Source organism: Drosophila tropicalis, unplaced genomic scaffold (assembly GCF_018151085.1).
Source record: "Drosophila tropicalis isolate 14030-0801.00 unplaced genomic scaffold, ASM1815108v1 contig_593, whole genome shotgun sequence".
NCBI classification, from domain to species: Eukaryota; Metazoa; Arthropoda; class Insecta; order Diptera; family Drosophilidae; genus Drosophila; species Drosophila tropicalis.
In genome coordinates this window covers 3,923,866-3,980,748 of record NW_027173070.1, presented here as the reverse complement: position 1 = coordinate 3,980,748, position 56,883 = coordinate 3,923,866, and the positions used below count along the sequence as shown (strand labels likewise).

Genomic DNA, 56,883 nt, shown 5'->3' with positions numbered 1-56,883 from the left:
GTTACCCATATTTAATTTCAGTTTTTAAATAATATGAACAATCTCATGATATGCATTTAATCTGTCATTAATATTAATTAATCTTCCACTGTTTAGCCAAACAAAAGGTTAACCTTCAATTTCAAATATTTGGACAATGAACAAGTTTAAATAAGCCGTTTTCCCTCCCCCCTTTTGCCGCCCGAAAGCTGCATTGTCATAGAGGGATTTGCATAATATTATGTACATATGTATGTATTTTCATTGAGATAAAACCAAAAACGCATTTACATGTATGTATGTATTGGATGTATATATAATGCACGATAAATACACTAACTAAAATTCGTTAATGTCCATTCCAGGTTTCTTCTATTTCTGTCTAGTTACGGCAAAAGCAAATACTTTTTCCACGAATCCTCATCAAATGAGTCAGAAAATAATTGAAATGATTGATTACAATTTAAGTACAATAGTTCATAGATTAAACTATTGTAAAAAAGTCACATGGAGTGTACACATTTCTAACCAATGTGTTTTTTTTTTTTTTTAATACGAGTATATATAATAATTAGTAATTAAAAGATAATTGTATTAGATATTTCCCTTTGCTTTATATTATATTATATAATAATTAGTTTCTACAGTCTGTTTTAGGCCCCGAAACTATTGCATAGCCTAGGAATGTTTTAGGTTTATCTTAGACCCTTTCTCGCATGTATTTTTTGGCTTTTGCATCATCAGGGATTATCACTGAATAGGTTTAATTAACTTAACTCGAACTATTTTGAACAAAAAGTAATTATGTATTTCAAATATGCATTTGTCGTCCACTCATTGGTAGCCGACTTCAGAGCAAAGCGTTCGTAAACCTAATTTTAACCACTTTTTCAGTCATCCTTCCTTAGATTCTTTACCATTTAGAAGGGTATTCCAATTTCGAGTCGCTCGAAATTATTTTATTACCCGGGTTTTTTTTTTATTACTGAATTTTTGTAAAAAGTACATATGCATTTGTAGTGCGGCAAGTGTTTAATACTTGAAAAATTCAAAACTAGTCATTTAAAGAGATAATGATATTGTTGTCTATCTTATCAAATTATATTAAAAGAGAATTCGAACTCAGTTCTATGTACTTTGTTAGTTTAGCAAACAAAAAAAGATATACATATTTATGTATATATGTATGTACGTATGTACATACATATATATATGTACGTTTTTTCCATTGAACCAATTTTTTATTATTTCCTTTAGTAGAATTAGTTTTTATTACTAAAAGTTGATTAAAACTTAATAATTTATAAATCAAATTAAAGAGTAACCAGAGACAAAAATGACAGGAATTTCTATAACTTATCTCTAGACAATGTTCTGATTGTGGCACAATAAAAGTTAACCAGGTCACAATATCATGTACATACATATACATATATAGAGAATTTTTCACTAAGCCCCTAATAGAGTATCAAGATAGTTTAAAACGATATCAAGCTGATAAAAAACAAGGCGCATACAACAAAACTCAAAAGCGAGAAAAAAAGACGACAACTAAACTCATTACTCATGCGCCATGGGTGACGTTTGTTATCGTTTTTTTTTTTCTTCTCGTCTGTCTCTTTTCTGTTTATTTTGTCGTCATTGTTGTCGAAGTTGCCTCTTAGTGCAGCAGAAACAACAACAACAACATCACTACAGGTTTGTAGTAGCCATGAGTCAGCAGAAAAAATAAGAAGAAAAAAAATAAATATATTAAACAACTAACCAACAGCAACAACAACAAATTCCCAGCTCCTCAGTCAAAGACGAGCAGCCAAGTGGCTATGACTAAGTGGAAATTCGATTACATTACAACGAGCTTGTTTGCGGTTTTCCTTCATGGTTGATACAGGAAAATTGCTACTTAAGTTTAAACGAAATGCAAATTATATTGCTAATCGATTAATTTAAGCTCAAATCAAGCTATGAATGAATGGAAAAAATAATCAACTTGAGAATCTTTAAGCACAAAATGGAAAATTTGTATTTATTCATAAATATTCCTTAGCCATCTATGCCTTGCGGCTAATATCTCTCTTCAATTATATTTACTTTTAACTTGTCTCTAACCACTTGGTGTTAAAATTGTTAGTAACTTTGATAAAACCGGAAGACAGGGTGAAGTTCATTTTCGACGAAACTTCTATACCCTACTTTAAGTGACGAAAATCTAAATCAATTCAAGACTAATTTAGTTCATTTTATGATTTCTTTAAGTTGACGCACAAAATACTCTTTTCTGGGGAAGTCAAGCTTGATCTTTAAATTGATATACCCCTTTTTCAAGAAGTTAACAATATTTCTCTGCAGCTTTCATTTGCGTGTCCAACAAATTATTGCCAATTTTGACATTTCTTTTCTTTTTCTATTTTCTTTTTTAATTTTTTTCTTATTTTTATTTTGGGTTAACTTAATTATATCTACATAAATACAACCTAGATGTGTTTTTCGTGTAACTCTTTAACATACCCTTACCCTTTTTCGAGTAACTTTAATGTCTTGTAAACTAAAAAAAGCAATAAAAACAGGGGGAAAATAAAGTTAATTATTCAGAATTAATAAAAATTGGTAAAACTATTTGTTCTTTCGTTTTTTTTTTTTTTAGAGTTTCTTGTAAGATTTTCTAGGAATACTTTATGATTTAAGCCACTTTTTTGTTGGTCATTTAAAAATTTGTTACTGGCGTCAAATTTGCTTGAATTTGAATTGGGTTGGCTAATTAAACTGCAAGAGTATTTCCAATTCGTATCATTATAATCATATACATCATCTTTACTTACTTTGGGTTTTTGGGCTAGGCCTACAAACAGGTTGTGATTCATTTGGTTTTTGTGGTTTTTTAGGTCAACTTCAATTGCTTATTTGTTTTTAGACTTTAAAAGGCAAAAGCAGAAGAAGAAGATCAATTGATGAATTGTTTAAGCAGTTTTGTAATGTGGTTTCTATACAGTGTGTATGTCATAAAAAGAAATGTTTGTGTGTGTGTGTGTGTGTGGCATCATTTGTAAGTAAATAAATGGTGATTTAATGGGATATATAAATCTTTTGGTCTCGTCACAGTTAATTCAAAACTATAATCAAGTCATAATTTACCGTATCTTTAACAGGGTAACTCAGGTTCGACTTTAAAATGGCTCTCCATATCAATTTGTCTATAATGCAAATAAAAATCTGCATAATAAGCCCTCAGAAACGTGAGAGTCTCCCCCCGTCTTTTTGGTCCATTGGTTATCAGTATTTCCTGTTATTAGAAAACATTGCATTGTCCAATGTTGTCTTCGACATAAAATGATTACGAAAAATACAAAAAAAAAAAAAACAACATTGACCTCAAAATCATATTTTGATTGTCAGCAGTTATACATTAACCTGCAGAATCGTATTTTGGTCTCTTTTATTTGGTGAACTAGAATTTCAACCCAGTTAAATGACAAATATGCTGACTAAGCACTGAAACTTATAAAACTAACCAGTAAAAAATAAAGAAAACAAATTAAACAAATGTCAAAAAAATCAATAAAATTTAAATTAAATTAAATAACCCATTAATAGAATGGTGTAAAAATAATGGACCTAAAGTTTTTGGACAATGACAAATGTGAACATCTTAAATTATTTATTTCTTTAACTTATGTACATAAGTAGAAAATAATGAAAATTATTTCAATTTAGGTAAAAAATCATAGTTTATTGAAACAACCAGAAAATTTCAAAATATATATTAAGTTTTCTTTATAAAGATTTCCGATTCTAAGATATGTGTATAAAGCTTTATTACCCAGCTGGGTAAATTGTCCATTTGTTGTATACAGTCGAAATGTCCTGTGGGTTCAAAATACACAAGTTCACCAACAACAAATTCATTTTGAGGTTTTTGCCGGCTTTAAAAATTATTATTTATATTCTTAGATGACTTCGGCATCGCTCCATTTAACATTTTTCCAATTTACTCCTTCTTTTGCTAATTTCGTTGTGTTCCTTTCATTCTAGTTTTTGCCAAATGCCATAAATCAACCAAGTTGGTCGACTAATAGCAGAAACTAGACTAGATTTACTAGCTCTTTTTTATGTTGCCAATAAATTAAATATTTTTAGTTTGATCGTGTACACATGGCTTTCAATTGTCCTATTCTAAGATAGTTTTATGGCATGGGCCTATTAAAGTACATAATAGAAGACTATAATAGCTAAAAGGACAGATTAGAATATATCACTTTGATTAACTATAGAATTTTTTACCCTGTAATAAGAAAATCTTTTCAAAATATAGAGAATTAGAGATCATATACGACTCTTTTTCTATAAATCTGAACTCACTCTTTCTCTCTCTCTCTCTCGTACACTCTCTCTTTTCCCTGCCTGTCTCTTTTGCCGTTATAGATCCACTCAAAGGCAGGCAAGATAAACACACTCGTAATAGATACCCAAGGCGTTGGAGTAGGAGGCTATGAAGCAGGTGTTTGAGAGACAGAGAGAGAAAGAGCGGCACAGAGAGAGAGTTAGCTTTCTCAGTTACCAAAAAGATTGCGGTACTTGAATTGGCTTATTGTGTTGGTATTGCTTGGCTAGCCACTCAAAAAGCGTCTCTCAGTGTGTCTCAATTTAAACAATCTTTCAAGCTGAGCTTGCTTTTTTCCCCCATCTACTTTGCCTTGAGTTCAGTCTTTCTCTTTCTGAGACGAGCTCTCGCTCGCCCTCTCTTTCTCGCTGACTGTCTCTCTTTCCGCGTTGCTCTGTGAGCTTGTTTTTTGATTAGTCTTATGTTCCGATTTTCATTACGTGGTTTCGTTTGCCAGCCATGCGGACGTAGGTCTCAGTCATAGTTTCAGTCTTTTTGACTCAGTTGACTTTTTTGGCTTTAGCTTTGATCGCATTCAAAAATTTCCTCAGTCCGAGTTGAGCTTACGTCGGCATTGGCTGCCAAATAGTGTCTACCTCTTCCAAAACGGAAAAATAAACAACAAAAAAATACAATCAGTCTTTGCCAAATAAAAAAAAAAAACAAAAAATCAGTGGTGTGACGTATTTTCTGTGAGCCGAAATCAAACCATTTTGGTCAGTTTACATTAACAATTAACAGTCTTGTGTTTAAAGCATTATAAATGTTTAGTTATAGATATCAAAAGTGTGCACTGCAAAAATAATAGTGAAACTTCAAGCAAAAATGGAAAGAAAACCTTGGAAAAGTCGAACAAGAATCGATTGCTTAACATTTCGAATCGATGCGAAATCGACAAAACGGAAATGATCTGATGAGGAAACTTTTTAGTTGCATCAAACAAAAAAATTTAACAAAATTGTGCTAATAGAAACAAAAATTGTTTACAACAATATGGATTTTGTTATTGAAATTGAAAAGTCATTTAAGCAGTTGTTGTTGTTGTTTGCGCATTTTCACTCGTTTTTCCTCATTTTCCTCTCCAACTCTCTGCAATGTGTGTGTGTGTGTGTGTGTGCGAGTGCGTACGTTTGTGTGTGGCTCTGTGTATTCAAGTTAATGTGACTCTGAGTAAGTTTTTCCTAGCATGTGCTGGAAAATTCAGAGAGTCATTTTCAATTGTATTTACCTAATTAGTTCTTTTGACAGCATGGCCAAACCAAAAAACATTTTTTGGAGATCTCTGCGCTCATATTTCGTTTGTCATCAATTTATGCCGCAAACCGGTTTGCAAAAATCAAAAAAAAAAAAAGAGAAGAGTAGTCAACAAAAAACAAAAAACGACAAATAATTGTCTTTGAAGACTTAGGAAAAAACAAATAAATTTATATCAAGTTGTCTATTTAAACTTTAAGTGCAAATTGCCAAAAAGTAAAGACAAAATTCCATTTCACACCAAGTGTAGCAAAATCTCTATACTATATACTATAATTCTTTATGTCTATACACAAAGAAGGTCTCTTCTAATTATTTTGAGCAAAAAAAAAAAAAAAAAAAAAGTTTGTTGTCTAAGTCTTTTGATTCTCATACAAAAGATGGCATTGAATATTGAGTTGTTTTTTTTCCCCTTTTGTTATTGTTTGTTGTTTGGTTTTGATGTCTGATTGAACTCTCCTCCCCAATCAAATTCAATGTTAAGGTCCACAACGTGTAGTTAAAGTGCGAATGGAATTCAATTCATGGTCTTAATACGCACTACACTTCTATCTCTATACATACATACATACATATACATATTTATATTTGTATTGTTTTGGCGTTGTTCATGCCCAGCATAAATAAACAACAACAATTTGTTACACATTTTCGTTTTTTCTGTTTTTTGGTGTTGTTGCCAAGGCGGAAATAATATTTGTAAGCGTAACAAAAATCCATTCGAGAGAAATCAATGTGATAAATGAGAGATCAACATCTCATAGAGAGATGAAGAGAGAAAGAGATCTACAATCATAAAAATTATAAATAGAAAGAAAAAAATAGAAAGTGACCAAAAAAAGGTTTACTCAAATTTGCGTTTACCCTGTAAGCATATGACCAGAGAAAAGGGTATATTAATATTTTTAAAATTTAGTTATTGGCATTAGACCGTAACAGCTTTGAAATTCTTACAGAGATATTTGTTCTTGGGCCCAAAAAAATGACCGAAAGCAAGATAACCTTGCTTATCTTGGTCATTATTTTGGTTGATTTCTTCCAAATTATTGTTATAGCCAGTTTCTAACTCACTTTGGTTTCTAAATTTTTAGAAACTATTCAATGACATCCAATCTGAAAAGAGAATACTCCAGCTATATGAGCTCTACTATCTATCCAGGCACTTAGTTTACTTCTAAGGCCAATCGAGATACAAATCTGCCAACTTTTCATCATTTAAGTAGATATTCATCATATTTAAAATGTTCTTTCACTTATTCAACATTTTTATTCTTATGGCTTTTAGACTTAGGTGAATATCTAAAAAAACAAAAGCTTGAAAACTTTCAATTAAAAAGTATTTCAAATGAGTAAATGATCTCTGACTGTTTAAAATATGAGTTAGGTACATCAATTTGTTTCTTGACTTTTATTGGAATTTTTATTGTAGTTTCAATTCGAACAAAAAGCTACAAAAAAACAACTCAAAAACAGAAACTAAGAGTCATAAGTAAACAAGTTTCGGAAACAAATATACAAATGTATCTGGTCTTATGGGTTATTTATTCTTGATTCTTTCAAAATTTTGTGTTATATTACGTTGTTTTATATTTGTACTTATAATCAGATTGCTGGTCAAATATAAAAACATTACGAATGACGAACACTTTATCTCACAGATGATGGGGGATATTATCGAAAATAATTTATTATAGACCAACTATACGAGATTACCTACAACGGAAATTTCTAAAATTAGTAGCTATTAAAACACAAGGTATAATAATTAGCAAGTGCCAACTAATTATACACACTATTTGACATTAGTTTTATTACACATTATTTTTTACACTATAATGAAGCGGCTATATACAATAAGGTTAAAAATTATGTATCCGACTTGTATTCTACTTAATTTAGGGCATTTAAAAGCCGTTGAATTGTTTCTCCCTCTCTCTCTCTCTCTCTCTCTCTCTCTTCCTCCTTTTAAGCCTTTAAAAGTCAAGAAGATTTCCGTTTCCTCGCATTGTTATTGGCCACAAGTGAATCTATAAGCTCACCTGCTCTTCAGTTTTGGTTTTTGTGTTTAGGTTTTTGCGAAATAGGTCAAACTGCCATTTCTGTATGTCTGTGTGTGAGTGTGTGAGAGAGTGTGCCTTGTGTGTGTGGAGTTTCAAAGAAATTTCAAAATATTTAATATGCATAAACGGTTTTGCTTCAACCTATGTGTGTAAGAGAGAGATAAAATATTAGGGAGAAAGAGATGACAAAGACAAAAAATAAGAAAAAATAAAAAGAGTCTCTATTGCCGTCGTCTCGGTCGCAGTCTCTCAGTCTTGTTGTATGTCTGTCATCTTTTTGGTTAAACAAAATTAGCAAACGCAAAAACCATAGACGTAGCAAAATTATGCAAATCTCTCAATATATATACACGCATACATATATATTGGGTTCCCCTTATACCACTACATACATTCATACATATGCATTCCATTTTGTAGGCATTTGTCAAGAGGCAACAAATTAAAATGCAATTCCCCATGCTCCATTGCATTGTCATATGAAACAAAAAAAGAAATTGGAAGTAATATAAGGTTTGACATAACTGAAAAGTTTAGCGGGTGAGCAACTATTTATTAATTCAGCCTACTAAGATATTTAGTTCCTGGTTTCGATTAGCAAAAGAAAAAACGGTTCACTGACCCGACCCTTCAACTAAACAAATCGCTTGTTTTTTGGGAAAATTAATTAAGAATATATTTCAAAAATCGAAAAAAAAAAAACTTTTAAATAGTTTCAAAATGGCGTCACAAGTTTTATCTTCTTTTATTTTCATTAGTATTTTTTATTTTTGGGGGTCAAAAAATGTAGTAAATATGCAAAAACCTAAACTATGCTGAGGCCCAGGCCAAGACCTAGTCCACATTAGTTGAAATGCCAGTGAAACCTGTTTTTTTTTTTTTCAATTTTATTATTATTTGAAAGAGAGGCAAAAAATCAATTCAACAAAATTTACATAATTCTGGCATAGATGAGGCATAAGGCCAGAAGAAAGCAAGAGCAGACAAGACAGGATAACAATTAGTTGGCAAAATTTTTCGCCTTGAAAAACGTCTAGTCATTAAGACACAAAAAAAGTGAGTTAAGTCACATCACACATGAAAAGCCACTAAGCGAAGGTTAGTTAATCAATGGGCTAAGAGTACGGCCCATAAACCGCAAATTAGTTGGCTAATTAAATTTAAACAATTAGCGCCAAAATGATAAAAAAGAAACGAAATATATATAAATATGGGGCAGCAAACTAAAATTGTTACTAAAAGTAGTTAGTTAAGACACCTAGAGAGAGAGAGATCATTTCAATATGACCATGACCGTGCATTTTTTTCATTTTTCTTCGATCAAGTTTCGAAGAGTCAAAACTCCATCTGAATTGCGTTGAGGCCCTACACGGAGCTGGATTAGAGTTGTCTATGTTAACCACTCGCTTATGCGGCCTTGACACAAATAGCGTCAAAGCGTCAAACAGAAAATGATCACAAATTCATCTCTCGAAATGAAGTATTACGCATTTTTTGTTGTGGTATTTCTCGGACAAAAGCAAGGCTTCCTCCCCGCCTCACATGAGGGGTTCATACATCTACGCATCATTTGTGATTAATAAGTCAGATTAGATCACTTGATCAAACAAAAAATAAAAACTATTTGTTTTGGCTCGCAATGGCTTATTTCGTTAGTCTTATTATCTCTGAATCGGGAAGTTTTACAATATTTATCCAATAAAATACAACAAAAAAAAAAGGTGGATGACTCCCCTTTCTAATCTGTAAAAAGATTTAAAAATCGATTTACAGTAAATTTAGCAAATTTCCTTTTAACGCCATCATTCCCGATGTTCCAATATAAACTTAAAGGCTAATTGGAATATGCCTTGGAAAAGTGAGAGCTAGTAAAGTCGTTCCAGGTTGCACTGATCGAGGGACGAACAGAATCACGGTATTGGGTATTATTGTTGGACTTGACCGACATGCGACTAATCACAGTATCTGAAAAGCAACAAACTGGAGCAGGTGTGCGAGGCACTTTGGCCCTTACAGACATCTGGAATCGTGGTGGCGAAATGCTGCGTGAAGGTTGGTCCTGCTTCATTTTGTATACTGGAATTCTCAGGCTACGATTGCGACGCATTGGTTGACGCCATCTAGCCTGTGACATAAACAGGTTGTCCTGTTGTTCCTGCTGGACTGGCTGAGCTTCATGCCGAGCTGCTATCGGTTGGTAAGCTAGTGTGGTCGCCGGTATGGTCCTACGACGAGCTGGTGGACATATCTCCACCTCTTCATCGTCATCCTCGTCGCTGTCTGAATCTTCTTGCTCTCTTCTTTTGTCCTCGTCTTGCTGCATCAAGCTAAGTAAATACTCGCTCTTCACTTGTTCGGGTGTCTTGACACGAGCTTTAGCATGTGCCTTGAGATTATTCAATTGTTCATCAGAATCTTCACTATCTTCATTAGATGCCTGGTGATGATGAAGACCACGGCGAGTGACGTCATAGGGTTGCAATGACCTGGACTGCTGGAATTTACGGTCCTGAGAGGCCTGATGAGCTTTCTTAACGAGGCTACGTTCGTCGGGACAGCTTGTCCACGTATGCCAATGCTTAGCATCCTCCTCCTTGGTCTGTTTGTTAAGCCAGGCTTTCGATGGCTTGTTGAAGTCGTTATCATTTTGCACTTGGTCCTTGGTGTGCTCAGATTCGCCATCTTCCAAATTGTAGCCGTTACGCCTGAGCTCATTTTGGAGAGCCGCTCGACGATTACGACTAAATTCCTTATCCGTTTGCTTATTTTTGACCACACGACTGGACTTCAGCTTGGCCATTTCAGCCCCAAAGACATTGTCGATGTTGTAGTTAATGCCTTGGACATGTACTTCTCGATTGGTTTCGGCACGATTTTGCCACATACGCCTATTTTCCTCAATAATGCGCTCCTGACGCAATTGATGCTCGACCGGATCCTGGGTCATGCGACGACGTGACTCACCATCATGCTGACCCATTTGGGCATATTGATGCTGCTGCGACTCACCATCATCGTATTGTACGGATTCTTTGGGTTGACGTTTGAAATGATAATCATCGTAACGCGGATCGAAGCCTTCGTTCTCTACATTACCTTCATATCTCGGCGCTGTTCCTCTATTCAAATAGATTTCATCATATCGGGTTGTAGCTGGACCAGATTTGGGCATGTCATAGGTGGCAGCCATACCAGGCTGGCTCTCTCTTTGCTTAACTTCCGTCCAATCATTGCGATCGTTATAAAAACGACGTTGATCCAAGGCCAGCGAGGATTCGTTGACGGTCAGCTTCGATGTAGACTTCAAATTGAAATTCGATGGCGTAAATGTCGTCGATGATCTCGGCTTTCCCATGGTCGACCAGGCCCTCCCGTGAGAGCCAATCAATTGGCTGCTGCGTTGCCGCAAAACTTGAGCACATTTATTCATGGTTTTGGCCAAATTCATTGATGTATTCATTTTTCAGCTGCTAACACTATAAGGATTGCCCAAATATAAGGAGTTTTTTTTTTCGAATCAAAAACGGTTAAGAATTTTTACAACTTTAATTTCGAAAGATTCTGTTAATTTTATTTCCTCTCTATGACATTGAAATTTTGGTTAGTGTTTTTGGTTATTACTATTTATAATAATCGAAAATTTTGGTGACCGGAAAAATTTGCGTTGTGAACTGTATGCCTTGTCGGCTGGGAATGAGAACTCATTTGGTTTTCGTCAAACTTTAATACTTTTAATACACGAGAGGAAAAGCAATGCTAACTGTACTTTATTCCGAACCAAAATGAAAATTGTTCTCGGTTCATAGCCACCTCAAATAAAAATCAAATTGTTTTCAAGTCATGGATAACTTGATTTAAAAAAAAAAAAGGGTTTAGCTATTTTCATCGACTTTTCTTTATTTGGCTTGCAAAAATAGTCAAATAATTATTTATCTTCCAATGAGAATACCCAAAGGTTAGCCACTTTTGAGACAATTTTCAAAATGAGTCACAAAAAATGATGCAAGTCCAAAAGAAACTAAACTAGAACCAGAACTTACAGCCAAGGGACATTCGGTTGGTTCTGCTAAGAAATAAAGTTTCTGTGGCATACTTTTAGGTCGCAACTAGGACTTGCTAATGCAATTCTTTTTTCTGTGATGACATCAACTAGATCAAACGCTATCTTCATCGACTTTTGATCAATTATTTGTATATCTTATGGAGAAGTAGTTTTTAATTGGATTATTTGGCAAAAATGTAGAAAATATAGAACTTAAACTAAAGAAATTCTTGTACATTCTCTTACATTCCAATTCTGTGAGTAATCAATGGGCTTAACCGAAATTTTCCCAGGCTAAATACATTTGGGCACGACACAGAGCTAACTTGGTTGGTTGCATTTCCGCTGCCATCAATTTAGAAATGCATTGTCAGCCATTAAGATAATGAACTTTATGGTGTGTTTATCACTTTAATCTAATTAAATTAACTAATGAACTGTTAAATAAATCAAATAAGTCAACTCACACTTCCGCCCTACTTATACTTTCTATTTTATTGTTTCTTTTTTTCCCCCTCAGCTTGCCCTTGCAACTTGCAGCTGAACGACTGAAAACTCCCACCAGCAAATTGGCGCCGCCTACTAATCTGGAGCCCTATACGATGGCTGTCATAACGGAGCATGGCAGCAATAACAATAATATCAATAATCTCAATCACAGCAAAGTTGCCAGCACTGCCAGCACCGCAACCAATACCAATCATCGACAATTGAGCACGGCATTGAATGTGCCCGAGTTTTTTGCTCACAAAAATGTATTTGTAACTGGTGGTACAGGATTTTTGGGAACGGTATTGATTGAGGCCCTATTGGATACACATCCTGATATTGGCACCATTTACGTGTTGGTTCGAGGCAAACGCAAGTTTGATCCCAATGAGCGTATAAATCGTCTACTTCAGAAACCCGTAAGTGTGACAGAAATTTGGGAGGGCAAAAAAAGGGTCAGGTTTCGTTTGGGGTTAGCCCCCTTTTCGACTCTAGAGACTAGAGTGTTTGCAAGTGTCGACCCTTGGCTATTATTTATAATAATTACGAGCATTTTTATTGCACGTTAAGTGCCAGATCTTCCGCTATGTTGCTGCTTTGCTTTGTTAATTATATTCTTTAATAGTAATAACATTAAGTGTTTTTTTCTTCTCTCTTTTTTGTTTGTGGTTGTTTCTTTTTAGTGCTTTTAAAATTGCTTAGTTATTTTACAAATAGTTAAGTAGATAATAATCATAATTATTATGGAGTGTTATTTCTGTGGGTGTGTGTGTGTTTGTGTGTCTGTGTGGGCGGAATGCTGTGAAGATGGGAAAAACCATTTAAAAACTATCAATTTGTTTAACAAATTTTTATTCAGCACTCCAAGTTTATGGCTTTCAAAGCATGAAGTCAACGTTTCAAGTCGAATAAAATTGCAATCCATAAAAATACAAGTAAAATATAATAAGACTTAACGGAAAATTATGATTTATGGAATTTTTGAAACTTTTTAACTATTAAGAAGAGTCTCAAGTGCATAAAAGTACAAATTTCCGATCCCGTAAGGGGTCATAAAGTAAACTAATAAGTGATTTTAAGGGCAATGCAAATTTCTCTTTCAAACGAAGGTCTTTTAGAGGTCCCGGAAAAACATCCACTAAGAGTTTAAATGAAAAAGTAGTTTAAATGGATTAGATAAAAATACTTAAATGAAAACTTTTAAACAAAGGAATCGAGAAGGAGAGATCCTAACGGACTTTTTTAGTTGATATAGTTAAGTTATTTTATTTGCTTTTCTCTTTTCACAGATCTTTCAAAAATACAATGAGAAAACTCTGGCCAAAGTTGTGCCCGTGGTGGGGGAACTTAGCGAACCAAATTTCAATTTCACTCCGGAATTACTCGAAGAGCTTATCGATAATGTCAATGTGATTTATCATAGTGCAGCAACCATTAAGTTCAGTTCGCCACTGCGAACGGCCATACGTACAAATCTAACGGGAACTATGCGGACCATTGAATTGGCCAAGCAGTTGAAACATCTCTCGGCCTATATCTATTGTTCGACGGCCTTTTGTAATAGTAACAATCGTGGACTGATTGCCGAAGAGGTATACAAGTCACAATTCGATCCATACGACATGATGAAAATGGCCGAAGATGATGATGCATGGATCGATTTTACAGAGCAAAAATGCAAAGGCTATACAAGAGATCATCCAAATACATATACGTTTACGAAAAATCTATCAGAGAATCTATTGATGGCGGAAATGTCGGGATTGCCAGCTGCCATAGTGAGGCCATCAATTGGTGAGTGAGGATCCCTCTCTTTAGAGTGAAATAAAGTTGGTCTAATATAAATTCATCTTTCAGTCTATGGCACTCTGGAGCATCCGATGAAAGGCTGGGTGGGAAATGCCAATTCTGGCCACTTGGGTTTCTTGGCCGGTTTTGTCAAGGGTATCTTTCGCACCATGTGCGGACGAGCAAATGCCGTAATTGATATTATACCATGCGATTATGTTATCAATTCATCTCTGGTCATGGGCTGGTATGTGGGCACACGGCACTTGGATAAGCCCGAGATTATACACTGCACATCGGGTGAGGTCAATCCGCTGACTTTATCGGAGTTTTGTACGATCATCAACGATAGTGTTGAGCGACATCCGCCCAATAGTTTTGTATGGAAGCCAGCGACAAAATTACGTAATGGTTGGCGTTATAATCTCTTCTTCTATCTATTCCATTTGCTGCCCGCTATGATTTTCATCATTCCGGAAAAGCTATTTGGTATAGGAATGCCTCAGCATACGTAAGTTGGAGTTTTCCTTGCAATTTATGGAGTTAGAATGTTAATAATTCCTTTCCTTTTTATAGAGCTTACGAATACATGCGTGTGTTCCAGAAGGGTACCAAGGCCTTCGATTACTTCCTGGACAAGGATTTCCGTTATTCGCTGAAGAATGCTTTGCGTATATCATCTATAATGCATGAGAGTGATCGTAAGCGTTATAACTTCGATGCCAGTCTGTGTGATTGGTCGGAATTCATAGATCGCTGTCTCATTGGCATCAGGCGTTTCTATTTCAAGGAGTCGGCGGTAACCACACAATGGCATCGCAATCTCTGGAAGGCGTAAGTTTGAAATCTGAAAATTTTCCTTCTGAATACTTTTTACCCCTTTCCATTTGCAGCTTTAATATCCTTCACTATGCTGGCTTTGCTGCCATCTTTGCCGTTCTCTACTTCTCTCTCACATCATTTTTGGGCCTACAAATTGGCCTGACGTTGGCCGTTCTTATCTGGGGTTTCTTGGTTTGGTTGTAGGATAACTGCCTATAACATTAATGTGCAATATGAATACAAATATTATTTTTGTTTTATATCAGAATTAGAATTTTCGTTCTATGGTCACGAAATTTTTGTAGTTTGCTCCGTCGTCTTTGTTGCCCATTCTTTGTCTTAGTATTTTTTTTTTTTCTCTTTTTAATAGGGTATTATGTATTTTTATCGTTTAAGAATTTTTGTAATCAAAAAGTACAAGTCAGACACACATATATTACACAGATTATGAATTCAAAGCAACAATGCAAATTAGCCCGAAACTTAGTCACATTAATAACTGAATAATAATCAAGATTGTAGATTTTGTAACTAGGTCCTCCACCTCATTTGTAGACATAGTCAAATAGTCAAACGTTTTGTCCACTTGTGAAAAATATATATATAAATATACATATATGTGTACATATATGTATCTAAATAATAAAATATGTAACTGTAACTATTATTCAAATAAATATGACAATTTAAATATTAAGATACAAATCGATAAAGTTTTCTATTCCCAAAAATCAATCATTGCACTCTTAAAACGTTGCTGCCTAAAAGTATACTACAATATGTAACATTTGATAAACCCTTTTTTTGGGTTGTTCTGATTTCCGCACTTTCGTTACGTTTTGAATGTATAAAACAAAAAGATATTATTTTAATTAAATGTAAGCAGGTGATACTTTACACAAAGGATAGGATTCCATTCAACAGGTGGAGGACAGACCGAACCTGTTACTCCACTATCTTTCTGAGTGCCTCATTTTCATTCAGCCTAGACTCCAAAGGCATACCAATTCGCTTCTTTGGAGGATTGTGAAACGCCTCTGCTCTCTTATTCATCTGTTGAGTGTGTTAAACAATTTAAACAATAATAATATTTATATATTTGATAATAATAAAAGAAACTATCGAACAAGTTTACAAATTCATATTAGAACTGAAGAGTTTTCTAAAATCTGATTCTTTTCGCACTAATTTTGAAAGTGAAAATGACAATGTCTGATTGTTACATACAACCAAATGAGGTACTTTATACATTTGAATTCAGATGACCAGTTTGTTAGCAAACTTAACAAAATAGACCCAACTATTTGGAGAAAGTACAAAAATTTGTGTTCTCTTCTTGTATCTTGACCCAAACCAAAAATGGTTTCAATAACTCCGACTTGGTTATTCAGTTTAAACTGGATCACAGAAATAAACAAAACAAACTGTTGTTTTAGTCCCATTTTTAAAATACTTGCCCACCTCAAGAATATTCGATAGTTCGATATTATTTGTGTAGAGTTGTCAACTAGTACGATAACTGATACGATGATAATTTTCTCAATTGTTAGTAGTCGACTTTCAGATACTCTTTCAATCTAATGTTCATGTGAATGTGAATAGTTTACACATCTGTTTAACTAAACATTTGGAGTAAAAGTTACACTAAACTGCTATTTTATTACATGCTTACATGCTTCTAAGAAACATATGTATGTATCCTCATTTTGCACAGGTAAATGCAAGCAGGTAGACATACATATAAGGGAAAAGTTATCGGGATCTATCGGACATTGTGCTCACATTTTTTAGGTATATTTTTGAAAAAAAAAAAAAAAACAAAATTTAATGGTATATTGACCACCTAATTCAAACGCTAGTTCGTGCAGTTATACTAACTATCCAGTGAATAACCCTTTAAATTGCATGGATAAAACTGGTTTTATTTGTGGTATCTCAATCGTTCCACGATCTCCACACGACGCAGCAGCAGCGGCCATTGAACAGCCACATTCAGTTTCGATTCGGCCGGCAAACGTTCAAGTTGGTGTGCGCGCGTGTAAGTTAGTTCAAGCCATTTATTTCGACCTACCTATACTCATATCAACGTAACAGTTCAAACACACACAGATACAGATACAGATACAGATACATCCATACACACACCACATACACAGATACACCAATACATAGAGCTTATATATTTGTATTTTGTTTACGTTGGACGACAGAAAGAAAGAAGAAACAGCGGAAATCACAAAAGACAAAAAGAGAGCTGAAAATAAAAGAGAAATTTTTAGAGTCTTGAATTTAGTTTTGGTTCTAAAACTTACTATATCCATTACTTTATTTCATTCATTCATTCATCAGGTGGAATCTACCGAAACTGCATTAATATAGACGCACAATTATTTGCATTGTTAGTTAACACCTGCTTGAAAAATGGCCAGGTAAGTGTTAAACAGTTTTTGGACATTGATCCGTTTTGGGTGATTTGGGTTAGGCCCTCTTCTCATCTCATCTCATTTCATCTCATCGTGTTTTTGAGAAAGGCCTGCTTGACAAGTTTTGGGCTAATGTGAAGATGGAGAGGAATGATGATGATGATCTATAAAGCATTTTACCAACTTGTGAGGTTAGAAATTCAAGAGCAAAGTTCAGTTTTTCAAATTCGGTTACAAATTCCTATAATCTATGCCAAGTCACAAAATAAATACAGACTTTCATGCATTTAGCATCTCTAATCATACACCAAAGGCGTGTAATGAGAGGAATTTTAATTATTAGCCATACATACATATATGCAATGTAATAGATACCAAAGTGTCAAGTTATACATTTATTTGAGATATTGTGCAAACATCTCTTCAAATTTGACCTCAACAATGCCCTCCTCTAGGTGGGAGAAACGTTACGCCTTGTTGCATTCTGAGATTTTTCATAAATGACGTCAATGAACGGACCCCATGGCTTCCATAGCAAACTGGTTGAAAAATATTATGCAGGAAATCATGTGGAAAATTACTGAGCGGCCACACACACACACACCTCTCTGATATTTTGAAGGAAACGAAGGAGTCGACTTATTTTTGGCGCTGAAATTGCAAGTGCCAGTCAAATTAAAAGATCCCCTGACAAGGCAATTATGTCAGTAGTCAAATCTTTATGGTTATAGTCATTAATTATACCGGTATTATGAAGCATTCAGTTTATGGGCGAACTGCAACAAGGTTGCCAACAGGTGGTAAGGTCAGTTATTAAAACAACTTCCCGGGTGCATCTATTTCATTCTTATAAATGAAATTAACGATTGAGCTAATGCCTAAAGAATTCATTAATTTACCTTATTTCTCTACTATTCTCGCACACTTTAGTAGAATATTTATGTATTAACGTATGTTAGAATGGAAAATGAAGTACTTTAGGGCAAGTCAGTCTTTCAAGTAGACTCAATAAGTACTTCAAATGTTTGTTTCATAAATAGCTCTCAAAAATTTTTCTAGACTTTAAGCAATCGTAGTATAAACGAGACATTAACATATCATTTTATCCTTCTTAAGATAAAAGTCATATCTTTCTGAAGTATTTTTGGTAGAATGATGTAGACTGACTTTAACTATTTCAAAAGGTTTTTTCTTGACAACATTTCAAGCATCAAGAGTAACTTTCTTCACATTGGTAATTAAGCAACTTTTTTTGACCCATTGTCATGGTGAAATTTTCTTAAATTAACTAAAATATTGCTCACAATCTTTGGGACTATATTGCACTGATTTCTTGCTTTATGTATTAAAGTTTATCAAGAACAAGCATATGACTACCGTCCAGCCCATAAATCGTCCAATTAATTAACAAAGATAAGCCTCAAAGCTCTTGACTAAGCAACAACAAACAATCTAATCGCAGCAACTAATACAAAACGTTTTCAAGATAAAAATATAATTTTGTAAAACAGTGAAAACGATTGACAAAGAGAAAACGAAATAAAAGATAAAAACTTAAACGCTCATTAGGTCAGTGAGAGATGAAAACTTGACTCACGAATTTGCCAATTTAAAAAGTTGAAAAAAAAAAATTAATGATAAAGTTTTCATATATTAAAAACTAAGGCGAAGTTTAGATACTCTTGAGCAAGCAGATACAGGTTTAAAATAGAGAATTTATCCATATCCACAAGCGGTTTCCTCTTCCCTAATAACATACCAGCCCTAGCAACTATGGCCTTCAACTTAAATTCTTAGTGTATTAGTTGCAGTTAATGAAGTGTGATTTTACACACCTAGTTTAAATTTTAATGGCTTTTAAAGCATTTCAAAAGTCTATATGAGGACTATTCTTGGGTTATTTTTTGATCAAACAGGGACAATGATCTAATGAAACAAAAGGACGAAGGGGACCCATATTTATAGACCCATTAGATATAATGAATGAAGATTTGATTTTTGGGTCAAACACCAAACAAATGAAGACAGATTTGATATCCAAATCATTTTATATCATTTAAATTGTCATATTTCTTTCAAAATCCAACTAACAATGCAAGGGAAGGGAACTCACTAGAGTTCATATCTATATATATATGACTTTTAGTGTATGTCAAAGGTCAAATGCCATTCATATACAAAATAGAGTTTACTACTGAAATGTTCTGAATTTTTCTATTCTACTCTTCTATTATGAACCTTGCCATAGAAAATGTTTGGGAACTATCTAAGTATTATATGGAAATAAGATGTAGATATACCCCGTTAAACTATAACCTATTAGTTAAAGAGTATTAAAGTAATAAAAATCAAAAACCGAAAAGTTTGGCATATGCAAATATTTGCAAATTATCAATGCCCAATAAGTTATTGCTTATATTTGCAAAGTTGCTAAGTTGCAGCTGAGCCACAAAAATATAGTTGCCTTTCCCCCCAGCCGAAAAAAAAAACTAAATAAAAAATATCTTTGAGCTATAGCGCCAAAGTGAAAGCTCAATTTAGTTTGACAGTCAACTGGAACTGACACTAAGAGAGAGACAAGACAAGCGACAGCCCCCACAGCCACAGGTGATGATGGAGCAATTCTCCACTTGATGCACCTGCAAAAGCTTGCTTGAGTTGCAAAAGCTCAAGGGTTTTGTACATAAATGTTGCAACATATCTATGCAAATATCCAACATTAAAATGTCATTTGATGGCAAGAAAAACAAAATTACCTTTATATGTACAAATTTGTATGCTAAAATTACGCACAAAATCATGTTCAATGTTCATTATAAAATCATTTGCGCATCACCCTCTGATGGCTAGAGATCGAAACAGGTGAACATGAGGAAAGAAATGGGGGAAAAAAACAACTGAGTCTAGAGATCATTAAAAGAGAAATGAGAGATCGCTAATTGAAATTGTCATGGCGTGATGAAATATTTTTTTTTTTTTGTTTGGTAACTTTATTATATAAGCTCAAACCTAATATCTATTGGGCATAATGTAAAAATGGCTTTGATAAATTTAGAAAATATACCAAGAACATGACTTTCATACTGGAGATATTAGCTGACTTAGAGTTATGTCAGCTAGTCATTCTAAATTCAAATTATTTCTGTCGGTTTGTACTTTAACTTGCATATTTTACATTAAAAATATTTATAGCTATATATTTTATGACGTATGGTGACCCCGACGTGCTCAGTTAGGGTTCAATAAATTGGCAAATTGTGTGACGAAAGTATTTTTATAGTTTAAAGCCAGAACTCCTATAATGTTTCTTTACAAGAGAAACAAATTTTAAAAACAATTTCTCCACAAATTGTGCAAAAAAGGTTGTGCTGAGCTAGATGGTGACCCCGACGTAATCACCTACTTATTCAGAGTGTTCATTTTTCCATTTTCAAGTGCCAACCACATTCCTATTTGCCCATTATGACTTTCATTTAGTTGATTTCGATATAAAAAATTTCCATTACCTTTAGACAGATTGGCCCAAAGCAATGGCAAAGTTATCTCAAATATTTTGCTTACCTAATTGCATTCAAATCCATTAGACAAGTCAAGTAGACACCCGCACAGACGACGTCATTAGTTAGATCAATATTAAACCGAACTTGGATCTCGCTAAGTTAAACCTTTACAATAGTAGAAAAAACTGGTTTTTTTATACACTTTTATTAACAAAAAGAAAAAAAAGTCAGAGTCAAAAGAGTATGCTAATCGCTCAGCATCTCCCTTTCTATCGCTCTTTGAATTGTCTAGACTCTAGAGGTTGGGGTAAAGAGAAAGTTATATTTTCTTACAGAAAATCCAGCAACTAATTTACAACTCTTTTCCATGCTTTCCTCCCACACAACACACACAGCTCTCCCATTACAGACTTCTATGAGGGACGCAATGTGTTTATTACTGGAGCCACTGGCTTTGTGGGCGTTACCATAGTGGAAAAACTATTGCGTGATATTCCCAAAGTGGGCACCCTGTATCTGTTGATGCGTGCAAAGAAGGGCAAAAATGTCAGTGAACGTCTGGAGGAGTTAAAGAAGAATTCAGTTTTCAATCGCTTCAAGGAACTAAAACTGGATGATCGTCTGGCTAAGATAGTGCCCATTGAGGGAGATGTTGGCTTGGAGAACTTAGGACTCTCACCCAAGGATCGTCAGACATTGATTGATAACGTCAATGTGGTATTCCATTCGGCAGCCACATTAGATTTCTTTCAATCACTCAAAGAGACAACTAACATCAATTTGAGGGGCACCCGAAGAGTTGTGGAACTTTGCCAGCAGATAAAGCAACTTGATGCCTTAGTTCATGTCTCGAGTGCTTATGTTAATGCTTACATAACGGAAGTGGAGGAGAAGCTATATCCCTCACCCGATGACCCAGAGAAGATCATACAATTGGCTGAAACCCTTAATGATGATGCCCTCAAGGAATTGGAGCCAAAGTGAGTAAATGACATTCAAACTTAAAGTGAAAATTTCATAATAAGGTGATTTTATTATAGATTGCTGAAGGATCATCCCAATACCTATACATTCACCAAACATTTGGCCGAGCATGAAGTGGCCAATGTGGCAAGTCGTTTTCCCTGCGGCATTGTGCGACCCAGTATGAGTAAGTAACCCCAAAAAACAATTATATTTAAAAGAAAACAAATCTTTCATAAGTTTTTCTTACTTTCAGTTACGGCTGCCTGGAAAGAACCGATTCCCGGCTGGACCATATCAAAGAATGGACCGCAAGGCTTCTTCATGGGTGCCTCCAAGGGCGTTTTGCGTCGCTTGCCTTTAGATCCGAACATCATTATGGACTACATACCCATTGATGTGGTCGTTAATGGCATTATAACCACTGGTTACTATGTCAACGCATTGAAATTAAAGAACGCTGGACGTCCGGCAGAGCTGCAAATCTTCCACTTGACCTCAAGTACCTATAAGCCATTCCGTTTTGAATTGATGGCCGATAAGATCAATGGTTATCTGCATGATTATCCTTTAAATAGTGCAGTTTGGTATCCCAACTTGCGATTGGTTAAGAGTCTAACCCTATTTAGATTGAGTGCCATTCTCTTTCACTTTATACCCGCCTTATTTTTGGATTTGATTACCAAGTTAGCTGGAGGAAGACCAATGTAAGTGGAAATTATAAAGAAAACTTTTCAAATTCTTTAAATTTAACCAACTCACTTTCAACTTTAGCTTGCTGAAACTTCACAAAAATGTGTGGAACTCTTTGAATACCTTGGAACGTTTCATTTTCACTGAATGGCATTTCGACAGCAAACATCTATTGGCCTTGGCCAAAAGTTTGGATCCTGTGGATAAAAAGAAATTTGTTATTGATATCGGAGAGCTTACCTGGGATGAATATTTTGGTAATACCATTTTGGGTGTACGTGAATATCTCTCCAAGGAGCCACCCAAGACTCTGGAAAAAGCCAGACGAAAGGATAAGATGTAAGTGAAGGTAAAATTCACTTGTCTTAAAAGATTTTAATCGATTGTTTCATACTTTTGTAGTTTACTTGGATTGCATGTGGCTCTGCAGCTTCTGTTCTGGTACGGCATCTTCAAGCTGATCATTTGTGTATCTGGTATTTCTAGTGCCAAGGCGGCGCTTATTTTGCCCATCTTTTATTATTTGTTCGGACTGATTTGAATACTTCAGGCTTAAAAGTGTTCAGGTTCGGTTGGTCAAGTAAATGTACATTATTTTCTTAGCTCAACATTTCAACTCAACATGTTATTTATACATACGCTAAATGCAAATTTCAATAAGGTATTTGGTATTTTTCAAAATAAAACTGAAACAAAATTTATACTTGTTACTATTTGCAAAAACTACTTTAAAAAAGGGCATGATTTCCCTTGATCAATATCCATTTAAATTTAAGCTTCACAATTTAAAATGTATATTATGCGACCAGTGTGCAATTTAAAATATCGTATAAACATTAATGAAGCTCCTCAAAGTATGCACAGTCTATTATCAAAATTATTAATATACTTTTAGGTGCTCTGGTTCAGACTATATTTAAATACTTTTAAACAATCTGGCAACACTGTGTATTTGATATTTTACGGCGAAGAGAGCGCCCCGAGCGAATTGAATTAAAGACATTCGCCGCACTGTTTTGCTCAATGTTCGACTCTTTTACTCGATGTTCGACTCATTTCTTCCACTTCGATGTTCGATGTTGTTACTATTCGTTGCGGCGAGAGACCAAAAAGTTACGGCGAATATTCAGTCGAGGCGAATTGGCGGCGAATTTTTATTTATTGTTGTTTTTGTTTCGTGGTTTCGTGGGTGTAAGCGGTGTCGAATAATTTTCAATTTTTTGTGAAATTTTAGTGAAATTTGAAAATATAAAATTGAAAAACGCGTCGTATTGCGGAGTGCAGAAATTGTTTGCGTGTCTGTATGTGTGTGTCTGTGCGGGGGTGCCAAGCAAAAAAATTGAGAAAAAAACGAAAGGTGAAAGCTTAAGAGCAACTAAAATTGCAGGAAAAAAGTGAAAATCAAAATAAGAAAATTGATGCAATAAACAAACAAGGAAGACAAAGCGTTTCAGCAACTTGAAATTATATTGTAAGTAAATTGCCAGATTAAACAACAACAAAGACACATACCCACGCGCACCTTTAAATACATACATTGTATATGTATATGTATGTGCGTGTACATATGTACATGCAACAAGTTGTAACCAAAGTTTGGCTGAGTGAGTGAGGGGATATTGTGGGCGGGCGGTTGTTGGTTGGTTACTTCGGTGATATTAATTTTTTTAACCTTTTCAACTGAAAAACTTAAAATTCCTCTTTTTTTTCCTTTTATCTACTATTGCGTAGTGCTTGGATTGGTGTTGTTGTTGTCATTGCTGCTGCTGCGCTGCCAATGTCACCTGTTTTTATGCGCTCATGCTCTGTCTCGCTCTAACTACCAGACATTTGCTATAGCTGGTTTTTATCGTTTTGCCTGGTTTTGAGCGGTTGTTTTGACGTGTCTCTTTCTCTCTCTTTCGCGCTCATTGGCTGATTTGACTTTTTGTCTTTGTGTGCGTATGCACGTAACTGTAGATTTGTCTGTCTCTGAGTGTGTGTGTGTGTGTTTGTGTGCGAGAATTTCCGCCTGATAACAGAAATTGAACAATCCCGTTGCCATAATGGCCTTAATTTCTTTTGGAAAATATGTAAATATGTACTCATATCTACTATGTGCCCATGTATTGGTTAGATTGTTGTCCACCGACCATAATTTTCTAATCTCAAAGTGCAAATATTGATTTTCGATCTACATCCATACATACCTACATAAATGTAGATCTGTGTGTGTGTGTGTTTGTTTGTTTGTCAGTGTTTGTGTATTTCGTTAACATTATCAATGACAATAAGTTGTCATTATATGTATTTTCGGTGACTTAGTTTTTCTGTTGAAACAAGTTCAGAAAAAAAAACAAACGATTTGCACTTGTATAAGCTAAAGGCGCCTTTGTTTTGGACGGTGCGAGAGTTAATTCAACAGTTTGAATATTTCACTCCTTAGGGTTGCTCCATTTCTCCACAATCAGCTGTTTTTTATTTACATATTGACATATACAGACAAACTTCCCCATAGTAAAGTGAAATCGGGCTGGGAAAAAATTAATCAAATGAAATGATCATATTCTAACATTTTCGATAATTATTTTTATAATATTATTAAATCGAAGCCAATTTCAAACGCTTGTGTATCTATATTTTGTCCAATTTATTGTTATATTTATTTCCTTACAAAACGTCAAACACAAATTATTCGATTTTTTAAGGTGCCCCTCGAAATTGTTTCAAATTTTGAATGTAGCCTCGTTTGACTTGTTTTTGTTATAGGATTCCTCTCACACAAAGCACTCATATATTAACCATATTTATAAGTACATACATACACACATACACACACACAAACGTACGTACAGTTTGTTTTTGTTTTTGTTATTGCGGGAATTTCCCCGGCATCTGTACTATATATGATTGTATGTGTATCTAAAGTTGATAGTGCCATGCACGCCTTTAGATCGGTGATTTTTTGTATGCATTTAACAAACTATTATATGAAATATGACAATAATGTAATTGTTGTGGTTGTGTTGTGCTTTCAAAACAATTGTTAATGCTGATCAGGCATTTATTCAGATGTGTTTTCAGAATACAGACATACAAATTTGTGACGTATTTTGTAAACCTATTCAATATTCAGCATTTTGTTTGCATAAAGGAGGCCAGGGGCAATTTTGTGAGAAGTTTATTTTATAGTCGAGTTCAGTTGAAATTGGGCTAAAATGATTGGTATGCCATTAGGCAAGATTGTTTTAGTACTTGGATATTCACCATATATAATTTTAATATTATAAGAAGTTTAATATTATTATGTTGTTTTCAAAATCAAACAGTGAAAACAAACTTTTAGAACCACAGAAAAGAAGACAATCAAAATAATTAAAATGCTTGATCTTGGTAATAGGATAAAGAGAATGAATATAGGTTATCGATGGCTTAATAATGGAAGGCACAAATAAAGCGGCTTTTGCTACATGGCTTAAAGCATTATCTACAGAGAGTGTATCTTAAAAGTTTTTAATTTTGCAAACAATGGCGTCATTTTGCATTGTCCTAAGAGGAAAATAACCTTTTCCTTTAAGCATTAGTTGAATAAATTAATATTTTGATATAATTTTCAATAGTATTGCTCATTCAAATACTAGTAAGTGTAAGTAAGCGTTAACCACAATAATTTTCTCGACTGAACTACCTTTCTAGCATTCCTTCATCAGAACATTTGTCTACACTTTCTGTTAGTATGATGATAATTTGGCATTTGAGTAGTAACAATAACAATAGGTTTTATTTAAAAAGTTTAATTATAATTTTTCTTGTGAATAGCCTAATTTTCATAACATTTCACCAACTTGTAATCACAAAAGGCACAGAAAAAAGTTATATGTATCTAGTTGTTATCTAAATATTTTCATTGCAACAGAAAAAATAGATTGACATAATAATTCCGCTGGTCATGGTAAAAAGTTCCCCCTAAAAAGGTATACACGATACTATTTTTGTATGTACATTAAACAGAATTTAGATATTTCTTATCAATTTTTGTGCTTTTGTTTTTTCTGCTTTTGGTGTTGCCTGATTAAAATGTTTACTTTAGTTATTGGTTAGTACCTCTCGCTCGCTTTCTCTCTCCCTCTCTCGCTCTCTCTCTCTCTTTACCTCCAGCTCTCTATAAATAACTGCGTTTTGATTATTTTAACATTTTGGCCCAAGAACATGATGATGATGATAATAATAATGATTATAAATAAATAAATAACACCATTTATATAGTATTATCAATTTTATATAGAGATTTTCGCACTGCGCCAAAAAGATTGGTACGCCGCGAGAGTTTCACATATTCTTCTATTTAATTTCCAAATTCTCAAATTGAATACCCCCTTACCTCCCTCCCCCCTAAAGCCACGAACAGTTTCTATATCTCTCGATCTGGTTTGCTCCTGGCATCCAAATCCCAAATGACGTCAGTCCAAGGCCTGACGTCTGCAACAAATTCCGCAAAACGCCTCTTCAAATTATTGGCGAGCATACAACAAAAATACAAGCAACAACAAGAACAACAACAGCAACAACAAGAAGCAAATTTAAAGAAAATGAAATACAAAATACAAAAATTATTTTTGTTCCATTTTTTCCTTCAGGTCTTTTCGTTATGGACTTTAGGGTGTGTGTATGTGTGTGTGTTTTTTCCATTTCATTTCATTTCATGTCTTTGCATTTGATTTATAATTTTCACATTTCACATAATTTTCATTTAATTTTCAACACAGTGAAAGTTGTTTTCCATGTTGTTATTTTTTGTTTTGTCTTCTTATTCTTCTTCATTTTGGTTATCTATTTAGTAGTTTTTTCTTCATTCGTTTTTTTTTTTTTTTTTTTGTATTCTTTTGTTGTCCGTATGTTTTGTGTTTTGCAAATTATTTTTGTAAATTTTTTTCTCTTTTTAGTTTTTTGGGTTCTTTTTTTTGGTTGCTTTTTTTTTTTTTTTTTTTTGACATGGGCCAGACAGACAATATTTCCGGTCAATGCATTGATACCCAAGTAAAAAATAGAACCAAAATAAATGACAATTTTATAAGACATAAAACCCTTTCATAATCTCTAGGGTTCTCAAGTGATAATGAACACTCGAAAGTGATATGACAAGTCCAGCAAAATGTTTCGACGACATGTTTAAACAAATTTATTTTCCACTATTAACTTGGTAAAATCAAAGTATACACTTCCCTTTATATTAAATCATATGACAAAGAAAAAAAAAAAAATCGATTTGTCCAGATGAAAAATGCCTAATTTAAAAAAATATTAATTACAGTAAATTTAAAAGATCGAGTAAACATAGCCTCAGGAACACCTTTTTTTCTACTTCTAAACGCTTCAATAGTTAGCGTTTAAAATACGGGTTTTATTCGATTCTTCAGCTTTCCTGTAATCCTGTTACAGTTCAAATTGAAACATGTTTTAAGTATATTATTTTAAGGATTTATAAATTGAAAACCGGGTTTAACCGTCAACCATGTAATTCCTTACTGATTAACTATATTGATAAAGTCTTTGTTGTATGTTTATTAAATATCTGTCATTCTCTATAAGAGTTATCACATTCACTTACCTAACAATCAGAACTTTTGGGTTCTATGACACTTTAAAGACCTTTTGATGGAAAATTTAATCTATGATAACGTTTTCATGGCTCTTGTCAACATTAGGAATGTATTTTATAAAAGACAATAGAATCCTTAGAGTACTAAATTAATCATTCTGAATATTTGATTAATCACTTCGATTGGTTTATCTATTCTTTGTACGTCACGTGCAAATTCCTTTTACCTTGTTGATCATCTTTATAGAGTACTAAATTTTGTTTAATTGTTTTAAGGTATCGAAAAATTTTCAAATCCTGTAAAGTTTAGATTTACAGGCTTCTTGTGTATAAACAACAAAGAATAAACGGAAATTTGTGTGCCAACACGCCAAAATTTCCCACCAATGTAAATCCAATTAGATATTTGCTACGCTATTTTTTTTTGAAACAACAAATTTTCAAATCATAACATACAAAACCATCGGAAAAACCAATTCTGCACAGCAATGTAAGCAGCAAAAACAACAACAATAATAGGCATAAAAAATATTTCTTAGGCATTTTTGAAGTGATCGATTTGAGAATACCCTGTTATAGTTATCCGATCACTCCGATTTCGACATTTGCTCAAAAGTGTACTTTATGTTCCAAATTGCCTACCACTGCAAGGACATGAAAAACATTCTACAATTTTGAACAAATTGAGAACTTATCATATTCATTTCGACTCTTGCAAGCCAGACCACGTGTCGTATAAGTGCGCATTAAGTATACGACAAGTGACTCCCAAGACATTTCGTTTTTTCAGCTACTTGTACAAATTTTCAGTTTGAATAATAGCTATCAGCTATGTAAACAAATGCAAATTGATCATGTTTCAATATATACTCTTTAAAAATATGGTTACAGGGTATTTCAAATATTTTAATGAATGGAAATTTTGTGTATTGGTCTAATTACAAGAGGGCTAAAACCAAAAAACCGCAGCCAAAGCCAAAGCCCGAGCCAAGTCAAGCCAAAACAAATGCGCCTGGTACGCGCTGGCATAATTTTAATGACTTTGTAAACTTTTATATATATTTTTTTTTTTTTTTTTTTTCTAATTTGTTTTTAGGTTGTCGTTGTTGTTTTTGTTTCTCGTTTTTGGCTCTTTGTTTTTGGCACACAATGCGCAAAGCGATAAAAAAATGATCATCATTTACCTGAAGCATATTTAAAATAAATGTATAGAATATATGTACTAGATGGTTATTATATATGTACCTATGTACATATACATATGTATGTATATATTTAGATATATTAATATATTTGTATGATTTCCACACGAGTACTCTCAATTTCGTACATATACATATATACTAAAAATGTGCAATATTTGACGTTGATTTCCTTTTCGAATTTCCACACGAGTGTGTGTGTTTGTGTGTGTGTGTGTGTGTAGGTATATCTCTCTAAATATGTAGATCTTTTGTATATGTATATATGTATATTGCTAATTGTGAAGGTCGTTTACGTCTGCAGTTTGTGTTGTTGTTATTGTTGGCTTGTTGCTGTTGCTTGTCTGCCACCCGCTATAAGGCAGACAAAATTGTTCTTGTTGTTGTTATTGTTGCTGCTGCTGGCAAACAAAATGAAATGAAATGAATTTTCATTACCATTTTCTTTCCCTCCTTCATTTTCCTTCGTTCTTTCGTTCGTTGAAAGGCAAATACAAAAAGCAACAAGAAGAGAAAAAAAAATGTTTATATTTATACGCTAAATATTTTTAAATATCAATTCGTCCCGCCCTCAATTCATTCCTCTTTACACCTTATCATCTCTACTTCCTCCTCTCCCATCCTGCATTTACTCTAGTGGAATGTTGAGGGAATAGTTCGAACAAAACGAAAATAACATATCAGAGTGAGTTGCTTAATTTCTTAAAGTCTCGAAGTTTCTTTACTTCTTGATACTTTAATTCCAGTCCATTTCAGTTTCATCTGATATAAAAACAAAATCACTTCAGTTCAGTTTGGGCTTATTTCTTGAAATCTAAATCAGTTAGATCTTAATATATCCCATAGTACATCAAACTAATAAGTGTTTAATTGCATTTCGAAGTTTTTCCATGTGATCGCCTGCAATCAAATTAGCCATTAAAGAGCAATAGGGCATACTTAACCAAAATCAGTTGATAAGAGAAAGGCCAAATTCTCGTGACTTGTTTTTCAAATAAAAATAAGTTATCAATTGGTAATCTGAACTACTATGAAGAGAAAGACAGAAAGGGAAAGCGATAGGGAGAGATAAAGTAAGAGAAAGAGACCAAGAGAGATTCAACCAGAAAACACATACTTTACGAATTTTTATCAAATTATTCGTTTCTTTGAATGAAATAAAATGGATACCAAAATATTCTTTTAAATTTCCTAAGTGAATTATCAAAAAAAAAAATTAAAAAATAAAATTTACTTAATAAAATTACAAGTTTAGGCTTACTTACTTACTTACTTTGTAAGGCCAATAAAAAATAACTTTGCAAATTCTATTAACATAAAACTTTGTTCTTACAATTAGATCAAGTCAAAAAGACTTCAGTACAATGTTGTTCTACGAATCTAACCTAGCCTAAGAGGTTAAAATATTTATACATTGCCATAAAACATGATTAGTAGCTAAAACTTTATATATGGGATCTTTTTTTTTTATATACTCCAGATATAATGAACTTAGGAAATATTTTTAAATACAATTTTGCAAAGTAAAAACAATTTTATGCGATGTTTTACTTTTCTTTCTTTCATGCCATGCCAATTACTTCTCAAAACCAATATTCCCACCAATTTCAAGAGTATCTAAAGAAAAATTGTTAATATTTCATAATTGTTTTTTAAGATCTTGAAAAGCTGGAATCTATCTATACATGTAGTATACCCTCAAATACATACATATATATATATACATATACATATGAACGTATGGGTTTTTCGTTCTAGGTAGGTAAAAAACATTATTTATGATTTTTGATTTAAATTTTTTTATGGCGCCATGTTAAATAGTCTATAGCCGAAAATTTAAGACCCATGCTTTATAATTAATGCGTTTTTTTTTTCAATATATTTAATTTGGGGTTTTTATTAATTTTTTGTGTTGGTTTTTTTTTTCATTATTATTATTTGCATATTTAATCCCTGTTAATTTCGTTTCTAGTTTTTTTTGGAAAAACTTTTTCACCTATAGTTTGTTTTTTCAAAATATTTCATTCAATTTTCTCAAAAAACAAAAACAAAAAAAAAAGAACACCCACACAAAAGTTTATTTTTAATACAAAAACGAATGACAGAGAGAAAGAAGGAAAGAAATCAAAGAGCGAAAGAAATGCGTAAAAAAGAGAAGAGAGAGAGAGAGCTAGAGAGGTGAAAAGTCAGCAATTGCCAAATTTTTGTTGTTTTTTTTATAATCTATAATCAGGAGCGGACTTGAATGGCAAGAAGGTTTAGATGAAACAATATAGGAAGATCGAAAGCTGATACAAAATTTAATATAGGCAGAATAAAGATTTATTTTTTTAGTATTTAATACCAATTCATTTTCGCCTAAATTTAAGATGTTTCAATTGATATCACTTTTTAAAAGAAACTTAAGAGAAGACCTAATATCTTTAAAAATCACACATAAAAGTGGTGAATGCATTTTCGCTAAACCATTTCCAGTAAAATAGAGAGATAAACTATAGATGAACCCATACGGTAATAATGATAAATTAAATTTCCATTCCATGCAACTATTTTCCATTATTTTATTGCCTGATAAAGAATACTTAAATGAAATATAGACAGGTAACTGGCGCCAATGATAAGACCGACTGCACCTGTTATCAAAAAAGTAGTTAAAAGCAGTTTCCCATGATGTGAAATTTATGGCCAAATGGGCGCTCAACCTCATAGAACTTGCTCCTGTGGGGCCCGAGTGTGGCAAAAATATTGAATGATTTAATTGATTCGTTGTGGTTCTTCTTGTTTCCCAACTTTTTTTGTTGTTGTTGTTTTTTTTTTGCAAGTTAATTTGCATAAAAGAGTGCTTTTTATGGTTGACCACAGAGCGTATACGTAATGCACATTAACAACAAACTGATTACCTCAAATATCTTATTTATTCTGCATAAGCAATAAGAGTCTCTTGCTCTCTCCGTCTCCCTCTCTCTTTCTCTCTCTCTCTCTCTTTTCTATGCTCTTTCGTTTACTCTCATGGTAAGCAAAAAAATATTGAAATTGTTTTTTTTTTTGTGTTTGTGAAAATAATTTTCTGGCAAAATGTGGGAAATTTTTTTTGATTCTTCCGTTCAGTTTATCGCTGGCATTTAAGGCATTCGAAACACACATTTCAAAAAAGAAAAATCACTGGGAGCGCGAGAATTTTAATTTAATTAACAATTCTGTGTTGTTTATTGAAGTGAGCGTGAAAAGCAAAAACCTGAAAACCCAAAAACTGAGAAGCACAACAAAAAACAAAGTGTACTAAAACCAACAAAAAAATCTGAAAATTTTGTTAAAAATTAGGAAATATAAAAATAAATGGTTAACTAAACACAAATAATTAAACCAAAATTATAATTGTTTGTGGAATTGAAACAGTGAACACCTTTTAACTTGTTTTATTATAGAAACATATTTTAGCTATCAAAATGTAAGTTATTATTGAATATGAAGCTTCATACATAGTTATATTGGGTCATATAAATTTATATATTAATTGGCGCCAAAGCTTATCTTTATGTCTATGAAATTGTTTTTACACAGAATTAGTTTAACCATTTTAATATTCTTTAGGAGGATAAAGAGATTGTATTGATGGTCTTTGTTAAAGTTTGAGATAAATTTCCGCTCATAATTGGCTTTAGACATCCGCCCGTGGCGTTTTGTGTTTGAATTGTGTATAAACAAATAGCTGGACCACCTGTCGGTATACCCTGAATTAACATTTAACGAAGCGCCATAGCTTATCTAGCATTTCTATCATCAATACAGATAGCCATATGATGTCTGTAAATACATATCTATCTATATATGTATATAATTAGATACATTTTGCGCTTAGCACCTGATAATTTATCTATTTTCTTTTCATCCTTGACAATGGCCCCAAAGAACTGTCAATATACACACACATACCCACACAAATGTCTGAGAGAAAATCCATTTTTTACTTTATATTTATTTTAACTTAAAAGTATCTTTTTCCCGTCTCTGCAATTTTCACAGATTTGTTCTTTTTAAATGCCAATATGAAGTTGTGTCATAAATATTTTTAAATTTCCACTGTCATTTGTTTATGTTGTGAATGAAGCAAGAACAAGACAGATATTCAGAGAGATAGAGAGAGAAAAGAAAAGAATGGATCTATAGATTATACGCCACTTATTTCAGATTTTATTTGTGTTTCGTCAAAGTTCTAAATCGGGCAATGAAATAATGCCTTTAAAAAAAAATCAATCAAGCGAGGGCTGTTTAATACATGCAGCGTTTAATTAAATATCTTACTTAAAAACAAACATCGAAAAATAATCCAAATAAAATATATAATTTTCGTTTATTTTTAAGATCATCAACTTAAGGCGGATAGATTATGACTATTTGTTTGTCTTAATCTAAAATACCAACAACAATTGATTTCGAACCAAGTGAATAATAACTAAATTTTAAATTGTTTTAGTTTCAAGCTTATTCACGTAACAATACAAATTCATAAAAAGCATATTTACTTAAAACAATTTGCCATTGTAAAATTTGACTGTTAATTGACAGCTATAGAAGGCCTATAAAATAATTTCATTAGTGCACAAATTGTTTAGAATGTATTTCCAAAATAAACACAAAACAAATAAATATGTTTGCGTTTATTGATAAAATTGAAAAACCTCCACTTCATAAGCACCAAAAATCCTTTGGAAATATTGAAGAATCGAAATTTATAAACGATATTGAAGCCTATTTGTGTCGTTCCAAATTTGGTAAGAATGTCGATAGTGCCATGAGTCTGGAGAATGCCAAATATGCAAAATATGGCCAACAGGCAATGCAACTTGAGCACAATTATACAAATCAAACGATTCGCATCGAGACTGCTAAATCAAATTTGCAACTGGTGGGAAAATTCATGAAAGATAAAACTGAGTTTGAGGCAAAATTTCATCCTGCTATTGGGGTGTTTACCACTGTGATAATTCCACCCTTAGAGAAGGTTACATTGTTGGTGGGGTCCGATGTTTTTATGGAATTTGAACTGAAAGATGCTGAGAAACATTTAATAAAACAAATCAAGGACTTGGTCCAGCAATTGAAGGCATTTGAGCATGATATAGAATATTTGCGTGAAATGATGACCATAACAGAGCTTAACATCTCTACGCTTTATAAATATAGCCTGCAGCAACCAAAGAAGCGACAGAAGCAAGGCAGCAGATGAGAAGTTTGTTATTCGGTCTATTCATTTTTGTAAACAAAATTATTTGTGCACTCAATAGACTAATACAATTACATATACATATTAAAGTAAGCAAAGTACCAAATGGAAACTTAATTCGATGAATAAGTAAAATTGGTTTAACAATAAATCTGCATTGGTGGGGTTTGAGATAGAAAATATAGAATCTTATTTGGTATCGAATATTTGGAAGTCCTCAGACAAACATTATCTAGTAAAAACTATATTCTGTTGCATACTTTGTGGCAAAATGTGAGCATTGTGTCAATTGCAGTAAAAATGTTTATAGGAGAAAAAACTGGTGTCTCACAACTCCCAAAAACTAAGTCTCAATACTTAATAACTCTATAGATTAAGTGTTTAATTGGTCAAAAATAGCCATGGAAACTATTTTAGTTTAAGTATTCTCGTTTAAAATGGGTTTGCAGTGAAATTTAATGTGAAACGTGCCAAGCATGGGCAAAAATATATTGTAAAATATCCTGAATTGCTTAAAATAGCTCTACAAATTTTATTGTAGCTATAAAAATCATTCTTACTGGAAAAAGTAATTGGAATTTGCTTTGTAACTTTGTATGTGACATGAACTCACTTGGTAAATATACAAGTTATAATACAATTCTGTGAGAATTTATTGCAATTTGGATGACTCATATTATTACCTGATGTAAAGATAAGCTTCAATTAAACGACTCCAACAATTGTTTAAATGTAAAATTATAATTTTGCGAATTATGGGATTTGCCTATATAGAATATAGAGGTATAAAACTTGTTAAATGTTCAAAAGTACGCAAATTAGTGGTGCAATCTTTTCATTTGCATATCACCGAAATCAAAAGTCAATTTATCTACTCCACGGTCTTATTGCTTAAAGAAATCAACATATTCAAAGGATTAAACAAAAATCAATAATCTAATTGAATTAGTTTGAAACGCTGAGTAACACTTTTGTTTTTATTTTGCAGGTCTGCAGCGTTTGTGACAAACGATGGCCTAAAATGGCGGCCACACCACCAATGCCGCCTGGAACAAACGCAAACAGTAAACAATTGAATGGCGATATAAACGGAACCAACGAAAATCAAGACAACAATAAGTCACAAACCGTTGCCGAGGCACTGAACCAACATTTTATACAAAGGCGTAAGCTCTCCAAATGCAGTCTTAGTCGCTCGTGTAGCAATGAGCAACTGTTGCAAGAGACTGAGAATCAACAGGTGCTGCCGGCAAAGACTAAGCTAAACTGCCAATGCACCAATATTAGTATTATGCATCTGTTCCATGAGATGAAGCAAGAGTTTCCAACGATACCCGATGCCATAGTGACACAATGCGTCAATGAAAATTGCCATCAGCGTGAAAATTGTATACAAATGTTGAGAAAAGAGTTGGCCCTGCATCCCATACCAGTGCAGAGCTATCCAGCTAAGGTGTTGCAGCAACAGCAGCAAAGGCAAGCGACAAAGCCACCGACACCACTAAAACCCACAAGGGTTGCTCCAACACAACCGCCACAGCCAACAACGACGTCGACGACGACACCAACGACACCGCCGTCCAGCAATGGCCAGCAACCGAGAGCCAGACCCACAACACTTAATCTTCAACGTCAGTTGAATACGCAATTGCAACAGAAGATTCACCAACGTCAGCAGCAGCAACAACCACAACAACGAAGAGACTTGACGCCCACCTCGTTGAATAAGCCACTAAGGCGAGCACCACCCCTGCCGCCACAGCAACAGCCACCACCATTGGCGCCTAAGCCCAGCAGTTTTTCCAATGATTCCTCTTGCCTCACCAGTCCCATGAGCTCCAGCGAGTCTGAAATTTCACTCAATGCCTTATCATCGCCTACAGCGACAGCAGCAACAGCAGCAGCGTCGTCGCCGTCGGCAGAAGCAGCAGCGACAGCAACAACGCCGCAACAAGCCTCTCCCATACGCCATCGTTCAGTTATTACGCTACAGCCAGAGCCGCCGTATGCACGCGATTTTTTAACACCACCTTCACCCACTTCCGTCAATCCAACAACGACTGCAGGCCGTAAAAGTTTCACCTCGCTCAATCTCACTCTACGTCAGCCAACAACGACGGGCGTTGCTCAATCGGCAATTGATATTACCGCCGGTCCAGCGCCCAGTGGTCAGGGCAGTGGGATTACCTATTCAAGTTCCAGTTTTGATGCAGTTCGTGGAACCCACAAAAATTTCCAGCTAACTGTCACCGACGAAGGTAGTGTCTTTAGTGCGGGTTGCATAGGTCCACGGCAACAGCAGCAAGCAACGCAGGTCTATCCATCGAGTCTCGATGCCGATGGATCCACTGCAACAGCAGCAGCAGCAATAGCCATGCCTGAAGTATTCCCATATCCCACCCAGGCTGCAAATCATATAGTGGCCTCTAATTATAATAACAACAATAATAACGATCATGGCAGCAGCAGCACCGACAGCAGTCCCAGTGTCGCTCTTTACAATGGCATAGTCCTGGATGAAGCTGATCGAGAAGGTGAGACAACAACGACGACAATGAAATATAAATCGCCACATGTTTTGCACAGAAAGAGAATATTCAACTTATCGCACTTTAGCTATTTCGTTTCAATTTGGAAAAGAACTGTAACAAGCAGGCACTAGACCCCTTATCAAGAATGCTTATCAATTAGACGACGACAACAACGAATGATGTCGTCGACGATTTTACCTCTTATCAGCTATCGACACTAGTCTTTCCACTCGCCTGGTCCCCTCCCCCCAAAAGCAATATTGTTTACAATTGAAAACTAAATTGAATTACGCCCCAAAAAAGAAGAAAAAAGGCACAGCTAGAAATATTTGTGTTTAAATCAAACAATTTACATTAAAATGTGATGCAAATTCATCCATACGCCTCTTTCTTTTCGCAAGACTGTTTTATCAGCTTCCGCTTGATTGACCCATTTCCTCTTTTTGAAAGTTCTTGTTATCAGCAACAACTCGTGAGTTAACCTTCTGGAAATTCGATTACTTACCATCTTTGGCAAAGACTTTACAAATCCTTGACCTTGCCTTGAGGTGCTTAAGACAGACTAGACTATTCTAGACCATCTGTCTCCAAATTGAGCTTTCCAAGAAACCCCTTCGTAGATCCCTGATCTAGTGATCTCTTGGCCTTTTGAATCAAGTTAAGTTTTACAAATTTTGATCAAGTTTGAACATTTTTAAACATTTGGTAGACCCATTCGAAGTTAAGTAAAAATCAGTCGACCAATATAGATTTTTTATCAACAAAGACATAAAGCAGACTTATAAATATGTATTGCCCAAATTATTATTATTATTCTGTTGCCATAAATAAGGGAAATCCCTGGGTAGATTTCTGGATATAAAAGAAATTTTTCAGAATCGAAATCGGTATAGATCAGAACATTGTCGAAACCGTTTTCTATATTTCTATTTCCCTATTCTAACCATAGTTCTATGGTAGGAGGACAACATACGCAAAACGTGACTTGGCCAATAAGGCCACCTGGAAGAGATAATCGGGCATAATCTACAAATGTCTTCAAGATAATTCCAAATTTCAAAAGCAAGACCTGCAAATTCTTTTCTTTGTGCATTCAAGTTATGGCCAGGTGTTGACATTATTTCCTCAATTATCGGGCTATGAATTGCGATTTCTTCAATATGCACCATGCCATGAATATTTGCGTATTATCTACGCTGCGATTCAATATGCCCTTCAGCACAAATACATAAACACATATACAAATCTTTATCTATATATGTATATACTGAGCACGCCCACGCTACGTCTTAACTATATAGACTAAAGATATATATGTATGCGTGTATATGGGTTGTATGTGTTTATATATACAAATATTTTGTCTATCTTTCTTTATTTTTGCTTTGGTTATATCGTATTTTATTTTGCCGAAGCAAAAGAAACCAAAAAAAATATATTCTTGTGTTTCTTCTCATAGATTTTTGCGACGTTTTCCATTTATTTTTCTGGGGCGTTCAAGTTCAGGGCAAATACAGAAAAAAAGAAATAATAATAACAACATTAAATAAACGAAATTTTTATAGGGAAAACATAATCATTTGAAAATAATTTTTTGTATTAAGCATACGCAATGTGGGCCGCCCATTAATGATGAGCACTTTAAATGTCACAAAGAAAAAAAGTTATCTTTAATTCGTTTGGAATTTGTTTTTTTGGTGAGGGGAAGGAGAAAGAATCAAGAGAATAAGAAAATGGGAAAAATCTCACAGCCATTAATGAAACAATTTATCAATTAAAATGTTTGCCATATTCATGCTTCGCGCCACAAAAACTGGCTGACGTCTGCGTCTGGTCGAACCAAAATAGTTGGCAACCCTTGGCCCACTGCCCTGTTGTCTGTCCCGAACTCTTTCCCTGACTCTTCTGACTGTCCCGACTGACTGACTGGCTGACTGACTAGCTGGCTATTTCCGTTAGAAATCTATCAAATATCTAAGAATAGAACAAAACGCCAAAAAAAAGGAAAAAGAAACGGAAACTCTTTCTCTCTGTCTCTGTGAATGCATTCGAAAATAAATTATTATTAGATTGATTTTTGCTTGCGCACTTTTCGACTTAAATTTTATACTTATACATAATTTAAATTTAAATTTTGTTGTTTATGAACATTTTCGGCAATTATTTTTAGCAACAAAACAGAGTAATAAAATGTGAGGTATTAGATGATATAAATAGCCAGGCGAAAAAAAAAAAAAAAGAAATAAGAATTATTTTTGATTCTATCAACAAACAAAAATTTGTTGCTAAGAGAGCGAGACCCACAATTGTGTGAAAAATGCAAAATAATAATCAATTTAAATTTGTGAAATGATGTTTTTCTTTTTCTTAGCTCATGCTGCCACCATTGGACGTCAGAAGCATCGGCGTGATAAACTGGCCAATGCCTTGAGAGATAACAAGAAACGTTTACTAGTGCTGGAGCAGGAGATCAATATATTGACCGAACCGGTGCCGGTTGGGGAATCTGAAAGACTGGATAGAGATATCAAGAAATTGACTGAGGACTGTCAGCGGCTGATAAATGTGTTGAATGGTAAGAGAAATAAGTTTTACTTAGATTGAAACGTGTTTTAAATAACCAATTTTGTTTTTTAGATCCGCAAATGAATGCCACTGGTCCTGGGCCAAATTCCATGCATCGTCAGCAATCAGCACCAGCTGGGAGTATTTCGCAGCACCAGCAACAGCCACAGCCATTCCCACGACAGCGTCCAAGTGTTAATCGCTCACAGAACCCGCCCAATTCGTTGAGGTTTAATTCAGTGCCGGCACCGACGTTGGCATTGCAGCCAAATTTGGACTTTGTACAGCAACACAGCAGTGCTCCAACATCGGCCTGTTTGACGCCACAGCAACCACAGCTACCACAGCATCCTCAATTGCCAATGGAGCCACCGCCCACCTATGCACAGTACTATCAGTTCCAGCAATTTCTGCAACATCAGCGCCAACAACAGATCCAGCAACTGCAACAGCAACATCTCCAACAGCAGCAGCAGCAACATCAGCTCCAACAGCAACAGCAGCAGCAGCAGCTCCAATCCCCACAACAGCAGCAACAAGCCTCTAACTACGATGATGAATTCTCGGAATCCGATGTGGATGACGATGAAGAGCCATTGGATATGTGGGCCTGCAATTTGTGTACATTCCGCAATCATCCGCAGTTGAATATGTGTGAAGCCTGTGAAAATGTCAGGATCCAGCCGGGTATGATACGCATAGTTCCCAGCAATGGCGGTGCTCCACCTCCACCATCGCAAGGCGATCAGCCGCAGTCGCAGCAGCAGCCTCAACCGCCACAGCAGCCATATGCTTTGCACACATAACCCAACACAAAGTTCTCGCTCTCCTTAACATGCATGGGCTTTTTGGGGGCTTGGCTTGCTGCATTTCGTTCTCATTATTCTTCTGTTTCTTCTTGTTCTGCATGTGTGTATGTGTGTCTGGTTGGGTCAACTTTGAATCTGTGATAGCCTGTACCCTAAGCTAAGCCAATTATTTATGCAATTTCTGAAAGACATGTCCAACATTTTATTTTCTACCCTTCCTTATTTACAATTAATTTTTCAAAAACTTGAAACAAAAAACAAAAAAAAACACAAAACTACATACATATTTAATATTTATGATTTATGTAAAATGCCTCATTTTATTATTATTATTTTTCTCTGTCCTTTAACCTTAAACATTAAGTGAATGAAACAACAAAACAAACAAACAAACGAAAAAAAAAAAATAATATATACAAATTTATTATTTTTAGCCGCATTGATAAATAAAGAAACAAGTTATTTAAATATTTAAACATGCCCTCTTCTTGCCTTGTTGCTTCAAGTGCGTTTTAAACAAACAAACAACGAAATGATATTTATTTAATTTAATACTTTTAAATTTTTAGCGCACTTGCTTAATCGTGAGGATATACATATAACTCTATCGCCAGGTGAAAATCGTAAGTCTTAATAAGTCTAATTTCATAACAATTAGCTAAAACTGTTTAAATTTCTATATCTTTTGCAGGTATTATACACTCTTGGATACTGTCATGACCTAAAATGGATGAAAATGTTATCTAACCCTTGACTTAAATACAAACTAGGCAACACTCCTTTGCAGGAGATTCAATTAGAATTTAAATTGTAAATAATTTAATGCATTAAGTTAAACAAAAACTCAAACATACTACTACTATTATTGCTTAGAATCAAATGCTGCTGGCAGCACAATTTATTTATATTTTGTATAAGAAAAAGACTTTTGCTTAAACAAAACAGAAAACACTTTAGAGAAACTTTAAAAATTAGCAGACAATTCTGTACATTTTGTAAATAAATTTAGTCGATTATGAATTTTTCGTGTGTTAGGCTTTTTCTACAAAACAAGGACAATTGCAAAACAATATTTTTTTTGTAACCACTTACATATAAATAAAGTATAAACAAAAATCAATAAATCTATTGTACATAGAAATATGAGAGAGCAGGCTGAATATTAATTAGCCTTGCCTTGAAAATATTTAAGTATCACAGCGATTTAAGGATTTCTGCACTATCAATATCCTTTGTTGGTTTAATTTTAATAATAAAAAAGACCACAAAAAGCCTGTAAACAGTATGCAAGGTCAACGTATGTGGTCAACGACATCGAATGTTGGGTTTTGTATGGGTTACACACATATTTGTACCAAGTAAAAAAATATTGCATGGGACTTGATGATAAACTAAACCTGAAGAGTGACTGTGAAGTAAAATTTAACAATATTTGAATTTATTTGATAGCAAAAAGAGTACAATTCCTTTTAATTATTGTCAGTCTTTACTTAGTCAAACATTAGGTACGCATATTAAAAAGACAGAAAGCATAAGAATAATTATTTTTGTATTACTTCATGGCCATATCTAAACTGTTGTTGTAGACATAAAACATAATTATATAAATCATCATTTGCTCTGTCTAAACACTCGGAAACTATGCCCTGCATAAAATAATACTCTTTAGTTTCTTTTGTTCGGCATTCAACCACATTATCCCTAATCCATAACTCATCTTTCAAACGATTTCTAACCAAATCCAGAACATATTTAGCACTATAAGCAGGTCCACTAATTGTTGTCCATCCAGGTTGATGTTTGGTACGACTTTGGCTACCACCGCCAAAGTCCTGGCAATCAAACTGATAAAGTATTTTGCCATTTTTCTCTATTCTTCGTGCACTGAATTGTTCAATGAGGGTGGTATCATTTTTCTTTGGTAAAGGTTGAGTTCCTGGCAACATTATTTTGATAAGACGCTTATTGAATTCTTCATCAAAATTAGATTCGTAATGCTTCCCAGGCACTGGTTCTTTAACCCTATCATCCACCTCTGAGTCATCACCTCCAATGTTTAATACTTGATTGGCCATTGTTGAAATTGCTGCAGCAAACAATTGTTAAAATTTTTGTAGAACTGTGTATAGAATTATTGGCTTACCCTCAATTGTTGCCTCCTCTTTTTTAATCACAGTGTCTTTTTCCATAATGTAACAAATGAATGAATGAATGAGTTCTGGATTTATAAGAATTTGTCTAATGTCAAACCCTTTGGTCGTCAATAGCAAAAGCTTGTTTCCTATTGTTGTATTTCGAACATGTCGAAATAAACAAACCAAATACAGGGTGTTTCATTGTGGCGAATATAAAACCAACCAACCTTCAAGAAATTTAATTATAAAACTATAGGGTTTTATATTTAAAATATCATAAATTTAAAGCTCCTTGTATGATATCCTACTGTGGAAACAAAAAAACGGTCTCAAATTTTTACAAATTTAAGTTCCTACAATAAACATAAGTTTATTGCGTATACGCAATGGCACGCTGTAAATAAACTGTTTGCCATTGTCTTGTTAACTAACCCAACTCCCATCACTAATTCAAAAAGCTTATTCATTTCATAAACTTGGTATAAAACGAATTTGAACCACATAAACAGCTCATTGTTTTTCCTTAGTAGTCCACTAAATATTAATAATAAAAAAACTGAAAAATAATGGCTGAAAGTGATAAGCCCGTTGCAACATCATTAACCACATCAACTCCTGTTCTCAATATATCAGGAACGCTACCGAGTTTACCAGGCAAAACGAGCTCCAAGAAGGGAGCTACTAAAGAGATTGATCAACCCCAAACTGAACCAACTCCAACCATCAATATAAAAACTTTTCCAGGCATACTCAGTAAGATCCTTCTGAAATGTGATGAAGCACCAAAAAGTCCGCCCGACAACGACAAATGCGATGAGATGAGTGAATTTCTGTGTGTGGCAATATTTAAGAATGAAAAAACCCGCACTCTCACACATCACATATTCCTTTCAATTTACAAGAACATGGACGAGGATTTTGAGAAAGTAATAAAATTATATGAAAACCAAAAGGACCTTAAATATAAAAATAGGGAGACTATTCATTCGATTTGTGTGCGCAGCCTTTATCGTAGTGTGCAAAAGGATCTGAAGGAATTCAAATGGAATAAGGCGGGGAACGCCTTCGAGACACCAATGGAACGTGAAACAGATGAGTGGCTATATAGGCGATTCCGAGATCTACAAATTATTGAAATGGAAAAGTTATTTAATTATATTAAATTTCTAAGCATTAGTAAGCAATAACAATTGATTTCGTTATAGTCTTAATCTAAATAATATTAATATTACTGGTTCGTTTAGAGTATTATTTAATAAAAAAAATTAACAATTTCAAAATTTTCGGTTTTATTTTCCAAGATATTTTAAATAGTACTTGTAAACTTGTAGAATCTAATAAAATTTGTGATAACCCATCTACCAAGTGATATTTAAATAAGTTATATTTATGCAAATATATTTACTTACTTTGTCGTCAAACTAAAACTTTTCTTAAGCAATTAACTACGATTTTTGGAAATTTATTTAGATTTTATGTCGCTTTTAAAAGGCCTTACTCCCCTCCTTAGGAAGCTCTACACATATTAGGCCCACCCTGTATTCACATATCTTGCCATTCCCATGTAATCTTTTAACGTGACCATCACTAATTCAAAAGCTTATTTATTTCATTTCACTTAAATTGAAATCAATTTGCTATAAAATGAAATACAACCTCAAGTACATTAGATAGTGTTTTTAGCGTAACAACATAGACAGACAACAAGGAACATAAAATATAACAAAAGGAGATTCCTCAAGATTTCATAAACAAAGAAATAATGGCTGAAAGTGATCAACCTGTAACGGCAATTGAGTCATCATCATCACCTCCAGTACTTAATATATCAGGAAAAGTTTTAAATATTCCGAGATTACCACGCATAAATAAAAAAAAAGAGAAAACTACCAAACCTGTTACAACGATCAATGCGAACACATTTCCAGGCATATTAAGTAAGATCCTCTTGAAATCTGATGATCCACCAAATAGTCCTCATAGCAATACATCCGATGTGTACAGTGAATATCTGTGTGTGGCAATCTTCATAAATAAATCTAAGCGTATGCGCCTGCATCATATGTTCTGCTCAAATCCCAAGGATTTGGGAAAAGATTATGAGAGAGTCAACAAGTTGTATGAAAACCAAAAGGATCTTCAGTCTAGAAATCAAGTGTCCATCTCAACAGTTTGTTCCCGCAGTCTTTATCGCAGTGCCCAAAAGGACCTCAAGGAATATAAATGGAATAGGGAGGGAAATGTCTTTGAGATACCTTTAGAACTTGGAACAGATGAGTGGTGGCTAATGAGTCGTCTTCAAGATCTGCAAAAAATTGAAATGGAAAAACTATTCAATTACATTAAATTTTTAAGTATTAATAAACAATAAAACAGAAATAGAAATTTATAATTTTTAGTTTTCTACATGTATTTATCTAAATTTCTTATAACTTATCTTAAAGTGTGTAAAACCATAGTGAGCCAGAAGCTCTTTTAATATATAACTATTGGTTAGAAAGAAGATGGCACTCTGAGCACCTATCCAATTAAATGTATTCCATGTCCGAAACTCCAGCAAATAGGCTGGAAGCAACCACAAGGCTTGGGCACAAATCCAAAGAGCAAGCAACATGAAGCATCGCGGCCACGAGAGAAGTTTCAAATTATTTAGGCACAATGGGAATATGGCCAAATACCAAATGAAATACTGGGAAGTCACCACAGAATTGTAGGTAACCAAAACAAAGGCCAAGGTAAATACACAGAATGGCAAAGTCTGGCGGAATTGACCAAATGTGAGGCTCAAATAAATAATCAAAACAAATTGGGGAGCCAAAACGAGTAGTTTGATTAATAGAGATGTCTCTCCCTCTTCACCGGTGCTCAAATATTGCATTAGAAATTGCAACGAAAAGTTATGACGTGCATCTTTACGAACAAAATGATAGATATATGCTTCATATAGATACTGATAGCCATAAAGTGAATAAAATGTCCATGTTAGGAGCACAAGACTTGACAATGTTCCAAAAACCAAACACAATTGCTGAACATTTGGTCGAAAAATCTGTTGCAGAAAATTACGAAAATTTCGCACTAAACTTGTGGATAAAGATAGATAATAGGCCAAACTAAACAGTAATGGATATAGTCTCAAATGTATGACGAAGCCATGTGACAGACCAGCAAAGAAGATCAGCCAATTTGAGTGCTCTTGCCTATGCTCGGCTCGTATAAGCAAATACAGGCTCAATATAACAAAGAAGCTGGAGAAGCTATCGCCACTGCCGCGTGTTGAGATCACAGCCGTTAGGGGATTATAGAGCCAAAAGCAAGCGGCTCCACGTGCCACAGTCTCCGGTTGATTACGTTCATCCAAGGCATCAAAGTATTTGCACTCGTGCGATTTGGAAGCCTGATAAAATAAATGTTGCACTGTCTTTTCGAATTGTCCCTTAACCACCATGTACGCCAATCGGTGTATAACTATGGCTATGAGGAGATCGAACATGGAATATATCAATTTACCAAACGCCGCATGAATGAATAGATTTGGCAATTGCAAGTAAGCCAAAATAGGACTATAACGATAAGTGTGACGAGCAAAAGGCGATTCTCCTTGCAGCACCTGACGAGCGCCATCTGTAACCACCTTATAGTCAATATCCGTATAGGGTACAGCTGATTGGCTATCGTGGATTTGGGTATAGGCAATGAGAGAGAGTCTCAGGAGCGCAGAGATTAACAAATGTTGCTTAAAACTAATTGCCAAGAGCCAAGACCACCACCACATGCTGCTCCTTATTTTCTTTGTGTTAGACGACATTATTTCTTCCCAATGTTTGCTTGTATCGGTTTTCATTTATAATTTGGTTTTTAATTCCATTGCCGACTTGCGAATGCAATTCATAAATTCCTTAAACTCGGTCTCACAAATCTTATGCTGCACATTTAAATCTCGTGTGACACAAACAGCATATGCTGTAGCCTTGTCAGAGCACTTGGCAAGCAGCACAGGATAATTGCGTAAACGTTGGTTTGCCTTGCGTACCGATTCCATACCAATTATCTAACGTTTGTGGGGTGGCACACGCGCTTCTCCTGCCGGTGGCAAAGGCAATGGATCGGCTATGAAAATGTCGTAAATGGGTTTCGAGAAGAATATCAATAGCGATGTGGTCAAGGCCGTAATTTGAAAGAGACGTGGATTACGTTGAATCCAACTTCGTTTGGGCAAGACAGCGGTGCGACGTCTTTGTTGATTGCCTTGGCCAGATGATTGGTGTTGTTGTGGTTGTCTTTGGTCTAATAGATCTTGAATTTCCTTTGGTGGTTTATATTCCGGTATGGGCATTATTTCCCTCTACAAAAAATTCACAATTTTTGGCAATAGTCTAGCGATGTGCAAGGAATCTACTTACGAACTCGCGTTGGCCCCCTTGTTGGCCGGTAAATATACTTTATTTAAATCAATGCCACTGCAACAAAGCGATTCCTTATGCCACTTAAGGCAACACTGACGCATAGCCTCCAACACCTCGACGCACTTATCTTCCTGGTAGTTGTTCTCTAATGAAAAAATAGACAAATTTACTTAACTTACATAATCTTGATCATAGCAAAATGTGCAATATATTTACCGGTAAATGTTTACTATTACTACTCGAGATTTCAGTGTTGAAAAGTGGAAAAATCGGGTAAAGCTAGATTTCAGTGTTGTCAAACGCTATTTTTTATTTGGCGCGCTGTTTGACTGCCCTGGTAGCCAAATATTTTAATCTAAACTCAAAAGTCGAGGAATATTCGGCTGCTCTGGCAGCCGAATATTGTATTCTAAACTATATTTGTTCTATAAAATCAAGAAATATTGTAAACTCAACAATATTTTCGTTTGTTGAGAATAGTGCGAACAAAAGATTCAAAAAGCCCGCGTATTCGAGTATCCAAAATTCGGCATTTGGCAACACCATCTCAAAATTGAACAGCTTTTTTTAGCCGGAAAAAGCTACTTTTAGCTATAGTCCCGCTAAAAATATTAATTTTCTTTTGTTAATTACTCAAAAACTACGAAATAAATCGCCAAGGCGCACCTGAGGTCGTGCTCGTGCAATTTTTCTCTTTCGTTTGATACCAAAATTATGTAGTTTAAGCCCGTTTTGGGCCCGAGTAGTAATAGTAAACATTTACCTATTTACCGTTGAGACACTTTTGTATGCGACAAGCGTTGACTTTGCAAGGATCTTTGCTACGGCTAGACATGAATTCCCGAGTGAGGGAATGTCCAACACCAACAATAAAATTATGAAAAATATTTCCTCAAAAATTCCGAATAAATAGTCAATGTTTGCTTCTTCTTTCTGGGAATGCCGGATTTGACACTCACAGTGATCGGTGACAGATGTGCTTAGAGATGACAAAATTAAATAATCGTAGTCGAAAAATTAAATGAACATTTGCTAATTGAGTTCAATTAGCTAAGTTTAGCGTTTATTTACGCACAAAAAGTAATTACTAATATTATTAATAAATAGTCAAAAAAAAAAAAAAAACAATTAAAGTTTAATAGCTTGTGCCCGATTATGAGTAAAGACTTTATATCGCATGCCTATCGGTAACGCACTTCGCCAACCCAAGTCACAGTTTCAACACATCTCTAAAGATTGGCTTCACTGTGAATTGTGTTTGCCATTCACCCACACTAACGCCTATCAAGGAACTGTTCTTGTGTAAAAAAAAAAAAAGCGATTGTTTTATTTTGGGACAGGAGCAGGATTTACGGTAATTTAAGGACAGAAAAACAGAAATGCCATCGAAAAAGAAGAAATACAATGCACGCTTTCCAGCGGTAAGTTGATAAACAATATTTTCCGCCTCCAAGTGCATGTATCAAAAGGTTATCAGTTTTTTTTTTGAACACACACACGCATGCACAACAGCTATGTCTATATACATATGTATGTGTGTGCGTGTGTTAGTTGGACACTAAAGGCCTAGGCCTCCTCCCCGTCACATTCACATTATAGAGACAAACGTGTGCCCGTTCCCCTTTCCCGGTTCAATAGTGCTAATGTTTTTTTTTCCTTTCTTATTTACTTTTGGCAGGGTCGCATTAAGAAGATCATGCAGAGCGACGAAGAGATTGGCAAAGTGGCTCAGGCTGTACCCGTCATTATTTCGCGCACTTTGGAATTGTTTGTGGAATCGCTACTGACAAAAACCTTGCGCATAACAAATTCCCGCAATGCAAAAACATTGTCCACCTCACACATGAAGCAGTGCATCAATTCGGAACATCGTTTCGATTTCCTTAAAGAACTGGTGCGCAACATACCGGATATTTCGGTTGCCGAGGAAGCGGCCAACTCATACAATGATGATGATTTGGAAATAGTTCAAAGCTCGCCGGAGGAGCAATATCCAGATTCGGATACGCCATATGATCTAAGCCTGCCATCGACATCAATGCGACGAGGCCGTGGGGGTGGTGGAACAAATGGTTCCAATTCTTATTCTCGTTCCATGAGTCTGAATGGCAGTGCACTGAAGCGACAGCATCCACAGCAACAACACCCCTCGGTTATTGTGCCCACAGCAGCTGCTGTGGCTATGCATCAACAAGCTCGGACAGTTGCCGCAAGTGGAATGGGATTGGGACACTCACCTGCCAAATTAGCTCGTTCAGAATCAACTCCTGCTGCTGCCGTATCATATACAAGACGCGGGAGGCCGCCCCTAAATAAAACCAGCTATGATACTGCCATACCTGCTCCAATATGTAGCTACGAACTCAATAAGCCCATAGTGAAAATCGATTATAGCAATGTGCAGCTCCCAACAACGACCACATCAAGTCTAAGTACACCGGAATCAGACACAGAAACTAACACTGGTGGTGGTGGTAGTGCCGCTGGAGCTGCATCTTTCAACTTTGATATTGCGGCACCAGTTATCAACATTGATTTGTCCAATATTGTAGCAACTGCTGCTGCCTCAACTGTCGCCGTTGAAGCTGGTGGAGATGGCAACAACAAGACCAGTACCCACAAAAATAACAACAATAATAATAACAATAATAGTAACAACCAAATTGCTGGAAAGAGCAGCGCTCAAATCATTCCAAAGGCTAGTGGCGCAATGCTGGCACCACCACCAGCATTCGCAGCAGCAGCAGCAAAAGTTTCAGCCACATCCCCACCAACCACATCGTGTTTCGAATTAGATGAAGACTATGACAATATTTGAATATTTAGAATATTTAATGTAAATGCGCTTTTAAATTATTATTGTAACTTTACATTAACTATGTAACTTTTAGCATTAAGCCCAAAAAAAACCTAATTTCAAAATAAAGACCATGCTGAATGTTAAGCTGACGGATAATACAATTTTTATGAATTTTCCATTATATGATTTTGACAGGGTACTTCAAAAAAACATTCGCCCTGATAAATAAATAATATTCTTGATTATAATTACATAATTCGCATTTCCTGGTCCTAAGACCTTTAGTTTTGCCAATTTCATACAATTTAACACACTTGTGACTCTATATAAATGGCATTCTCTTGGTCATGGTTACTATAGTGAGCTTTCACCATGTTATCGGCTAACAGTTTTGTTCCTGTTCTTGGCCTACTGCTTGCCTTGTCTGGTAATGGCCTTTTTTTTCGCTAATGCCATTATTGGCGGCCAAAAGGCTAGTAAAGGACAGATCCCCTATATGGTTGCATTGGTAGTAAATGGCAATCAAACATGTGGCGGTGCCTTAGTTTCAAACACCATGGTTCTTACCGCTGCCCATTGTGTTGCGGGACGTGATATTACCACGATGAATATAGTTCTCGGCACCAACGACTTAACTGATCCCGAACGACAAACCTTCGACGTGAATAATATTATAATTCATCAAAACTTCAACTTTACGGCTTATGATATTGCATTCCTCCGGCTACACAGGGAAGTCGAATTGGATGACGATGTGCAATTAATTAAGCTGGCTCCAAGAAATGAAAACTACCCAGAAAAGACGTTAGCAATTACCAGCGGTTTTGGTGGCATTAGTATAAAGGAAGACAGGCAACGTATTCTAAAATATGCATATATTAAGGTATTGGGTTCCAGATATTGCGATGGTTATCTTTCATTTATAAAGGACCACATGATTTGCGCAGGCGATCTACGTGGAGAGCAAGGTCCGTGTAAAGGAGATGCCGGTGACCCATTGATTGTGGGAGGCGTTCTCATTGGAGTGGCATCCCAGCTATTCGATTGCACCGCACCGTATCGTCCGGTCGCATATACATCCGTGACTAAACTACGAGGCTTTATCGATGATTCTCTTAACCGCTAAAATAAAAGATACATATTTTAAATTCTTAAAAAAACTTAATTTCTTTTATCAATTTAATGAATCAGTAATTTAGATAGAATATTTTAGATTGTCGGTAATAAAAATACATATATATATGTATATATTTTTTTAGCTTTCATATCTTTGTTGGAGACATTCGTATGTCTTTGAGGTAGACTTGTCTGACCCAACTTTCAAAATGTTTTCGAATATTTTAAGTTTTTACTGAAATGTGAATATCCTTAAAATTAAATTTGTTTTATAAGCTTTTGGGTAAGTAAGTTAGTTTTATTCGATTTAATCGAAGTTATATAATTTGTTGTCTAACATTTTATTTCTATTATTTATATAGTAGAAGACCAATCGGTTAAATTGGAGAGAAGGCATAGTCTGAATTTCGACGAGTGAAAAATATTTCACAAATTTCTTTCAATGGAAGAACTATTTTTATAACTATTTTGTATAATTACATAATTAACATTTCCTGGTCTTAAGTCCTTTCGTTTTGCCAATTTAACGCAATTTAACATGGTTCTGATGACCCTATATATACAGCATTCTCGTTGTCATGGTTATTATATAGTAGTAAACATTCATAATGTTGTCATCGGACAGTTTTGTTCCTGTTCTTGGCCTGCTACTTGCCCTGTCAGGAAGCGGCTTCCTTTTCGCTGATGCCATCATAGCTGGCCGAATTGTTGAGAAACAACAGTTGTCCTATATGGTCGCCTTGCTAGTGAATGGCAATCAACAGTGTGGCGGTGTTTTAGTCTCCAAGATCATGGTCCTTACCGCTGCCGCATGCGTTATGGGACGGAATGTCACAGAGTTAAAGGTGGTAGCCGGCACCAACGACTTGAGTGATGGAAAAGGACAAACTATTGATGTTACGAAACTCATTGTTCACATATCCGCATTTTTTCCAAAGTACGATACTGTATTGCTTAAATTAAAAAAGCCAATTGTGTTCAGTGGGTACGTGTCAATAATTGAGTTGGCCGGTCACAGTCACACCTACCCAGAAAACACCACAGCAATCACCAGCGGATTCGGTGTAGTGAATGTATATGATCAAAAAGAAAGTTTTCTGAGATACGCAGACATTCAAATATGGGGCGATAGATATTGCAAACATTATGTTCGTTTCACGAAGAACTATATGATTTGCGCAGGAGATCCAACTGGAAATCAAGCACCATGTAAAGGAGACCACGGCGCCCCTTTGGTTGTGGATAGCGTCCTTGTTGGAGTAGCAGTGCAGATTTATAAGTGCAGCGCACCGTATCGTCCGATCGTATTTATAGCTGTGTCTAAACTTCATGCTTGGCTGGATAAACATCTTAAAGAGCAACTAAAATAAAACAATTCGCTTTATTTTTATTGGATCGAAATTAATAAAACTTTTGAAATGAATTTTGTAAATTTTTCAAAGAATAAGTAAGAAAAATTTAGACTATCGCCGATTAAATGATACTTTGTACTTTGGTTCCTTTAAAGACTGTCCGTGGGGTACACTTTAAAGAAGACACATGTCTTTTCCTGGGCATTGTTTTGCCAATCTTTTGTTTCTCTGGAGGATTACTGTCATACACTTAAAAAAAACGAACCGAAGGGAAACATTGACGGACTTCGGTATTGTCTATACTAATTCTAACAATTTTCTGACCTGTTGTATGATTTTTCTAGTGTATTACAAAAAACAAATTGACCCTGTTTAAAGTGATAATTAAAAATTATAATTATAATTACCTAATTGGCATTTTATGGTTTTATAATCTTTAGTTTCGCCAATTTAATATAATTTAACATGGCTCTGACCCTATATAAACGACATTCTTCTTTACATGGTAATATAGTAAACATTCACTATGTTATCAGTTAAGAGTCTTGTTCCTGTTCTTGCCCTGCTATTTGCTCTGTCTAGTGATGGCTTCTTTTTTGCTAATGCCATCCTTTGCGGGCGATTCGCTCGTGAAGGACAGTTTCCCCATCAGGTTGCCGTGATATACGACGACAAACAGGAATGTGGTGGTTCCGTGGTCACAAAGTACATGATCCTTACCGCTGCCCACTGTGTTGCTGGAGAAAATCTGAAACTTTTGAAGATTGTTGTCGGGACCAGTGATTTAAATTCTGGCTATGGGCAAATCTTCTATGTTCAAAAAGTCATTGTTCATCCGAACTTCAGGTTTAATACCAAAGATTACGATATTGCATTGCTTCGGTTGACTAAACCACTTACGTTCGGTAAAAATATACGATCGATTCGTTTGGCTCCTGCTGGTGAAAATTACCTGGAAAATTTAACAGCGATTGTAAGCGGATTCGGAGATATCAATTCACGTGGGGATAGGCTAAGTCGTATGAAGTATGCACTCATACAGCTATGGGGACGTAGATATTGCAATAGTGTCAATATTCCTCAACTGACGGATCGCATGATTTGCGCAGGAGATCCGCTTGGACAGGAAGGGCCATGTAAGGGAGATTCCGGTGGCCCATTAACTTTGCATGGCATCCAAATTGCAGTTGTGTCGTGGGGTTTCGGTTGTGGCAGAGCGTATAGGCCTTCCGTATTTACATATGTGCCTTACCTTCGTAAATGGATCGATGAAAATTTGCATGGTGTAAATAAATAAATACATATTTTATTTTAATGTTTAAAAAATTGTATTTTTTATTGACATTATCTAGTAATGAGATACAGTAGATCAACTTACATACATATATTTATGTACATACATATGTACATATGTCATTTAAGTAATCAAAAATTGCCAATAATAACTTTTAACTTAAAACGGTGAAGAATTATCTTTATTAATGGTATTATTGAAGTTAGTAACATCTTAAGAGCTATTCGATGTACTTAAATATAACCCGGGTAAGATAAAGTATAAAAATTTTCGGGATCGGATCACTATATCAAATAGTAATATAGGAATAGTAGGTGAAGAAGATGGAGTATCCCTATGAAATATACTAACATCATAGTTTTGCATAAAAAACCTGAGACCTCAGATCGGATCTCTATATCATATAGCTCCCATACAAACGGCAATGTCACGAACAGAGACTTTTCTTAATAACTTTGGTATTTTATCAGCTAAATTTAATATTGGTATAAGCATCTGTGCCAAATTTAATCGAAATCGGGTGATCATAGGATATCATAAGCTCCAAACGGAACAATCACAATGTTAAACAGTGACTTTGCTCAATAATCAATTACTTTTTTTAAAAACTTGTAGTTAGATTAAGCGGAACCTCCTGTACCTCTTATATCCTTTTTCTAGACTATATAAAAAAAAATATCAAAGAAGAAAAATTTCATCGCGATAGCTCTTAACATGGCTGAGTAAAACGCATACGCACCGACGGACGGACAGACGGACATGGCTCTATTAACTCAGCTTCTCATGCTGATCAAGAATATATATACTTTATGGGGTCGGAAACGTCTTCTTCTGTGCGTTACAAACATCTGACCAATTTTTTAATACCCTCTGCAAGGGTATAAACATCATCCATGTTTATAGTGATGAAAACTATAATTTATAATTATATAATTCGCATTTCCTGGTCTTCAGGCCATTAGTTTCGCCACTTAAAGCCAATTTAACACACCTGTGATCCCATATAAATGGCATTTCCCTAGACATGATTGATGTAGTAAACTTTCTTCATGTTATCAGTTAAGAGTTTTGTGGCTGCTTTTGGCCTGCTACTTGTCCTGGCTTGCCATGCCTTCTACTTCGCTGATGCCATCATTGGTGGGCAATTCGCTCGGCCAGGACAGTTCCCCTATCAGGGTTCCCTTTTAATAGATGGCTTTAATCGATGTGGCTGTTCTGTAATTTCAAAAACCACGGTTCTCACCACTGGCCACTGTATTGTGGGACGAAATACCAGCTCGCTAAAGGTTCTTCTAGGCACCATCGATACAAGTGCTGGCGATGGGCAAACTCTCGATGTTAAGGAAATCATCATTCATCCAAATTTTAATGTTGTGACCAGGGATTACGACGTAGGATTGCTTTGGTTAAGTACAGCAGCTCATTTCAGTGATAAAATAAGATCAATTCGTTTGGCTCCTGCTGGTGACAACTACCTAGAAAATTTAACAGCAATTACTACTGGATTCGGTGAAATCGATCGTAATAGAAATAGGCTAAGTCGTATGAAGTATGCACTCATACAGCTATGGGGACGTAGATATTGTAATAGTGCCAATATTCCTCAACTGACGGATCGCATGATTTGCGCAGGTGATCCGCTTGGACGGCAAGGACCGTGCAGGGGAGATTCCGGTGGCCCATTAACTTTACATGGCCTTCAAATTGCAATTGCGTCGTGGGGTTTCGGATGTGGCGCTCCATATTATCCATCCATATTCACGTATGTGCCGATTGTTCGTGAATGGATAGATGCAAATATTAATGGCTAAAATAAACAAAATCAGGACATTTTATTGACCTTTTCTCTTGAGGTAGGCATCCAGAGCCCAAAGTCCACTTTTCTTTGCCAATATTACAGGTTAACACGATGTACGTTAGCGTAAAAACAGAGAAAATGATAACTTGGGTTGTTATCTCTTTCAGTTCATCAATTCAGCATTTGAGGCAAATTTTGTTCACTGATGTAAATTACACACACTTTCTTTGTGCCTATTTCTGGCTTACGCTCTTAAGCCGAAATTCTTGCATCTTTCTTTCTCTTCTTGATATTTAGTTTATTCCTACGCGGACAGCCGTCCTAAATTTGCTAAAATTCAGATATCCTTTTATAGAGACCACAGCGATTTGTAGTTAAGGCATGTTTTGGTTTAAATAAAAAGAGCAAATATTCGTTTTTTCAAAGATTTAGTCCATAGGCCAGTGGTTCAAACCTTATCCTCATTTTATTCTAACTATTTCCATGGTTCGTTTCTCACTTGTTATATAATTTTGCCACGATACTGTTAATAAAGTATACGCCCTGTTTACAAAAAAAAGATACCTCTTAATTATAATTACATAATTTGCATTTCCTGGTCTTAAGTTATTTAGTTTCACCAATTTAACACAATTTATCATGGTTCTGACATGGGTAATATACATAGTAAACTTTCACAATGTTATCAGACAAGAGGTTGTTCCTGTTCTTGCCCTGCTATTTGGTCTGTTTTAGTAACGGCTTCTATTTAGCGGATGCCATCATCGGCGGGCAATTCGCTCGGCCAGGACATTTTCCCTAGCGCATTAACTTTGGATGGCCTCCAAATTGCAATTTCATCATGGAGTTTCGGCTGTGGCACACCATATCGTCCGTCTATATTCACAGATCGACGCAAATATTAATACCTAATCTTACAAGATTCATATTGGATCAGATTCATTTTTAAATGACTATACATTAAATTAATTCATAATATTTCCAGAGGGACTGCACTAAAAAAAACAAGTTTTTGTCCAGTAGAATGAAACTGTAAACTGTAAATATTTTTTGCCAAAATAAATAAATAAACCTTTAAACGATTTCAATAATATTGCTATTACTTAATATTAGCAATATGAATATTAAATAAATTGATTTATTATTCTTTTAACGTTGTAGATCAAAAAGATCATATTTGACATAGAAAACGTTTTATTGGGTCAAGGATTATTATTAGATGAAGTAAAATTCAGTAATCAGGTAATCAAGGGCAAGTAAATTCAGTAATCTTTGTTGCTTTTCATATACTCCATATACATTCAAATGTACATACTAACTAACTAACTAATACATACGCATGGAAATAGAAATAATAATTTACTTAAGTTCTAGGTGCGTCCTGTGGATGAATGGTTGGATGGATGAATACATACAGCTTAGTTACTTACTTACTTACTTATTGTGTAATGGTCGGTCACAGTCAATTACAATTAAATGCCCTTTCATGAATTCGAATTCCCCCATCCCACCACCACCCATAAACCCAGCCCAGATGGTAGCCCAGGTATTTGCTGTTGGTCAGCAGGTGGGAATTGCCCATTGCCTAGATTTGCACACGCAAACCAAAGCAATTGATATTAATTTATGAGTCAATGTGGGTCATAGTCATACCATCGCGTGGGAAGATCTTTTAGTGTATT

The 56,883-nt window shown here is 34.9% G+C and overlaps 12 protein-coding genes across 14 annotated transcripts; 7 read left to right on the top strand and 5 right to left on the bottom strand.

Annotated features, from left to right (window-relative positions):
• The first annotated feature begins 4,876 nt into the window (after positions 1-4,876).
• On the top strand, positions 4,877-15,488 carry LOC137576302 (putative fatty acyl-CoA reductase CG8303). The gene is made up of 6 exons (XM_068289318.1): positions 4,877-5,073; positions 12,234-12,621; positions 13,492-13,996; positions 14,060-14,501; positions 14,567-14,824; positions 14,884-15,488. Exons 2-6 carry the CDS (start codon positions 12,316-12,318, stop codon positions 15,014-15,016), a joined length of 1,644 nt encoding a protein of 547 aa, XP_068145419.1. The 5' UTR covers positions 4,877-5,073; positions 12,234-12,315; the 3' UTR covers positions 15,017-15,488.
• On the bottom strand, positions 9,295-11,458 carry LOC137577848 (trichohyalin). The gene is made up of 2 exons (XM_068291405.1): positions 10,768-11,458; positions 9,295-10,701 (listed from the first exon to the last, which is right to left on the bottom strand). The coding sequence occupies exons 1-2, from the start codon at positions 11,129-11,131 to the stop codon at positions 9,506-9,508; spliced, it is 1,560 nt and encodes a 519-aa protein (XP_068147506.1). The 5' UTR covers positions 11,132-11,458; the 3' UTR covers positions 9,295-9,505.
• A 1,264-nt stretch (positions 15,489-16,752) lies between the features above and the next one.
• On the top strand, positions 16,753-23,088 carry LOC137576321 (putative fatty acyl-CoA reductase CG8306). Of its 2 annotated transcripts, none has more exons than XM_068289347.1 (7): positions 16,753-16,850; positions 17,162-17,241; positions 21,131-21,715; positions 21,776-21,885; positions 21,955-22,405; positions 22,473-22,730; positions 22,794-23,088. In XM_068289347.1, exons 2-7 carry the CDS (start codon positions 17,234-17,236, stop codon positions 22,930-22,932), a joined length of 1,551 nt encoding a protein of 516 aa, XP_068145448.1. In that variant the 5' UTR covers positions 16,753-16,850; positions 17,162-17,233; the 3' UTR covers positions 22,933-23,088. The 2 variants fall into 2 exon arrangements, with proteins under 2 accessions (XP_068145448.1, XP_068145449.1); XM_068289348.1 differs by having other exon boundaries at positions 16,821-16,854.
• A 470-nt stretch (positions 23,089-23,558) lies between these two features.
• Tab2 (TAK1-associated binding protein 2) lies at positions 23,559-40,776 on the top strand. Of its 2 annotated transcripts, none has more exons than XM_068289841.1 (4): positions 23,559-23,862; positions 35,384-36,929; positions 39,298-39,501; positions 39,564-40,776. In XM_068289841.1, exons 2-4 carry the CDS (start codon positions 35,417-35,419, stop codon positions 40,295-40,297), a joined length of 2,451 nt encoding a protein of 816 aa, XP_068145942.1. In that variant the 5' UTR covers positions 23,559-23,862; positions 35,384-35,416; the 3' UTR covers positions 40,298-40,776. The 2 variants fall into 2 exon arrangements, with proteins under 2 accessions (XP_068145942.1, XP_068145943.1); XM_068289842.1 differs by lacking the exon at positions 23,559-23,862 and adding an exon at positions 32,518-32,619.
• Positions 33,778-34,512, top strand: LOC137577634 (prefoldin subunit 3). Its single transcript, XM_068291154.1, has one exon. The coding sequence runs from the start codon at positions 33,820-33,822 to the stop codon at positions 34,396-34,398; it is 579 nt and encodes a 192-aa protein (XP_068147255.1). The 5' UTR covers positions 33,778-33,819; the 3' UTR covers positions 34,399-34,512.
• Positions 40,777-44,099: 3,323 nt separating the features above from the next.
• LOC137577488 (uncharacterized) lies at positions 44,100-44,820 on the top strand. The gene has a single exon (XM_068290971.1). The coding sequence runs from the start codon at positions 44,198-44,200 to the stop codon at positions 44,804-44,806; it is 609 nt and encodes a 202-aa protein (XP_068147072.1). The 5' UTR covers positions 44,100-44,197; the 3' UTR covers positions 44,807-44,820.
• On the bottom strand, positions 44,773-46,282 carry PIG-M (Phosphatidylinositol glycan anchor biosynthesis class M). The gene has a single exon (XM_068290970.1). It carries the CDS (start codon positions 46,277-46,279, stop codon positions 44,849-44,851), a length of 1,431 nt encoding a protein of 476 aa, XP_068147071.1. The 5' UTR covers positions 46,280-46,282; the 3' UTR covers positions 44,773-44,848.
• LOC137577491 (uncharacterized) lies at positions 46,273-46,477 on the bottom strand. The gene has a single exon (XM_068290974.1). The coding sequence runs from the start codon at positions 46,475-46,477 to the stop codon at positions 46,280-46,282; it is 198 nt and encodes a 65-aa protein (XP_068147075.1). The 3' UTR covers positions 46,273-46,279.
• On the bottom strand, positions 46,273-46,771 carry LOC137577489 (uncharacterized). The gene has a single exon (XM_068290972.1). It carries the CDS (start codon positions 46,769-46,771, stop codon positions 46,487-46,489), a length of 285 nt encoding a protein of 94 aa, XP_068147073.1. The 3' UTR covers positions 46,273-46,486.
• LOC137577490 (cx9C motif-containing protein 4) lies at positions 46,638-47,780 on the bottom strand. The gene is made up of 3 exons (XM_068290973.1): positions 47,613-47,780; positions 46,839-46,986; positions 46,638-46,780 (listed from the first exon to the last, which is right to left on the bottom strand). Exons 1-3 carry the CDS (start codon positions 47,674-47,676, stop codon positions 46,771-46,773), a joined length of 222 nt encoding a protein of 73 aa, XP_068147074.1. The 5' UTR covers positions 47,677-47,780; the 3' UTR covers positions 46,638-46,770.
• A 314-nt stretch (positions 47,781-48,094) lies between these two features.
• Positions 48,095-49,802, top strand: NC2alpha (negative cofactor 2 alpha). The gene is made up of 2 exons (XM_068289317.1): positions 48,095-48,262; positions 48,520-49,802. Exons 1-2 carry the CDS (start codon positions 48,221-48,223, stop codon positions 49,657-49,659), a joined length of 1,182 nt encoding a protein of 393 aa, XP_068145418.1. The 5' UTR covers positions 48,095-48,220; the 3' UTR covers positions 49,660-49,802.
• A 316-nt stretch (positions 49,803-50,118) lies between these two features.
• Positions 50,119-55,233, top strand: LOC137577931 (transmembrane protease serine 9-like). Its single transcript, XM_068291530.1, has 4 exons — positions 50,119-50,766; positions 51,383-51,627; positions 52,646-53,245; positions 54,457-55,233. Exons 1-4 carry the CDS (start codon positions 50,138-50,140, stop codon positions 55,212-55,214), a joined length of 2,232 nt encoding a protein of 743 aa, XP_068147631.1. The 5' UTR covers positions 50,119-50,137; the 3' UTR covers positions 55,215-55,233.
• The last annotated feature ends 1,650 nt before the right edge of the window (positions 55,234-56,883 follow it).

Bases quoted from the DNA above. Each gene is read 5' to 3' on its own strand.
- Tab2 (XM_068289841.1), top strand. From the start codon at position 35,417: ATGGCGGCCACACCACCAATGCCGCCTGGAACAAACGCAAACAGTAAA. The intron at 36,930-39,297 runs GTGAGACAACAA...TCTTTTTCTTAG, and splicing joins GGATGAAGCTGATCGAGAAG to CTCATGCTGCCACCATTGGA. The intron at 39,502-39,563 runs GTAAGAGAAATA...TTTGTTTTTTAG, and splicing joins GCTGATAAATGTGTTGAATG to ATCCGCAAATGAATGCCACT.
- LOC137577634 (XM_068291154.1), top strand. From the start codon at position 33,820: ATGTTTGCGTTTATTGATAAAATTGAAAAACCTCCACTTCATAAGCAC.
- LOC137577491 (XM_068290974.1), bottom strand. From the start codon at position 46,477: ATGGAATCGGTACGCAAGGCAAACCAACGTTTACGCAATTATCCTGTG.
- PIG-M (XM_068290970.1), bottom strand. From the start codon at position 46,279: ATGAAAACCGATACAAGCAAACATTGGGAAGAAATAATGTCGTCTAAC.
- LOC137576321 (XM_068289347.1), top strand. The intron at 22,406-22,472 runs GTAAGTGGAAAT...TTTCAACTTTAG, and splicing joins TTAGCTGGAGGAAGACCAAT to CTTGCTGAAACTTCACAAAA. The intron at 22,731-22,793 runs GTAAGTGAAGGT...ATACTTTTGTAG, and splicing joins GCCAGACGAAAGGATAAGAT to TTTACTTGGATTGCATGTGG.
- LOC137577489 (XM_068290972.1), bottom strand. From the start codon at position 46,771: ATGCCCATACCGGAATATAAACCACCAAAGGAAATTCAAGATCTATTA.
- LOC137577848 (XM_068291405.1), bottom strand. From the start codon at position 11,131: ATGAATACATCAATGAATTTGGCCAAAACCATGAATAAATGTGCTCAA. The intron at 10,702-10,767 runs GTAATGTAGAGA...GTCAACCCAAAG, and splicing joins AACAGCGCCGAGATATGAAG to AATCCGTACAATACGATGAT.
- LOC137577488 (XM_068290971.1), top strand. From the start codon at position 44,198: ATGGCTGAAAGTGATCAACCTGTAACGGCAATTGAGTCATCATCATCA.
- LOC137576302 (XM_068289318.1), top strand. From the start codon at position 12,316: ATGGCTGTCATAACGGAGCATGGCAGCAATAACAATAATATCAATAAT. The intron at 12,622-13,491 runs GTAAGTGTGACA...CTCTTTTCACAG, and splicing joins ATCGTCTACTTCAGAAACCC to ATCTTTCAAAAATACAATGA. The intron at 14,502-14,566 runs GTAAGTTGGAGT...TCCTTTTTATAG, and splicing joins ATAGGAATGCCTCAGCATAC to AGCTTACGAATACATGCGTG.
- LOC137577490 (XM_068290973.1), bottom strand. From the start codon at position 47,676: ATGTCTAGCCGTAGCAAAGATCCTTGCAAAGTCAACGCTTGTCGCATA. The intron at 46,987-47,612 runs GTAAATAGGTAA...TTTTTTCATTAG, and splicing joins CATACAAAAGTGTCTCAACG to AGAACAACTACCAGGAAGAT.
- NC2alpha (XM_068289317.1), top strand. From the start codon at position 48,221: ATGCCATCGAAAAAGAAGAAATACAATGCACGCTTTCCAGCG. The intron at 48,263-48,519 runs GTAAGTTGATAA...TACTTTTGGCAG, and splicing joins ACAATGCACGCTTTCCAGCG to GGTCGCATTAAGAAGATCAT.
- LOC137577931 (XM_068291530.1), top strand. From the start codon at position 50,138: ATGGTTGCATTGGTAGTAAATGGCAATCAAACATGTGGCGGTGCCTTA. The intron at 50,767-51,382 runs AAATAAAAGATA...GTCATCGGACAG, and splicing joins GATGATTCTCTTAACCGCTA to TTTTGTTCCTGTTCTTGGCC. The intron at 51,628-52,645 runs GTGATGGAAAAG...CTATGTTATCAG, and splicing joins AGCCGGCACCAACGACTTGA to TTAAGAGTCTTGTTCCTGTT.